The 72089-nt window shown below is 38.5% G+C and overlaps 1 protein-coding gene across 1 annotated transcript; it reads right to left on the minus strand.

Annotated features, from left to right (window-relative positions):
* Positions 1-11816: 11816 nt before the first annotated feature.
* Positions 11817-33944, minus strand: LOC119788110 (endothelin receptor type B-like). The gene is made up of 8 exons (XM_038292264.1): positions 33748-33944; positions 26404-26868; positions 23559-23671; positions 23270-23474; positions 18632-18781; positions 14377-14510; positions 14150-14258; positions 11817-13643 (listed from the first exon to the last, which is right to left on the minus strand). The coding sequence occupies exons 2-8, from the start codon at positions 26788-26790 to the stop codon at positions 13503-13505; spliced, it is 1239 nt and encodes a 412-aa protein (XP_038148192.1). The 5' UTR covers positions 26791-26868; positions 33748-33944; the 3' UTR covers positions 11817-13502.
* Between the last annotated feature and the right edge of the window lie 38145 nt (positions 33945-72089).

The following is a 72089-nucleotide window of genomic DNA, read 5'->3' on the forward strand; positions in this document are numbered from 1 at the left end:
GACTCTTATTGTTAAAAGCATGGCTGAAATGTTAGAAAAATAAGACAGTTTTCTTTGAGTTATTTGAATACACAGTATTGTTTGTCTGTAATGAAACAAAGCCATGTAAAGATTTATTAAGACATTTGTAATGGTTGGAAACAACTCTTTGTTTTTAAGGGTAATGGTGTCTGATCATTTTTTAGTTTAGCTAATAATTTATGTGAAATGTTTAATAAAATCTTCTGGGAAGATAATGACAAAATACTGTTGTCTTTATTCGATGCTCTTAATGGAAATGATTCATTTTTAAGTTAAACTTTTGAAGCAAATTAGTTTCAGGGCGATTCAATGAATTAAATGTTTTTAATTTCCACTTAAAGAAATCCACCCTGAACAAGCATGTAGCAACAGGGGAGAAGTAAAACTGTCTTCTAGCAGAAACAAGTGGAGCACATATCCAGGCTCAGGAGGGGCGGCTTCTGCAACACACAGCTGGTACTAATCAGGGCAGCAAATATACGAAATGTCTAGTTTTTGAGTCGAACATCTTCCAGGGCAAAAAAATAAATACATTTAGTCTTGATTTACACTGACATCTGAAGTCCTATGAAATGGGTCCACAATACATCTAAAAACTCCAGCAGTCTTTTTGTTAAGGCTGCAAAAGAAGAGATTAAAGCCATGTGTAATAAAACAAATGTCTTCTGTCCAGTATAAGAGCAACTAAGAAGATGTACTGGTTTAATCCTGTTGGACCTCTCCAACCTGTGCTGCATGATAATGAACCAGGTCCTGAAATGCTTTTAACTTTAAAAACCAGAAGTTGAGTGTTCCAGCTACCCAACTTTTTGCATTACACAGACCCCCCCTTTCTGCACCACTAACTTTAATGAATTTTAGTAATCTTTTCCCCAAATCTGTACTCAGTGTGTAAAATAAGGATGAACTAATGAGCAATAAAAAGTGAGCTAATTCTGTTCATGACGGCAATGCTTTTCACTCTGTTTTGTATGTATCTGTAGCGGGACTTCAACTACTTTAATTTCCTTTATAGTTTACTTGATCAAATTTTATATATGCATTATTTGTATCATTTACCAAATATCATCTAAATTTTCTCTACATTCAGTAATGATTTATTACTATTCATCCATTTTTTACATGTACTTAATTACTGATTTAAAGTAGCAGTTGTAATCATTGCCAGAATATAACATTGTAGTTTGTACTTCTGCAGTTTGCTAATGAGTAATGAGGGCTTTATTGTATGAAATGATTTTCAGTGATCAATGGCCTTTGATATCTCCTCTGTTGCTTTCAAATGTAAAATATTGGCTAACAATTTTTCACAGTCAAGCTCAAACAAAACTGAGTCATTGCTCCAGAGAGTTCTCTTCCTGCTGCTAAAGAGCACATAGTTAATCTTAGCAAGGCAATAAAATCAAGTTAATTAAATCATTCCTCTAAATCAGAGATCTGAAACCTTTAAAATCCAAAGAGCCATTTTGCCCCAAGTCTGACTGATAAAGAGTTATATAGAGTCCCACCTATTGAAGCTTTGTTGACTGATTATGACTATTTTTTTTTTTTAAACACAACTTATCTTTGTTAAATATCTGTTGCAGGAAAAAGTTTCCATTTTAAATAACCAACATTTTATCTGTATTTCTAGCTTAAAAATGAGGAAAACCATAAAACATTTTATAAAGACGAAGCACAGATTTTCCTCCGTAGGATTTTATTAAATGTAAAAAAAAGAAATAATGACAAGAAAAGTAGATCTGAAAACATATTTTCTGGGATTTTAATGTCATTCCGTTGAGAAATTTCCATCAAATATCTTATAAAACCCAGTAATTTTTCTAAGACTGGTATTCATCATTCGCCTACATTTGTTGCTTCTTTGTATCATTTTATGGCACTATTAAGGGCCCTATTTGGAACCTCTGGCAGCAGGTTGCAGAACTTGGTATAGTCGTATAATAAAAACCTATTTACCTGAGACCTAAGCTTCAAAAAGATTCATGCTTTTGTTTCATCAGGTTTGAAGTACTCTAATAGCTTGTTCACCTGTTTAAAAATCGAGGGGATGCTTCAAGTGGAGGAGTCCTGGTATCTTGGTGTCCTGCTGTTGGTCCTGCTGTTGTCGAGTGAGGGGAGAATGGAGCGCCAGGTTGACTCAGATTCAAATCCTCAACTCTGAATTGATCTAGACAAGGGTAGGAAACTCACTGATGTGTCACTTGGGAGACATGACACATCCCACGTAGGGCGAGCAAAGAATGGGTGCAGAGCTACTCTCGCCACAGATTTGTGTCCTAATCTCACTTTTGGGGAGCTCCAGCAGTAACCTCATCAGAGATATTATGTATGATATTGAGAAATAATCATTTCCAAGTAAAGTAAATACATTGTTTTGCAGCGTAAAGGCAAAAGAAATAATCACATGGCAAGTTAAATATTATGTTATTTAACCCTCCCAGGTTATAACAGCATGAACCATCCATCCTTCACAATATCTCCCTGGGTGCTGGTGATGTGATGGCACCAGAGGGTGAGGCAGAAGAGGCTGTAGATGGGGATTAGGGGGAGGCAGAGCTGGGAGCAGTCAGCGGTGCTTTTTGGCGGGACCAAATTGCAGCCGAGGTGTCTTCCCTGGATGAGGTATCACCAGATCACACCTACTGTTTGCAGGTAAAAATATATAAATAATAGTGTCATGTCTAGTAACTGATGTGTCAAAATATTTTTAGCATAGCATAACATTCAATGCACAGCATCATATGCTTTTGCATCACTTTATGATTTTTTCATTTATCCTAATTTCTTGAATATTAGTGATGATTGTGCCAGGCTCTTAAACTCAATTGAATTATGGTGTAGACACTGCTTGATACCATCTGAAACCTTCACAGGCCACTCTGAGTGATGTTTCATTTGCTATCCAGAAAATAATTAATGCAGTCTGTTGTATCAACCCCTCCATGTCTCTGTTTGCAGAGACATGCAGAAAACACACTACCAAAGACCTCCTGTTCAGTTAACCGTTACACCGAAATCGCTTATGCTCCCGCTCCATTCCAGACCACCAGGGCAAAGCGCCTACAGTCTCTGCCACTCCGCGTTCCTTGGAGCTGGAGAGGAGCATGAGTCAGAGGGTTGAGTTCACGAGACAGAAAAGGCCCCTCAAACCAAATTAACTGGCCCTTCATCCTTTGATTAGCGTTCGGAAAGTACCCTGTTGCTGAGGGACGGTGACTGAGGATCTGGAATCTGGGGGTTAGACTCTTTCTCTTTAGAAAAAAAGATGAAGATGAAGAGATGCAGGTCACTAAAATCATTCCTGCATGTTTCAACATGGGAATATTTTGAGTCATTTTTTTGCATTAAAATATTTGTGTAATGATATAATATTTTTTATTTATTGTGGAAATCAAAGATGGGTGGTAACTGGTTACATTTTCTCAAGTGACCTTTAGAAAAAATGTACTGTTAGGAGCAGTTATGCTTGCACTGTTTATGCTTGAGTAAAATTTCTGGCTACTCCATCCACTGTCACTTCACTGAATGAAAACAAGCTTGTTCTAAATAAATATGCACCACTGAGAGATGCACTTTCTTAGTTGTTGTTCTCAAAGCGTATTGTTTGAATGTATTTCTTTTTTCCATCTGCTGAGGCTAGCTTTTTGTTTGGAGGTTGAGTGATAATACAGTATACTCAGTACTCGAGTTTGGGGGGGAATCCTTACTCTTAAAAAAAAAACCTTAAAAATGATCTCCCTTCTTAAATGACCACCCCCCCATACCATCCACTGTAACATTTTATTACTGAATGTGTAAACTTTCTACTATATATTGATAGTAATGGCAATAATATTGCCATTTCAACATTTGGTGGGCTGCAGACTTACGAGTAGCTAAGCAAAATGAATAAAATCAAAGTAACGCCTATCATGATTATGAAGCTGATCCCAGAGGGAAATTTGTCCCTAACAATGTAGGTGCAGTGATACCCATGCCAGTCCAGGAACTGACTGCAGTTCTACTGTAAGGTGCCTTGGTCAAGGTCAATGACCGATGTACCTGACATTTAACAACCATACCATGCATAATGCTTTAGGTTAATAGACTATATTATTTAGGCCATGTATGCTTCCAAAAAAAAAAATATTCCACCTTTCCCCCTTTTTTTTTGCAACTACTGAGACTACTGTAACTTTAGTGATTCTACATACTGTAACTATCCATTTCATACCTCTGTACTTGAGTAGGCTTTTAACCAAATACTATCTTTACTTTGACTTGAGTAACCTGGGTAAGAATGTGATTAAGTAGTGCTACACCTAACTACCATTTTTGAGTACTCTATCCACCTTTGGTGGAAATGTGCCTGAAAGATTTGAGCATTTGTTTAATGAATGTTAAAGACTCAACAACAAATGACCTTCTCAAAAACTCAAAATATTTCCATCAGAATTTGGAAATTAAAGTTATTTATTGACAATTTTGTCCATAAATGAAAGAGTCCGTCCATCATTTCTCTGCTTTTTGTGCCGGTCTCTCCTCTGCCTCCCTTTGAAGTTTCAGGTCCTCTTTGTTCAGGTGCAGCAGCTCACCCTCTGGATCTCTGCCCCTTTTAGGGCCCTTTTTGGCAGCTGGTTCTGTCACCTCCTCATCCTGCTCTTTGTCACTGCTGCGCTTGGCCCTGGAGGTTCATCCAAGATGGAAGAAATTAGGACAGGGGGTGTGATGGAAGCCCTCTGTGCCAAAACTTTGTCCATTTGAGAAAAGTGGTTTTCCTCAAAATTCTATTTTTTCCCCCCATATTAAAATCAAACAAAATAAAAAAAATAGTGATCTTTTTCATTTTTTTCCAGTGGCCCTAATCATACTTTTATTATTACTATGCCTAAACAAGTATCTGTACTTTAACTCATGTGAAGAATTTGAGTACTTTTGACAAATAATTGTGCTCCATGTCAGGGAATACATCTCTGGATTTAAAGTTGTGCTTTTTTATTTTATACTCTTGGAAACCTGGAATCAGTTATGGAGGACCGTGATGACAGGACTCAGAAAGCAAAGTGATGTTTTAAGAACAATGATAAAGTCTTAGTATTCCTGAAGGGACTTTACAGTTAAATGTTCCAGACGTGAAGGGAAAGGAAATTCCTCAACCTGTCCAATGTCAAAAAACCCTCACACGTACTGGGACTGCAACAAGATTTATATCAGGTGCTGGGCACTGAAGCTGTGTTGCGAAAATACAACCCTCTATGTGAAGTACTTTTTATATGACGCATTAAGTGCTTTTCAGTCTCATGCAGTTCTGGGTGCAAATGCTTTTATTTGGAACACTGTGTATTTAACGATCCTGATGTTTTCTCTGGTCTTGACTATTTTTGATCAATGCAACAGTACTTCAGGATCTACATCTGCTTGTTTAACTTTTAATGCTCCCAACAGCCGTAAAAAAATCTGTTTTCCTTCATCGCTAGATGTCAATCTTCAAAAGGCAACATGTAGAAATTAGTTGGAGGGAAAAGAAAGGAGTAAAATTACACCTGATTAATAAGATTTCCTGTTTCTTGGAAGCTGTTTTCATTTTCCAGGAAACTTCAGAGAAAACGCAGAGCCTCTTCAAATCTGGCCTCCATCACATGTGGAAGATCTTTGAGATTTAATCGTCGTTTTAACTTAAGACGGCTTCTTCTTGGAATTCACTTCATGGAATAAGATGTTTGCATGTCTACTTAAACCATTTCATCCCAGGAGATGAAAGCTCACGTCGATATTTTCCTTGGATGATTCATGGAAATATTTGGAAAACCAAATGTGACCTCACCTTCAAATGTCAACAATTACACAATATTAGGCCTTCAACAGGCCGTGAATGACTGACGTGAATTTAGCAAAAGGTCACTGCTCCTGTCATTACAATAGTTTTACTATTGTGGAAATAGAAATTCCTGTTGAACATCTAAAACAGGCTGCTGCTCATATACTAGTTTTTTTCTGCACAAATTGTTTTTTGATGGTTGATTTTTTTAAAATGTATTTCATAGTTTTTACAGAACTAATCTCTGTTAAATGTAAATAAGACTTAATCCTTTTGTGTGACAATCCAACTCAAAACGGTACATAATTATAAAGTGAAAGACAGAAGAAGCCTGATTTATCTTCTTTTCTTGTACTAACCAAATAAAGGAAGTGGTGAGCACTTTTACTAACTCCCACAGAGTCAGTGCTTTGCAGAAACCATTGCAGAAACTGGTGCAAGCCCTCTTTAGAAGACATCTACTAGTTTGTTACTTCTTTGAACGAAACAATAAAGCATAAGCTCTGTTAGGTTGGTTTTGCTTCTATATAATTATGCAACTTGGTCTGGATTTTGACTAGGCCTTATGAGAAATTAGTATGCTTTTATTTAAAACAGTGCTTCCCACACATTTCAGCACGTTATCCTGAAAATAGTAATGCAACAGACTGTTGAACATTTAAAAATCATATAAGTTTATATGATTTCTGCATAGTTTTGCATTAGATAAGTAAATGCCAGATGTTCTTTTTGGTACATTTGTTTATTTTAAGGTATATTAATATTAATCTGTTTCGTATATATTTTTGCCATCTGTTTACTTTGAGGCTTACATCACAATGATTGTAAAATCATTTTGCATTCCCCTGGAGGGGTCCTGTTCTAAACCGTTCCTCTACTGGTCTGGCTGCGATGTTAAGAGTTGTCAGCCTGCTGAAAGGTAAGAAATTTCTATGTCGCTGCAGAATAATATAAATTATTAAGAATAAATCCAAAGCATGATGCAAAGTTGGAGATGGTGAACTCAGGGTGATGTGCGGAGGTACTTTTTCTACAACAGTAACATTTTGGAAGACTAAAGAGTTTAGTGCAGGCGTGCAGGCAGTGTTGTCGTTAGCATGCACGACCCATGCACGGAGGTCTTAGTCCTCGACGCGGCTGACCCAGGCTCGAATCTGACCTGTCCTTCTTGTCTCTCCCCCTCTCTCATACCCCTTTCCTGTCAGCCTACTGTTAGAAAAGAGCCACTAGTGCTGTAAAAACTCAAAAAAAGTAAAAAGTTTAGTGCTAGGGTCGATCTTAATTAATCAAATCAGGACTCTTAAGCCAAAGCAGAAGTGCGTCAGCAGTCATCATGATAAGTGATGTTCAGATATTGCTGGCTGTAAGGAAGGAGGTGGGAAGAGGAAACAGGATGCCTTTTATTGATAATTTATTTAGCATCAGGACCTCCTGATGCTCCTATCTGGCTCTTTGGAGCTACATGGATTTCCACAATCCTTTACTTGACAGGACATACAGTAGGGCTTCACACAATTATTTCTTCATTGTACGCTGTTACACATGCAGACCAGGATGTTGAACTTAAGTATTTTTTTTTTTTTTTTACTTTCTGCTAACCTAAAAGTTCTGAATTATTGTAACACATTTTTAAGTACATCTACCTCAAACACTTGGATTAATCTGAATTATTGTGTATTAATTGAGCATAACTTAAATTATGTGATAAAAAAAACTGTAATAAGGAAGTACTTGTGCAGATCTTTACACTAAGACACCATTGGCTGAGTAGATGGTGTGGATGTGGTTATATAATAATATAATTGAACTTCACTGATCTAACATTGGAGAGCTTTATCTCTGCATTTAACCCATCCCCTTGCGGAGCAGTGGGCTGCCATCATGGGGCAGTAGATAAATGAGATAGATTGCCAATGGAATGAGTATTTTTACTCTTAAAATAATATCATTAGATAATATTCACTTGAAATAAAACAATGCAATTGTATTTTCTTATTTTAAGTGTAAATTGTCTTGTTCCATTGGCAAAATATCTCTTTTACCTCCTCAATCCAAGAGCAAATGCATTTATTTTAAGAAAAAAATGACTTAATTAGATTTCAATTTACTCCACTCAAGTTAGTGACTCAATCTGGGCTGGGTAGCATGACATTAAATGTTGAAATGTTAATGAGGTTGCGCTGTGTGATGAAATATTATGCTAATAGGTGTTAGTTGGCATCACAATAACTAAAGGTTAAGATTGGAAAATCAGGCTCCCACGTTGGAACAGAACATGAAATGTTTCAGTTTAAATGTCTAAAATCCTAAAGTAAAATGTTTTGAGCTGGTTTTAATGAACAATTTAATTCAACTGAAATTAAAATGGAGAATTAAACTTAATAAAGAGAAAAATTTATGACAATTTTTTTTTTTAATGTGAAATGTTTGAGGCATCTGGTTGCCTTCGTATATTTTGAGTTTTACAACAAAGAGCTTCAGCTGTTCCTTAGTTTTGTGTAACTTTTCCTTCTTCATTTTTTCATTTCTGTTTCAGAGGACTGCGGTTCTAGTCTGACCACCATCATCCATCCATCATCATGTGCATTTTTTTCACGTAGCTGAAGTCTTCCTGGATGAAGGAGAAGGAGCTTGGAAAAAATATTATTCAGATAGAAAGTTTGTCTCATCAGTACCTCCATGTTCACTCGATACCCACCCAAGATACACTAAAAAACAACCTACAAACCGTTTTTTGCTCTTTTTTGCCTGTCTTCTATAAAAGCCTGATTAGCAAATCGCCCAAGCTATTAATATCCAAGATCCTTTTATTCAGAACTGTTCATATTTGCACCTGCTTCAAGGCTTTTGGCTGTGTTTCTGAGAAATGATCTCCTTGGACCTGTCGTTGTAGGTCCTTGTAGGTTTTATTAATCTCACATTGGAGAAATGTACCTCTGCATTTAACCCACCACCATGGGGAGCAGTGGGCTGCTATCATGCGTCGCCCGGGGAGCAATCATGGGTTAAGGGTCTTTGCTCAGAGACCAAGAGTGGCAGTCTGTGGGAATATAAGCATCTTTAAATAAGTCAAACAACACACAGTATAAAATACTCTTTATTATTGCATACCCTTAAGAAAATAATACTGTATAAATGTATTTAAAAGACCAGAGCTTTTACAGTGTTCACATATCTTTTCATGCCTCTTCAGCAACTCTAACAAGGCGTCTATGAGCCTCATTCACAGGGATTTAATTCACATGTGGCTAAAAGCAGATCTCCGAGGTTTTAAGAGTCACATTCCACATCATCTACCAGCTAACAAATACTATTTGACAGTCAAAGAGGAAAGAAAACAGCAACCTGTGAATAGAGCAGCTCTATTTATAAAACAAACAGAGAAAAGTGTCATTAAATGCATCATTAAGTTTAGAAGAAACACATAAAAGATTTTTTTGTTCAGCAAGTTGACAAAAAAAAAAAAATCTTGATTAATATAATTGCTTGAATATATCTTGCTGATGCTGCAAGTGCTTACAATTTCAAACAATAAACCGTAAAATCTAAACATCACATAATGGAACCAGATATTTAAATTCCATAAGAGACAAACATGTCCTGTTTTATGTCAGTTAGGATCACCAAATATATTTATTTTTTGGTTAACATCAAATGAATGAAATTTAAATTAGATATTTCAAATTCAGGAAATACACTCTATGATTAAAGCAACTGGCAGCAATGCACTGCTACCACATTAAAAAGTCCACTTCACTGGAATCTGACCAGTTTGGACCAGCAGATTGAGAAGATATGGAGTAACTGGTAAAGACTGGGAAACATTTACCCTTCCAGATTAAATCCTACATCAAAGAACCAAATATGTCTGATTAGGTAAGAGTCAGACCTGTTTTGTTTGCAAACAGCAACTTCTAGTTTAGTTAGGTCTGGTGTTAAAGGGCTGCCTAGACTGCCGGCTCATTGGGTCACATGATTCATTCTGAGACGGACTTGACCCTCTAAAGTTAAAAATCCACAGAGCAGCCTGCATGAAGCATTATACACACAAAGTGTTGCATATTGACCTAAAAATGTATTTAATATTTCTCAAATTAAGCTCATATAGAGTTTTTTGCTAAAAGAGGATTGCAAGTAAAAAATAAAAGGCTTTTATCAACAATGATGTGGCTGACTAACTCGAAAAGTAACACACCTATCATATGTTCAGATCTTCATCTGAGTCTCATGTTCTTTTATTCTATTCTAATAGCCACTGACTGCAGCTCAAACACTATGCAATAAAGCACACAGTTAGCCAAAATGCAACTTATAAGCAGGTTTCTGTTTCCATGTTTCCCTTAGAGTCCACAACAGAGCGGCGCTAAAGGTGCATAACTGATGAAACAAGCTCAATCCAATGATGTCAGAATCATTTGCATTGTTTTAAAACAGGGGAGACCACCTGATTATTATTATTTTATTAACTTTTCAACTGTTTGTTGCACGGACACCAGGCTGGCTACTGATTTCCTTCTCTGCAGCATGAGTAAGAGGTTATTGATTGTAAACACCTTTTCTTAGATATATTTAATTTTTGTGCCATTTAAACTTAATTTCTAAGGCAAATAATTGACTTGTAAATGTTTACATCCAAATCATCCTCCTGGACATTCCGGTTGATACCAATATTACAATTTTAGGCACAAGTTGAGAAATGCCTTGTAAAGTATGAGCATGCATTTTTTGGTAAATAGACCCAAGAGCTTGATAGTGTACTCACACCTTCCACATTTCACTGGACCAGAGTTTGCAAACCGCCATAATTGTTGATGTATTATTGAAATCACACCTTTTAAGTTATCTGTTGCTTAGCAACAGTGTTAGCCACTGACACTGTCACCCATTTAAAAATTAAAACTCTTAACATCTACTTTAAATTTGCTGCTCTTAACACACTCAATGATTTTGCAGCTGTGGTTGCATTGATGTGTAAAACAGGGGCTGCATGTAGGTTCCCCAAGGCAAATTTCCTCCATTTCTAGGTATGATTTCTGTTCTACCAAGGTCAGTTCAGAAGGTCACATGTGGGGCTATGCAGTGAGCTATATCCACTTGCAAAGCACAATTTGAATGCAAACCAGACCTAATAAGAATAAATACATTCTAGTTTTAGTCAGGGCCCAACATGCAAACCAAAGGGTTTTTTGGGTGCATTTTGAAAGAGCTCAGATGATGCACAATGAAGGCACAACCTATAACACGCTGTTTCCTTTCTTGTTTTTCTATCCACAGGAAACAGGCCCTGAATAAACATGAGCTGAAAAGCCACTCAGAGGGGAAGAAGCCATCACTGCAAAAGCAACACACAAAACTCAAAAAGCTAAATACATTGTTAAATGTATGTCTTCTGAACTGGTAAAACTATCCCAGAACATTTGGGCTATAATGGCCATCGTTATATTTCGAGAAAAAATGTACAGACTGAAGTAAAGGGGTGGCAGCATCATGGTTTGGGGTTGCTTGTTATATGAAGGGCTGGTGCACATCTGCTCCAATTTGAGGAGAGATAATGTTCTGAAATTTTCAGACATCAGCCAAGAGATTATATTTTGGTCCAAGTCAGCAGTGTGGAGTGGCAATTACTAAACCTGGGTCAGTCCTGTAGAACGTAGGTCTTTAACAGGGGGTCCGCGACCCCTAGGGGGTCCACGGAGGTACTGCATAGGGGTCGCAAAAGTTTTGGTTGATTAGACTTCTTTTTATATACCACCCTGCAATTTTTTCCACTAACTGAAATGTCTTTAAATCCACATTAACGTGAATTCAACACTCTAGTACTGTAGTAAACAGATAAATAGAGGCAGAAGATGTCTTTCAGTCATCAATGCACACATTCAGCGACACACAGGAGCTCTTTCAAGCTGGACACCGTTTCATTCACAACACCGGTCCCATCAACCAGGAATCAGAATCAGAAATACTTTAATAATCCCAGGGAGAAATTACTTTTGTTACATTACTCCATCTGTAATAGAGTGGCTATAGGACCAGTTTGATATAACACAATTTCATCAATATATATGAAATTAGGGGGTCCCCGCTCCATTTGCCATCAGTTTTGGGGTCCTTGGCCTGGAAAATATCGAAGACCCCTGCTGTAGAACATTAATTGGCAGAACTTTGATGTGTGTGAACAAAATGGAGCAACATTTCCGACTAAGTTACAGCAAGGTTGTTCGGAGGAATGGGACAAAAATCAAGCAAAGTATTGACAGAAGCTTTTGAAAGGATACCAAGATTTTTCCCCCAAAGTACTGCAGTTTAGGACTACTAAGCATTAGAAAAATTCGGATTTTAGAAGGTAAAAACAACATCAAAAAGAAAGAATTATCATTTGGTAAAAATATAAGGTTACTATTGTAATTCTTAGAAAGGCAGTGATTAATCTGTTGTAATTTCAGGCAAATAAAATAGATGTGCTTTCATATTTCTGTATAGAAACATCAATAATATACAATTCATGTAAATATCTGGTTTCAACTGAACTGTTGGACTCCCAGGTTCAGATAATTACAAAATAAACAATTGTGTTTTTTAAAAAGAAGACAAAGTCAATCACCCTGCTGCAAGGCACCACCGGGGACAAATCTGTAGCTCTTATTGCGATAATATAGTTAAAGGAACACAACCTCTTTAAAACACCCAGTCAGCTGTATACACTTTCAGTCTTTAACTTTCTTAAATAGCAAAACTACAAAAAAAAAACATCAGAAGCAACTTCTGACCGATGAAGTCTCTTTGCAACAAGAGCTCTTTCTGACTGAGGTGGAACATTTGAAAAGGTCAACTGAACACCTCCCTACCACGTTCCTTATCCTACATTCATTGAAAAATAGAATCCAGGAATAGCTTCATACACGATGCATGATGAGGATCATATGGTGTTTTTCTTCTCTTGTTTTCTTGGACATAAGCAGCCCCCTTATGACTTAAATAAAGATAAAGACTTTCACTGAACATTTCTCCACATGACTGTGAGTTTCACAGTCGGGAACGTTTTGCCAGGAGATCTATTGGACATTGCATTGGAGCTTTGTGCACCGACTACGTGTTTGCCAGATAAGCAGCAGCTGGTCTTTGTTATCTCAACAGCGACTGGTGCCTCAGAGATGCAGACTCCCAAAGGCTCCAGTCCGTTGAGTCTCAAATGACTCAGCGTCACAGTTTATCTTGAGCGTTTCCCCAAGCTGTAATAAAATGTCACCAATAAGGCTGATCGGTGCTAACTAATACATGAAGCACTGTGGCTATATATAGGCAAAAGTCTGTATTCTACATGTAAATAACCCTGTACATTGATTTACAAATGGCCTGAGCTAACGTGCTCTACAGATGCATTACCTTTTGGGTCCACCGAAAGGCTTTGTGTCCTCTGGACCAGCCTCAAACACGTGTCACCGGCTTTGGCAGCTTTTGCATGATTTATAACGGCCTGAACAGGAACAGCCCTGTAGTTTTGACCGATGAGTCTTTCAGTCTGAGAGGGAATGACTTCCACCCAGCTCCGTTTCCCACTCCTGACTCGGACGTGATCGTCTGTATGTTGGCAGTGACGCCGCTGTTTCTCCTGGTGGGAAGGCTGATGGGAATGTGGGTTATGTTGTTGGAAAGTGGAGTGAGTGTGTATGTGTGCGTGTGTTTATGAGGAGCTGGTGTATTTCTGACTGGAGCGGGAGCTAGAGCGATCCAGTCCGTTCCCATTGCACGATCGCTTGAGGTGACTCCCGGAGCACCGATCGTCCAGAGGAGATGTTCTGTAGCACCAGCAACATAGGCAAGACTACAACACAAGAAGGTGTACTGTGGATAAGTCCAGTGCTTTATAAACGTCTTTACAGCTTTATTACTATTATATTTTGTCTCATTACAACCATAAAACTGCATTGTAAAATATAAGGATGCAGCTTAGGAGGCTTGGGGATGCTGCAAAGGTAGGAGAATGTTCTCTAGTTGTGGGAAACAGGCAAAATGCTAATGCAATCCTGCAAGATTATCTGCAGAAGGCCTGAAACTGAATCAGAAGTTCACCCTCAGTCTTCATCCATCAGAATGTCTCAGTCTAAATCCAGACCTTAATGCATCAGTACATCTATGGCAATACTTAAATGATGTTCAGAGAGACTCTCCATTCAATCTACCTAAACTTGAAACCCAAGGTATTATCTCTTGGGGGTAAATTCAAATGCTTACTGCACTTTTCAGGATTTCATATGTTAAATATATGGATGTTCTTGGTTGTAACGTGACAAAATGGGAAAATGTTCAAGCCAAAGCGATCCTTCTTACCTGGAAACAATTTTTAAACTTCTGGCTGACAAAGTAGAGGGCAATTGGGTTAATGCAGGAGTTTAAAGAGGCCATGTTGATGCCGATGTAATCCATCACTAAAAGGAAACTGACAGAGGGGGGAAGGACAGAGTTTACTGTAAAGAGCACAGGAAGCCAGAGAAACCAAGAACAATGGGTTCTCGTCAGAATTGAATGAGCGTTGTGGCGGAAATCTGTGTCCCTACCTGAGCAGCTCACAGCGGTTGGGGTCATTTTCATCATAGACTGTTTTCTTCAGAATACGGCTGAGATGAAGGGGCAGCCAGCAGAATGCAAAGATCAGCACCAGGCAGAAGACCGTCTTCGCCACTTCCCTCCTCTACACCAGAGACACAGAGAAGCTTAAGCACTTTCCTGAAGGAGGAGGTTTGGATGTTTCACAACAGGGTCAGCGGAGAAGTTCAGAATAGTCCATATTTTTAACTCTTTAACAAACCTCTGAATTTGTTAATTTTGCAAACTCACAGAAGTACTTCCCCCAAATTTGAATATGTATGTACATTTATTACATACAAAGCATTTGCTTATATTAGAGATATTCTAACACAAACCAATAAAATAACCTTATGTGATACATATTAATTTGTATAGTAAAGCCTGTTTATTTCAAATACCTAATAATCAAGGTTACGTATTTAGTATTAATAAGGTATACTTACTCAAAATAAATACTAATGCATCATTTATAAATTATCTTCAATTAATTAAGTTACCAGAGGTGCACTTTTCTGACAAATGAACCTAATTATTCCACCTATAGGGATGTAAAAGAAATGTAAACTAATTTACCAATAAAATTCAACAGTGAACTTTACCACGCTCTTAAAGGAATAGTACACCCAAAACATGATTAGCCTTCATTTTCTACTCACCCCCATGCTGAACAACACTTTGGAGTACTTTTTTGATATCTCAAATGCATCTGGAGATCTAGGAGACTTCTTGCTGTCTGCTGACATTCAAATAATGGAGGTCTATGGCGCCCGAGACAGAAAGGTCCATAAAAGTCCACAAAAACCAGATGAAAGTGAGCATTCAGCGTCTGCTCTTCCAATAATGCAAGCATAGAAAAAGAAATGTGCTGTTTACCTGTGCAAAGAAAGAAACAACGAAAGAAAAATGTCTGAGGACTTCAGTGTTGAGGAAGAGCATGAGTTCTTTGCCGAGCTGAATGCGCTGGTTTGGTCTGCCGGCTTCCGTAGCGTCGTGAACGCGCATGTGCGCGCTTTCAGGAAATCTTATACACTACTGTTTATGCTCTAAAAACATTCTAAATGACTTCGTTTCGAGTAAATTCTGGATGCTACCCACTCAGGACACTTGGAATACATTGGACGAGCAGTATGGAGGAATATTGACACGTTTTTGTGGACTTTTATGGACCTTTCTGTCTCGGGCACCATAGACCTCCATTATTTGAATGTCAGCAGACAGCAAGAAGCCTCCCAGATCTCCAGATGCATTTGAGATATCAAAAAAGTACTCCAGAGTGTTGTTCAGCATGGGGGTGAGTAGAAAATGAAGGCTAATCATGTTTTGGGTGTACTATTCCTTTAAATTTGAATCGAACCTGGACTCTCAAACATACAAAAAAATTAAATGTTGTTATTATTTGTTAAAAACAGAGAAGCCAACAATGCTGCTGTTTTACTAGAGTTTGAGAGGAAAAGTCTATAAATGAATAAATCATTATTAACAAGAGTCCTGTCCTCAACAAAGGCAGGAGGCATAAAGGTGTCTGGAAACAAAGTAATTAGTATTTAAAGAGGCAGTGACATTTTCTACAGAAATATTTTTCACCAGTTAGGTTTATAGTGGTTACTAGTCCTCTAGAAGTCTCAGAGACTTTACCGCCATGCACAGAGAAGATGCAAAAACCTCAAAAGTTCTACATCAGACTCGACAGGCTGCTGTTATTTTGTAAAATCCCAAATGCAAAGACTTAGGCTGGCAAAACTCGATCTGAATAAACCACAATAACCTCTGGAATAATGCTTTTCTTGATTTTTAAAACCATGTGGAGGCACAAAACCAAGCAACTTTCCTTTATAGATCACAGCTGTGCCACAGAGTTTGCTTCCAAGGCCCCCCTGCCCAATGTTTGCTCCGCTTCACACCCAAATTTAAACATAAATGGTCCATGCACACAACAGCATGAATGTCATTGTGTATTTAAATGAGCAAGCTGAGCAATGATTTTCAGTGTTTCCAATGGCAACAACAGCCAAGAGATAGAAAAACCACGCAGTTTAACCAAGGTGTTGGTGTAGGAAGCGGTAATTATACCTTCATAGTCTGATGTAGACTGATCAGATTGACCAATCTGTACCGGCAGCTTTGCGTTTATTGTAGGTTGTAACATCCCAGATTTAGTGATAAATTCACTCAAGTATTTTGTCCCTAAAAGTGGCTTCAGGCATTATTATACACGAAGCAACAGAGTTTCTAACAGCTCTAGTTAATTAAAAAGTCAAAACAAAAAGATAATCTGGCGAAGCAGCCCCACCTTTAATACAGGCAAGAACAGTCCTGTTTAGATTACCTAACCCTAATCTTTGATAAATTTGATAAAGTACTGAATGAATGAATGAATGAATCCTCGTCCATTTATCACCCAAATATTTAGATCTATAGTTTATGGATATGTTTTAACTTCTAAACTTCTGTTTTAACTGATTATTTATTTTTACAGTATTTATATTTCTTCAGTATCCTGCACTTTGGATTAATTCTCCCTGACCTCGTCCTGTTTAACACCTGTAATGAACAGGGATGGCCTGGGTCCAGCTGGTCCGATCAGCTGTTAACCAGTCACCATCCTGGGCCAGGAAACATTGATTATCCCTGAAAATGAGTTTGCTCCCAATTCTCCCATTTTCAAAGTTTCCGGAATAGTTCTATCATCCTTGTGCACCATTATGCATGACGGGTTTAAATGTTTAACCTCTAGAGGTCTAGCTAGAGGTCTGAAATGTTCTGCATTTGTGGTTGACATGATGTAGAACACATATAATACAATAAAACCTGCTTTTTTCCCCTCAAGAATGTCTTTATTACTGCTGTTTAAAAAAGACCTAGCATTTTGAGAATAAAAAAAACAACAACTTTGAGTCATGTTTGAACTGATGCAGGTTGGTCTGTGTTCTACTCACCCAATTTTATTTACATATTCAGAAACTAGAGGGTGTTAGTTTTCAAATAATGTATTGCACGTGTATTTGGGGCTTACAGTTGTTGGTTATTTGTTTTTTTCATGTGGGTATGCAAAATAGTCGAGGATTACCCAAAATGAGGTGGATGTTAAGAGGTTAAAGCAATTCATGTGGATTTCTCACACTTTAGCCCCATTTACACTACCCTCTGAAAACCAATCCATGCAGAGTTCGGACCGATCATGCTAGCACGGTTCCTCGCCTCCTAGTGACCATTTACGGTATTACTGCTCTCTACTGGAAACAAGCAAATCAACATGGCGGCAACAGTAACATTCAGAAAGTTTGGTAATAATTGTGATATTTTGTTGTTTGCGGAAAGTGGGGCGAAGAAGGCAGCTTTGGGTAAATTTACTTGACAGAGTCGGCTTTTAAGAAGTGGATTCGACAAATGATGGTCTAATCAGGGCTTACAGACGAAGGAAACAACGACAGACGTTGAGGTTCATCACACTGCAAAGCAGAATCATCACTGGAAATCATGTGGCAATCGTGTGGTAGGGAAGCTAATAATTTTATTAATGTCTGATTGCATGATTACGGGGTTACCGTGCCGAGTCCTACAGGTGAACTAGTACTAGTTAATCGCGGTTCGGTTGTGTCTTGCACGGTCCGGTTCAGTTGTGCGTTCCATTTACACTCAACAGTTATCTCTTTTACCATGCTCAGACAGATCTTACTAGCACGTTTTCAAAAGGCTAGTATAAACGGGGCTTATGTTGCATTTATTTATTGATATGTGGTACAATTTAAGTAAATATTTTTAATTTTGAATTTAAGCTGTGTTTTTTATTCTTAGTGTCAGGACCAAAATAAATCACAATATTTATGGATCTGATAAAGTATGGTTTCAGTTTCATAAAAAGGGAAATTAAATAACTGAGAGAAATAGTGAGTTAATCTGGGTTCAGTTCCCCTCAGTCACCATCTGTGTTGCCTTTCTCCAAAATATGGGACCTGTGCTGATGGCTCAGTTTGCTGTTTCAATTTACTGCAATTTTTATTTATTTATTTTTTTTAAATCACAACTTTGAGCCAAAGTTGGTGTACGCAATTTTCAGGCCCTGTATTGTGTGAACTCAAGCTTTATAAATGAGACCCCGGGTAACTCTATTTAAAGACCAATAAATGCTGTCTTATATTTTGGCCATAACCATCAACTGAAGGTAGGATATTGACTGCTCCAAACTTTTAACCACAACCCAACATAAAACCACCTGTATCCTACCTGTTTCATGTGGTCGTTCAGTGCGATCCGCATGCCTTTCTTGCGACTGAGCATCTCGCAGGACATGAGGGTGTAGAAGATCCCTGTGCAGGCCAGAGGAAGGCAGAAATAGAAGCCGAACAGCCACCAATCTTTAACTTCCTGGTAGAACTGAAAAAGAAAATCCAGACACAACCAGTTGCAGTTTAATCTACAGAGCAGAAAATCATTTATTCTGGCTAAACATGCTTTGACTGAACACTGAAATGCCCACATAAAAATAAATTTAGCTTAGAAAATTATAAAGTTATTCATCTTTGTCTTCCTCTTTGCTCTGATTATAGTTTAATAAGAGAATTTAAAGTGTATACCTCACTCAAATAACTAATGGTAATGGACTTAGTTTTATAAGATTCTCCTTAGATCCACTTTAGTGATCCCTGCTCAGTAAATTACAAAAGAAAAACTTTTCTATTTACTGTAAACTTTTGACTCTGGGTCTTTCCCTCTGACATAAAGAGGTCACATGTTTGACATTTCGTTGCAATTACCGTCTTCCTGTGCGGCGTTAGAAATGCACCGTGAAGATCACGAGAAGCAGTCACATTAGGATGATTTACGTGCGCTGTGCTGCGTTGTGTTGTAGGATTTTGTGATTGCTTTCTGGCAGAGACAAAGTGAGGCCCTGATTAAACGAACCGAATGTCCGGGCTGTGTGCTTTGAAGTGAACCATTCTGTTAACATTTGAACTCAAAGTAGCACCAGGTGCAGGCCGAAAACAATCCAAAGGTTTCCCTCCTTACCTCTACCCCACAGAGGTGGAAGAGTGGGAACATACACTATATTGCCAAAAGTATTTGCTCACCTGCCTTGACTCACATATGAGCTTAAGTGACATCCCGTTCCTAATCCATAGGGTTCAATATGACGTCGGTCCACCCTTTGCAGCTAGAACAGCTTCAACTCTTCTGGGAAGGCTGTCCACAAGGTTTAGGAGTGTGTTTATGGGAATTTTTGACCATTCTTCCAGAAGCGCATTTGTGAGGTCGCACACTGATGTTGGACGAGAAGGCCTGGCTCTCAGTCTCCGCTCTAATTCATCCCAAAGGTGTTCTATCGGGTTGAGGTCAGGACTCTGTGCAGGCCAGTCAAGTTCATCCACACCAGACTCTGTCATCCATGTCTTTATGGACCTTGCTTTGTGCACTGGTGCACAGTCATGTTGGAAGAGGAAGGGGCCAGCTCCAAACTGTTCCCACAAAGTTGGGAGCATGGAATTGTCCAAAATGTCTTGGTATGCTGAAGCATTCAGAGTTCCTTTCACTGGAACTAAGGGGCCAAGCCCAGCTCCTGAAAAACAACCCCACACCATAATCCCCCCTCCACCAAACTTTACACTTGGCACAATGCAGTCAGACAAGTACCGTTCTCCTGGCAACCGCCAAACCCAGACCCGTCCATCAGATTGCCAGATGGAGAAGCGCGATTCGTCACTCCAGAGAACGCGTCTCCACTGCTCTAGAGTCCAGTGGCGGCGTGCTTTACACCACCGCATCCGACGCTTTGCATTGCACTTGGTGATGTATGGCTTGGATGCAGCTGCTCGCCCATGGAAACCCATTCCATGAAGCTCTCTGCGCACTGTTCTTGAGCTACATGAAGTTTGGAGGTCTGTAGTGATTGACTCTGCAGAAAGTTGGCGACCTCTTCGCACTATGCGCGTCAGCATCCGCTGACCCCGCTCCGTCAGTTTACGTGGCCTACCACTTCGTGGCTGAGTTGCTGTCGTTCCCAAACACTTCCATTTTCTTATAATACAGCTGACAGTTGACTGTGGAATATTTAGGAGCGAGGAAATTTCACGACTGGATTTGTTGCACAGGTGGCATCCTATCACAGTTCCACGCTGGAATTCACTGAGCTCCTGAGAGCGACCCATTCTTTCACAAATGTTTGTAAAAACAGTCTGCATGCCTAGGTGCTTGAATTTATACACCTGTGGCCATGGAAGTGATTGGAACACCTGATTCCAATAATTTGGATGGGTGAGCAAATACTTTTGGCAATATAGTGTATCAGGAACAAGGATGCATGAGAACACAGGTCTGCTGCTGGGTTCTTATTTCTCAGAAAAAGAGGAGGGAGCAGCTCCAATAAATATCAAAGTGTTTTTAGAGGTTTTCTGCCTTCTTATCTCAAATGATAGATAAACCCTTTCTTCCAGCGCCTGGTACTGTCGGCGTACGAAGTAATTTGTCTTCATGTTTAATCTCTGCATTACCAATGAATACCAGAGTCAGTCTTCTTCTCATGTTGTTCCTGGACCGAAATATTCAATTATCTACAATTCAGATTGTTTAGAGACTGTGCAAGCATGCGTGACGCCAATGAAGTGACGGACCAGGCTGTGATGATAACCTTTTATCACATTCCCAAGTCTTTGCAAAGTTTTTGCTCTATTTATCAAAAGCATTGTTGTCAAAGGCCGCAGGTTGACCTGTTCATACGCTAAACTGAGACGATAAACATGACAAATTTGATGTGAAGGGGAGGGGGTTGCTTCAACAGATGGGACACAAGGTCGGCCAGTCCTCCTCTTTATTTTGTACAGAAAGAATATGTTGAAGAAACTGGTTGGCTCAAAGATCGACTCTTTGTTTGGTTGGGCCTCACTTAATGAAAACACCTCAGTATAAACCAGCATTGACTTTATTTTACACTTCTGTGGATAAACTCAGGCCCAATCTCTTTTGCAGAATTTTATATCTTAACCATAACGACCTCACTCAACCATACAGGACACACTAACCAGAATGGGCTTTGAGGAACAAGCCTTAAAGGAGCAAGAATGGAAAATTTCAAGCAAAATCTGCAGTTAAGCCCAGAAATTGGCAGATTTGGGTAAATGGTGGTGTTTTAATTATACCAACATGTTTCTTCTGGAAGTGGCAGTGGAGTGGTAAAACCAATAAATGATCTCTGGACTGAGCTAAATAATCACTTCAAGCTCATTATTGAGCTTGCCATAAAAAAATCTCTGCAGCAATAAATTGAAAGCTTTATTTCTGGAGCTAATGCAAATAAATACTTTTAATGCTGTTTATTGAAAATAATACAAATCATTTAAAAAAATTATAAATTTTTGAATAAAATCTAAATTGATACTTCTTTTGCATTGCTTTCTTTCCCTCTGTCAGTCAAAAAGTTCTGTGCTGAGTGAAAATCCTTTTTACTCTAGATCTTCCAGGGGTATGCATAACTTTGGGAAGTTGCTGCAAACATGCAAAGCATGAAGAAAGGATCTGAAACATTTAGGAAGCTAAAGAGTACAAAACCTTTAAGCCTAGTACAGCCTTTTTAACAATATGTGATTACAGATGTCCCATATTGATATTGGTCCAATATTAATCAAAAAAATTAATATTGGAATATATCTAGCCTAAAATCTCTTGGAAAGGGAAACTTTGTATCGATACACCCCTAAATATAATATTTTATTTACTAGAAAAACCCTAGAACAGCTCAGGCCTCTGCCAAGCAGCAAATTTCGCCCCAAATTTGAAAATTGTTCCTGGCACGAGGCCCAACTCTGGTAAAAAAGATTTCCATCAAATTGGTCATGAGTTTTCAATTGATCCTGCTAACAAACCAACACCGTTCCCTTTTCTTGTGTTGTTCTCTTCAGTAAAATACCTCAGGACTTTTCTGATGCTGAGGCTGTCAATTCTTACTGCTGCCCCCCCTCTGGTTTTGGGGGGAACTGCTTGTTCCGCCAAATATCTCGCAATGTTGGAGAACCTTTAAAAAAAATCCTGTATCCAGATTATGATCTGAATCATTGCCAAAATGATATAGATTGGTTTTTGGCATGAGGGAAACCCCTGGTAAAATCTAATTAAAATCCATCCCTAACTTTACACATTATCCTGTGAATACACAGACAAACTCTCCTATTTAATAACATCCTTGGAAACTAGTTTTTAATGTATTTTAGCAGTGGCCATGCATCAATTTGCATAGTATTGCAATAACTTTGAAAACTGATGCATAAAAACTAACATGGACTTATGGACATGTAGAAAATATAGTCATATGAATTATTCTTTACTAGCAGCAGGTTAAAGAGCTCTATATTTAAATGTAATTAGGGATTACAGATTGTCATTGAAGTTAAGTGGCCAAAACATGGAGAAAAAAACATTATATTGAAGATGTGAAGTCTTCAAGAAGTAATACACAATTTCATTAATTCAATAGAAACATTTTTGTGATTATTTTTCTCCATAATGCAGGAAAATATAAGGAAAATGTGATTAGGGATTACAGATTGTCACTAAAGTTAAGTGGCCAAAACTGGGAGAAAAAACATCATATTGAAGATGTGAGGTCTTCAAGGAGTAATACACAATTTCATTAATTCAAGAGAAGCATTTTATTGATTTTTCTCCATAATGCAGGAAAATATAAGGAAAATGAACAGATTCCCATTAAGAGAAAAAATATGAACTGACTCCATAAAAACACTGTTGGTTATTTACTATACTAAATGTTTTTTATTACCTTAGAAAGCTAAAATAAATGAAATGTGATGATGATGTATATGGAAAAACATCCATATACCATGAAGACCAGGTGGTAGGCGATTAAGAGCTTCCTACCTTCATAAAACTGGTGGCCTGCTCTGGGTGCAGTAGGCAGATGCGCAACTTGTTCCCCCTGTATGACATCTCCATCATGTCAAACGCCAGCGCCTCTGGGACGGCCAGAACCACGGCAACCATCCATATCAGGGTCACCTCCACCGCCTTCCACAGTGGGATTCCCATTCTCTTCACTCTGCTCCATGAAGTCACAGCATGGTAGCTATAAAGGAATGTAAAGACAGACACTCAAGCTCAAATATGTCCATATTTTTAGTTAACAGGAAGTGTGTGTGTATCCGCTCACCGGTCAATGCTGAGGGCACACAGGCTGAGGACGGTGATTCCCACTGAGGCTTTCTGGATGAATGGCATCAGCTTACAGACATACACACCAAACGGCCAATCCTCAGCTATTAGCTGTGTTAAAAAAAATAATAAAACAATAGATGGAAGAGAGAAAAAATGTAAAAGGAGAGATGTGAGTACCACCTGTGCAAACAGGCAGAGACAGAGAGAGAGATCACTCAAAGGTTCAATGATGGATCCTATTGTCTTTAATTCTTCCAAAGCTAATTTAGTCAACGCCAAAAGTTGGAACAGATGGCGGCTCCTCGCTGCGATTTGGGGGGAAATAAGGCCAGTTCAGGTCTGGACTGAGAAAGTAATAACAAACACACCAGTACATATAATTATTCTTTGGGCTCTAAAGGGAAATAAATTAACCATCATCTCAAAATAAATCCACATATTTCCTCTTTTTTTTGGTAACATTACATATTAGGTTGCAACATTGGAAAATTAAACTAAATGGACCATCTTTTTTATGTTTTTCTGGAAAAAGAAAACACATCTGAAGTGCCCCAGCATATCGTCGTGACAACCTGAAGGGGTATTTACAGACCTAAGTTGAGCTAAGTGGAAATCTTAGGACTGGACCTTTGCTATGTTAATTTATACAAAGTTTTCCTTTTAGCTCTGAACTTTATGTTCAGAGTTTCTGCACAGGTGGAAGAATTTCTAAGCTTTAGCATCATTGAAGAGTTTTCTATGTTGACTTCATTGCATTTTGTTCCTTCTGATGAAGGAACGCATGAAAAAGGAACAATGTGGTCAGTGTATGTTCTCATTCCTTTAACAATATCTTTGTTCTGTACATTCTATCATTCAGGTTTGTTTAGGATAGATTAGTAGACTCTCTGATTTAGCTCTTTTAAAACTTTTTTGTCATAAGAAAATGGGGCAAACAAAAAAAAAAAGAGAAATAAAAGAGGCAGAGATCCTTTAGCAATAATAATACCTTATGGACCTCATGGACTTCACTATCTCAGCATTTTTAGACCATATTTTCTAGAATTTGTCCAGAAAGACTTTACTGTTAAATGAGTCTTTCTCTCATGTAGATTTCTTGAATAATGTTGAAAAACTCTTCCTTGGTTGGAGGATCCAATTTTAGCCACTTCCTGGTAATGAATTTCTCCTTCACCACTAAAAGTATCCTGAGCAAATGCTTTTCTGCTTTTCTCCAGTTTGTTTGATCAATATTCTGTAGGCAAATACCATCACAATAAGCAAGGAGTTATACACCAAAATGCGTTATAGATAAGCTAGTTGTCACCACTAAGGCGGGTAAACAGGTAAATACTAGAAAATATGGAAATGGTTAGCTCCTTTAGTGCCACAGTTCCCAACATGAGTCTCCGTTGCTTTGATGTCTTTTTAAATGGCTGTAATAAATGTTCTGACCACATCTGTCCAACAAAATTCAAGTAAAGGAATTTGACATACAGTATAGCTTCCCAACTTCCATTTGAGATCAAGATTTTTCCCATCTTCTATTGTATGTTTTTTTGGCATGTTTACCTCGAATAGAATTATATAATACATGTATATAACTTTAATTGAAATAGTGTCCAACCTGCATATATCTATAGAAATTGTCCTAACTTAATCCACATTTATCTCACAGTAGTTAAAAACTCATAAATGTCACCATGTGGATAAAAGAGTAGTTTGAAGTCAGTCCGGCCTGTAATTTCTTATCCAGGTTAGTTGGTTTAAACTCTGAATTATATGCTCACCACCTTATTGAAACCAATGTTCAACCCTTTATTTTATTCACCGTGTGTCAGGATAAGGCGGTTATATTACGGAGTTAGATTTGGGCCAAAAGTTTTGTAAAAAAAAAAAAACAACAAAAAATGTAACCTGAAAAATTAAAGTTTGTTTAAAAGAAAAAAACGAATCCAAAACAATTATGTTGAACCCAACTCAACGAATTAAATTGTTTTGCAACTGAAGACTCAAAAAAAACAACAATAAAAAAAATTCTGAAACAGGAAAAAAAAAACATTTTGCAACTAAAACAGTCAGAAGCTACTTTTCAGATGATTTTTTTTCCGGCTTCAAACTTATAGCTCTGTTTTGGCGTGGAGGGCGGGGCTTCGAATCGCGGAGGTGTGAAATGGAGACTCAACTCAGCAGCTGAACATATTCCCAGCTTTTGCATTCAGGGACCATGGAAACTGGATTTATCTGTAATACATTACCAATATTCTGGATCTATGCGACTGATGTTGACATATAACATGAGTCACCAATAAAAGCGTGAATACACAACGAAAACTTTATGGCCCAAAATTATCTCCATACTGTGTAGAAATTATTGTCTTCCTGTTGCTTTGTGATTATTCCTCACCTAAAATACCAACAGAGTACTTGGAGCCAAATATTGTGACTTATCCAATGTGTAAGATTTAAGAAAGAATGACTCTGTTTGCAGATTTAAACCCAAGTTATGAGAAATAAACTTTTTAATAAAAAACTTAATAAGAATGGTCTGATGACTGGATGAATCAAAAGGAAACATCTAACATTAAAGTGATTGGATTAAATCACATTAAACTGGAACCAGAGTCAAGCTTGTATAATAAATATAAACAGTTAGAATAAGAAGGCCTGAATTCTTAATTATTTTTGACTGACCTGTCCAAAATATAAATCTAATTAGCGTAAATGAAATAAACTGGAATCTTTAATGTAATATGATTGATTCTGAGGAAGGCTTTTCTTTCCTGGCTTCAGTTCTGAAAGATGTCACACAAAACAGAAGGAGACCGAAGTCAAACACACAGTTAGGAAAATCAGATTACCTTATACACATTGATGGGGATGGCAATGATTATATAAAGCAGGTCTCCCAGGGCCAGGCTGCCAATCAGAACATTGGGCCCGTTCCTCATGCACTTGTTCCTGTATATGATCCTGAGCAGCGTGGAGTTGCCAATGATCCCCACCACAAAGATCAGGCAGGAAATGATGGTGTTCACATACTTGAAGGCATGTTTGATCTCTGTTTGCTTCACACACATGGGGGGGAAAGGGCTCCGTGGGCGGCCCGGTTGAGGGGGTGGAAGCTGGACAGACACGTTGCCCTTGGAGGTCTCTAAGGGGTCGGGGACGCTCTGGGAATCACGGACCAACCTGGAGGCTCCGGCCTCCGCCGCCATCAGGAGACACAACAGCACAACGCCTCTCATTTTCACAAACCCTCCGGCTGTTACAATAATTCTGGGGTACACCAGGTGCTGCACGGGATCTGTCCAAACCCGTGTGTCCTGCAGGAGAAACACATCAAGCATTGTGTTTAACGAATGCAGAAACATTGTTACAGACTTTCAGAATAAAAGTATATTTCTATAAACAGGTTCATTCCTGTTTTCAGATTTCTTTATATATATATAAAAGTTATAGCAATTTCAAAAGAATACAGAACAAATTCTATACCTGCAACCTTGGGATTGGAGACAATTTTATCATCATTTTACTCATGAAAACAACTTTTAAAAACATTTTTTTAGTTGGAGTTAAGCAAAGCTTTAAGAAAAAAAAAAACAAAACTCTATTATTTATTTCCCTCACTTTGAGTAAAAGCCCTAAATAATAATTTGCCTTTACCATGCAGCCCAACTTTATTCTTAATAATAAGACTTAGATATTGTATTTAGTTGTATTGAACATTTGGTTTGTCTATTTCTACCTTCAGTTCCATAATCCCTTTTAATCTAAAATTTGTTTTTTTTCTGGTTGTGTCCAAATGTCTGCCCTAAAGAGAAGTTATAGGAGTATTCCATTTTATATGTGTTTGAATATCTAGTAGATGAAAAAAGTGGACTCATATTGAAATTTCACACATTGTACCTTGAGAAGTAGTGCACATCAATGGTCACTAGACGAGCAAAGACATATCATCATGTGATTTGATTTTGGGGTTAGAGAAAACAAAGATGGTGCAGGCACCGTGCTGGGAGCCAGAGTCATGTGACCAAAAGGGAGTGAAAAGTAGTGGCCATGTGTCCCAATGCTCATTTAAATTAGTGCAATGTAAAGTCCACTATATAGTCCCAACTCTATGTAGTGATTGAGGGGTTAGGGGTTAGGGCGGACGTTCAGACATGCATTTTGTGTCAGACATCCAGGTCTGCAGGCACAGAGTAATCAAACAAAGATTAATGGATGGACATTTCATACCATTTAAAATGTTGTTTTTTCACCACTTTTTTAGCTGAAGCACTGAAAGATTAATAAGCTTGGCTGGTGTCACAACTACTGCATTTACTATCTCAAAGGTAGCTGTTGCAGTTAGCTCAAGCCAATCAGGACACTTGTACAGATGATAATTAGACGCTGTTAATGAGAAGTGTATCACGATAAGATATTAATATCAAATATCAATCTGACATTAACACAAAACATTAATACAGGTTGCTGGTAGAAGTTCTCAGCTTCTGTTTAAAGTTTCTATAAACAATTGGTTTTCTGTTTTAGTAATATTACTTCGTCAAGCCCTTTTCAACATAATACTTTACAAAAAAAATAATAACAGCATTTATGATTTGTGCTAATATTGTATCAGATCAATATTTTATAGGTAAATTCTTAAAGCGGAACTATCGATATAGTATCAGAAAAAAATATCGTATCGGGACAACCCTGGATAATGATATCTTCCAAGATCATGTAAAGTCATGTAAAGTCCTCTGCTGCAGCAGCAGTACTTCTAAACTGTGTTATATAAAAAAAAGGAATAAGTTTAATTATTTAAAAAGTACAATACGTAAATAATTGTTTTAAAAATATTGATGTATCCAAAATAAATATTTACTTCTGGTTAAGATGCCAACATCGACAGAAACGTTTTCTGGTCCAATTGGAATAGTTGCCAGATCCTGGTAGATCGAGATGCAAAAAGAGGGTGAACATCATCCGACTTTTGACTGTTGGTGCCGATTTAAGGAGCACCCTTTGAGTGAGTAGCGGCCTCGTGGTTAGGGCATAGAGCTTTGAATCCAGAGGTTCTGAGTTCAAGACCCACTCCCACAGACTGCCACTCTGGGTCCCTGAGGAAAGACCCTTAAACTCACTCTGCTACCCGGGCACTGCATGATGGCAGCCCACTGCTCCCCAAGGGGATGGGTTAAATGCAGAGTTCATTTCATTGTTCTGTAGTTTTGACAGTGGAATGACAATAAAAAAGCTGAACAGTATGGAACGAGAGAAAAATATATTTTCAAGGCAAATTAAATCATTTTCAAACAATAAATCCAGTTAGGTGAAGGTTATTTTTAAACTAATACATTTTAATTTAAACAACATTTACAGTAGTAACATTCAGAATTTCCCCACTTTCCTTAATGGGTCCTTCGCTGGTCTCCTACAATTCCTTTTTAAACATCAATATTTGTACTAAAATATTCTCTCTGTCATGATTTGTGGACATTAAGTTCTAAAAAGAAACATCATCTCCTGGTCAGACCCTGTAAATCAGTGGAAGGGTGGAGTCGGTCAATTCAAATTGAGTGTCTGGCAGGGCAACTTTCTACCCATACTCATGGACCTTAACCACTGAGGTGGAAGGAAAAAATAAACTTTTGTCTTACAAATAAAGACAAGTTCAGCTAGATTTCAAGGTAAGAGTTCTGCACTTTCAGGGGTCGTCAGAGTAAACGAAAGCTGGTTCATGATTTTATTTGGCTCCAGAGAACAATGTTAATTTATGTTGAGTCCCTTTTCAGTAGTTCTGGAGTCTCCTGAAAATGTCCAGAAGGCTTGGACTAAGTTATGTTAAAAGGTTAGGCAAGTCATCCACCACCTAAATGTCTTCTGTAATAACATTTTATGATAAATTTAAAAGCAAAAGGTCAATCTTGAAGAGTTAATGCATGTAAAGTACCAGCAGACATGTGAGATATTTTACGATTTTTAAAAAGCATTCACTGCATGTCTGCTCCTGGTTCAAGCCGCCATTTAAACCAGACCCTACTCTTTAAAAGCTGTTCTCAGTCAAGGTCATAGATCAGAATGCCTCTGCTCATGTCTCTTAAAGAGTTGCTGAGTTCAGATCTTGACCCCTCTCAGTGCAAATAAACAACCACAGCATTTGAATTATTTTTTCAACTACAACAGGAAAACAACAATTTTTTTTTTAACTATAAAAGCCAGGTTTTACAAAACATATTAAAGCTTCATTTCCAGGTTAAAAAGCGAGGTATAGCCATTTCTATATCAAACATGCAATAGTCTTGATATAATAACAGTGATCTGAATTTATCTGTTGCTTTAGGCTCAAAAACCAGTTCCCTGGTAGGAGCAGGAGGGTTATCGTAGCTCAAACACAACATAGAAATAACCTCAGATGTTGCTTACAGGGATTCTTGAAGACTTTCAGTTGGACAAGATTTACAGGAAACAGAAATAAAATAATTTGATCCCAATTTAGACTTCTACAGCCTCCCTATGCAAACACTGTAACGCGTGGAATGAGCGATGCGTCTGTTTGAAATATTAAAGCCAAGAACTAACATTCTGCTGGAAATAAATCCAAATCTGATATAGTCTGCTTTGAGTAATTATTTTCCAGGAAAACCTAATTATCCAAGACTTTTGCCACAATAATGTACCTGACACATTTCTGATCGTATTATGCAAACTGTGTGTGCTCAGATTGGCAGGTATGGGAAAATTACAGTAGCATAGGTTTTGGTAAAAAGATATGAACATTTACAAAACAAAGTGTGAGGTACCACAGGTCAAGTTATTTTTAACACATTTAACTTTGATTTCCTTAAAATTAGCGACTAATGATGGGGGAATCTTTCAGCTAGCTGAAGAGCAGTGCACAGCAACAGGTTGTTTTTTCCTCCTTACATAATACTAATACACATTGTGGATTAACCGATCTATCTTCAAGCATCACATGACAACCATCACCAAGACTTCTATAATGTGGTTTTACTGGCTTTGGTTATTAACACGCGACAGTGACTGCTGCATAATGTTCACACTCACCACATCAGCAGGGTTGCCAGATGTCACTGACTCATGTTTTCCAGCCCAAAAAAATTTCATAAACCGCCTGGTTATACGAAATCTTGCCCAATTTGAACCAAAGTCTATTGATCTCTTAGGCCATAAATCTAAAGGAAAACATTTTTCACCCATATATGGCCATCCTAACCTGCCAGATTGGGAAACATGCCAACCTGGCAACAATGCACGTAGGACGGGAAACGTTAGCCTTTAGATGCAAAACCCCATCATGCACTGCAACATATTTTTGCAAAATATTCAAATGTAAATTCACCAAATATAAGAGGAACATCTTAGTTTGGATTAAAGAAAGCATTTTAGTTTTATTATAATTTAGTTGTTGCACGATTTTACAGTTTGAAGAAATAGAAAATGACACCATATGCCAACCGTCACTAGGATGTGCATGACAAAGAAGGGCTATACATACTGCATGCATCATTTAGGTAGCTACCATTTCATTACTTCTTCAGCTCCTTTGATTATTTACAGTCACAGGTAGATGCGTTGGCTGGAGAGAAAGTGTTGGGGCCGCTATGGTTTAAGGAGGGCCGGCCCTCGCACGCTAAAATTCGGACCGGCAAATGCCCGGTATCACAGATTACCAGTCTGAGCCCGCTCTCATTTATGTTCACATTTAAAAGTTGGCAGTAAAAATTTAAAGTATCCTTGAAGAACTAATTTATTTTATTGTTGTTTTTTTTTCAAATAGAGAAACTGTTATATATTTCAAGCAATTATTCTCTGAATTTTGATGATAGATTAATGATAGATTAACATTAGGAAAATGTTACATAGCACCCTTAAAACACTTGTTTTACACAGGAGTGTGATAACTTGAGCAAACAGGGGGATAACACGGATTGATAAACTGTATTGACCTTTTCCACAAAGTGCGAAGCCACAAAAGGTACTTCCTAAGGAAGCTGGCTATTCAAAGATTGCTGTTTCCTTAAATATTAAAGGAAGTCCAGTAGAAGGAAAATGTTTGGTAAAAAATCAAAAGGACTAACTAAGACTCGGCAGAAACATGATGCAAAGCCAACTTGCGACTTTTGGGGATATTTAAAAGCGCTGCTATATGCTTGAATGTTAATGGAAAGTTGAGTGGAAGGAAAAAACGTGAAGCTGCCTCATTGACAATGAAATCACCTAACCTTTTAGAAAATCCATGCATTGTTAAAAGGGAAAATGAGAAACAGGCAGATGAGGGTTTCTAATAAACCAAGCTTAAAGTAAGATTATACTTCTACCCACTCCTTTGAACATTTAAAATATTCCTTTACTGTATTATTGCTCTTCTTTTGATTTTTCTTTTTTGTCTAAATATGTAAAGTTTTCTTGATCTCCTCCATTTAACACCACAGTTATTCATTCAAACTGAGCTTTAAGCAAATATTCAGCATATGCTGCAAATGGACATGCTTCACAGCAGACTGGCTTCTCTGCATTACAGATAAAACATTTCTATTGGCCTGAAAACAGAATTTGGGCTTTTTGTTAGCTGTAAGCCAAATGCATCAAATTTAACAAAAATTAACAATTTAATAATTTAGCAATTATTCATAAATAGTGTATGAAATTGCATATACTGACATAAATTAACTAGTTATTACAATTCCAGCTCAGACTGTTTATTCAAAATTTGCCCTCTTAAAGGCAGAGACTTTATATGTTTCAAGTTTATTTTAAAAAAACAAACGCACCCACACTTTATTAACATTAAAATCACAAGCATGAGGACATAAAGGATGTTCTTTTCATTCTGCAAAATAAAGAAGGTGGGGGTTGGTGAAAGAAAACTCAGCAAAACAAATGGTTCAGTGATAACTGAAGTTCAGAGATGAACAGGGTTCCTGTGTGTCCAGAGATTCTTTAGTTGGACAGATTTTGGCTCCGAGCCTCTAAAGAATCATGCGTATCCCTAAAAAATGCCCCCGAGGCATCTTAGGATAAATGAGCCGTCTGATTGAGAAGGGCACATATCTAGAGAGCAGGAACACACCATCAGAGGGCATGTTCACACAATAAGAGCCTCTCAGACTGGGAGATCTCTTAATATGATGGCTGAGTTTTGTACAGAAATGCATGCAACTCTATGTTTTAATATTAATTAACAAGGGCAATTCTTTAAAATGATACAGATGCAGTTAACAAACCAAACGACAAATATAAGAGCGTGCAAAACCTGAAAAGGTTTTGATGCTGGAAACGATGATGCCCAAATCACAAGAAACCAGTTTTCTTTCTCTTTTTTTCGGCCTACGTTTGTATAAACATTCAACCCTGTGAATGATGCCTTTGTGTTGGATAACATGGCAGCTTATTAGGATATTAGAGCAAGATTTTCTGATTTAATTAGGAAGCTGATCCTTTTATTCCATTAGAATTGGCTTTACAAACCATCTCTGACCTTCAGCTCTTATAGCTCCATTTTCTAAAAAATAGGGAGGGGAAAAATTTGGCAGGCTGCTGCCTAAAGGGGTGGAAGAGCTTTCTGCTGGTGGTCAGAACATGCAAAGCAAGAGGAAGAGGTGAGTGTTGAGTGTTAAAACACACCCCCAAAAAAAAAACTCCTGCTGCAAAGTTTATCAAAACAATAAAAGGAGAAGGCATCCACTTAAAATGCAAAGTGAAAGAAAATGTTTCCCAGCTGAGGTGCAATGATAGGGAAGCAGCAAAGAGGGTTTCCTGAATGCCTATAGTTTGAGTCAAATTTACACAAACTATTCAAATGAATCAAAGCAAAACGATCAGAATTTGGTTTCCAAAAATATTGAGTCCTTATTGTCTGAGCTGCATTTGGAAATTGAAAGATAACCTTGGAAACAAAACTAATTATCTAAATAATTGACAAATTATAAAACAGAGCAAACTAAACCGAAATAAACAAACTAGAGAGGAATAACCGTAATGCATATTACAAAGTGAAACGAAATTTCTTTAAATAAAAATTTTGTTGTCCCTGTGCAATCATGATCGATTGATTACTAAAAGAAAAAAAGCAAAGTAAAGCAAAAAAAAAAAAAAAAAGTTAATTAAAGTTAGTTTATCTGATGTTGGGTAGAAAAAAGTGGAATCAAGTGTCTGTGGAGATTTCCAGCAGATAATCAGACAGCTTGACTTACTGATTCCCGGATCTCCTGCGGGTTTTGCGTCTCTAATCTTTCGGATCAATATTCCCACAGACTCGATCCGATCCCAGCAGTAATTCAGGATTTATTGCCGAGGTTTCAGTCGTATCTCCCCGGTGTTAAAGATCCCAGGTCCTCCTCCAGCAGCAGAGGGTCCTCCTCTCTCTGTTCCCTCTGAGCTCCTTCTCTGCTCCAGGTCCGATTTTATAGCTGCAGCCCAGGAGGCTGCAGGAGCAGCCAATCACATCCCAGAACCGATCCGCTCCACGCGACAGAGATGCGCTTCAGACGCACAGATCTGCGCGCTTTTTCCCCCTTTCAAATATTTACCCATTAGCGGTTCTAGACAGGGGCCTACGGGGGCCAGTGCCCCTTTAGATCATGTCCTGGCCCCTGTACTAAAGACATAATACTAAGAGAAATTCTGATGATGATATGTGATGGAGCATAATTGGTTTCTGATAGGACCTTTTTGGATCGATTAAATTTTTTTTTTCTTTAAAAAATTCTGTTTTACTAGTTATTTAAATTAGGTTATAGCTTCAGAGATTGAATCCGTGTATCATTCGTTCTTTCTATTTTCAATTGCCAATCAAAAAACAAAAAATAAAAAATTGACTGGTTATTTTGTTTTTTGTTTTTTATGGTTAAACCAAAAACGAAAAAAGGATTTGTTTTTCATATATCAATTCTAAGCTCAGATCAAGAATACGAAATGGAAAAACGGACAGCGACGCATAATTTGATTTTAATATTTAATCGGTACAGTTTACGTGACCCGGAAATAGCTCTTTGCGCAGCAGTTGGGGTAATGAAGTGGCTACCATGGCGACGCTAGAACCATACACTATGTTGATCGAGAAGCTGTTTGTTGTTGCTAGTTAAAAGTACAGTGCACAGAAAAGTTTCAAGACAAAAGTTATACCTGGAAAATCCTGCTGATTTTCTCCGTTGTCATATCCTCCTCCTTAAGAGTCACACGCTTGGATCCTCGAAATAACACGTAACTGTCCATGGCTGATAGGTCCGACTGCCTTATCTGGTGCAGCTTGATCGAACGTGGTGGGGGTAAGCCAATTGTTTTTTTAGCTAACGCTCCACCAAACTTCCGGGTCACGTAAACTGTACCGATTAAATATTAAAATCAAATTATGCGTTGCTGTCCGTTTTTCTATTTCGTATTCTTGATCTGAGCTTAAAATTGATATATGAAAAAAAAATCCTTTTTTCGTTTTTGGTTTAACCATAAAGAACAAAAAACAAAATAACCAGTGAATTTTTTATTTTTTGTTTTTTGATTGACAATTGAAAATAGAAAGAACGAATGATACACGGATTAGATAGGATCCCAGTTTTCATCTGTTTTTTTTGTTTTGTTTTTTTAAAGAAAATAAAATCTAACTTTTACGGCTGACTTTATCAGTTTTTATTGAGTTCTAATTCTGATTTTATAGAAAACTATAATTGTAACTTAAATGAAGTTAAAAATAATTAAAATTCCTAAATGATGAATGTATCTTGACCTAATATTCCAAATAATAACTTTATTTGATCTTTTTTTATATATTTATATAGCTGCAATTTCTTGAGTTGCCTTTTAACTATGCTAAGGGACTTTTATTTTGATTTTAACAATAATCCAAATGAACATTTTTGAGCCAAAAATAAATAGTTTTAGTTAGAAGACATATTTGAATTAAACCTAATTGAAGAAATTTCACTTCATGCAGCTTTTAATATATTTGAATACCTAGCCCAGTGTTTTTGCTTCATGCATTTCTGTGCCCCTTTGACCCCCCGGCCCCCTGGAACATTTGGTCTAGAACCACCACTGTAGTTACAAAACAACAACATGACCATCACACTTATTTCCAGACCAATAAAAAGGCTTACATCATCTCTCTGTAACTGGGACACTTTCACTGAGGAAGCATGGATGCATTATTTCAAATTTTATAGCATATTCTGTTACTGAAACTAATCTGTTTAAATAGCTCAATTACTCTAATAAAAAAAACGGGTAAAATTACCACATAATTTGCTTAATATTCCATGTGAGCAGATAATGTTGGTTAGTTTATTATTAAGGAAACAAAAAAATCTAACAAATCATGAATTTTTTAGATACATTTACTCCTCTGGTTAATATTGAAAAATTACTCCTACCAATTCAAATAATCCAGAATAAAAATAGCCTTGGATTAAAAGTAGCATTTAGACTTAAAATGAACAATTAAATGTTAGCTAAACTTGCCTTGCTTTGCTTTCTTACTGATTGTTTTGTAAATAATTTTCTTAAAAATCGTTTTTATCACTTAAGTTGTTAATTGTATAGCCTTTATGACTTGCTATTCTTTATCTTGCTACTGAATTGCATGTTAATCGGTGTGTTTTCCTATATATATATTTTTTATGACGTTTGCTATAGAAATCCTCTAATCTGGCATGGTTGTTTTCCCTGCCAACCTCAGCTAGGATTAGCAATTAATGCTCTTCACTATCATATCTCTATTTATTCACTGGATTGTGTCATGTTTGGCTTCAGGTGCCTAACCCACATGCAGAACACTCCGAGACAGGATAAAAGTTCAAAGGTTTATTTAGAAGATGGAATACAATAAATAAACAGATCCCAAGGGGAACTGGTCACGAGTGGATTCAGAAATGCACACAGAGTTACAGGTCCAGGACTGGTCACAAGTGGGTTCACGGCAGAGGGGGACAGAGGAGTTAGTGGAGGTCCAGGTAATTTGCAGGATGAGAGTGTGCAGGGCTGTACCTGTACAGGAGTTGAGCTAAGCGGCTGAGGGGGGAACCTAGAGGGTCCAGAGGCTGTCGGCAGGCTGAGGGCTAGGCGGAGGCAGAGCTTAGGTTTGAGTGTTGGCAGATACCGATTAGAGTTTCCCTTCCGGTTTCTTCAGAGAGCGGGCAGGCAGGTCTTTGACAGGAATAGTTTTCCAGGGTTCTTCAGAGAACAGACAGGCAGATTACCGGCAGAGATACTCTTCTGGGTTTCAGGAATCAGACAGGTTCAATCGTAACTGGCAAACACTCTGGCACTGGAGAGAAGCCCTCTGCCTCCTTAAATACAGATCTCCTGATGAGCAGATGAGCGACAGGTGGTGCAATCAGCTCCGGCTCCAGGAGATCTAGTACGCCCTCTGGTGGAGAAAGTGGACAGACCTCCAGATCCCAACAGATTGTTGATTGACCGTTGGTAGTGAGGGGTTAAAGTGAAGCCACCGGCTGCCATATTGGTACTCCCTCTTTAGACCAGTCACAATGTAAAAAAAAATAAGTTTGCTTCAGCATCGAACAACGTTGACATTCTCCTTTTCAAGGGGACTTAATACCTTTAAATTAAAGATAAATTCATCACTTTGACACACACTTGCTGTTTCATAGCATCAGTAGATTACTGTAACTTATAATAAAAAAGGCACATCACATTGCATAGTCTGTATAAAGTCACTGAAGTCTATAAATCATGTTATATGAAAAATTATACAAAATTAATGCGTTAAATAGAGCATAATAATACAGATTTGCCAAAAGTGCTAAATTAATAATTTTCATGTAATATACATGTATTTATTACGTTGTTAAGGTAATTACATCTTACATAAAATTTTAAGATTTTAAATAAAGACTGAATTACAAGAACATGTCTGTTAATGCTATATTAGTTTTCTATTTGCAAATTGTGCATGCATGATACCATATACTTTTCTGCTGTGTCTGTGCACCCCCCTTGAATAGATTTACAGATTTACAATAGAGCTAAATTAATGAACCAATTTATTAACTCAACAGAACTTGTTTCTACACTAGCAAAATCACATAAATTGGGAAAATAACGGGCTACATCAAGTTTATATTTTGCTTTTTGCACTTATTTACAACAAGAATCTGATAATTTAAAAAAAACATACATACAAGTATGTATAGTTGATCAGTTGTTTGTTGTCTATAATTCTCTTCTTTTTAAACACCAATAAAAGAGAATATCACTAATATTTCTCTAAAATATTCTGTGTCTCAGTAATAAATCAGCCCAAATCTGCTTTAAGTTAAAGCTGGTTCCACTTTTACTATGAATTTAAAATGACAGATAACATGTCTGCATCTTTTTTCCAATATGTTACAAAAATGACAACAGTAATTGTATTTAGGAAACACATTAACAAAAATATAAAATTATCATTTCAGTCCTAACCAAAAAAATCTGGTGTCAAATGAGGCCCCAAGGCCACAGCTTGTACATCCCTGATGTAAATGATCCACTACCTCCAAAGCTAATAAAACAACAAACCAGACCAGAATTCAAATATGAAATAAAACAATCAGTCGATCTATTTGCAGGTGTTTTTCGTAAGAATTTCTGCTGCTTTGTAACATTTTGTTATGTTGCCCACAATTGTCTTTTTTAAACTAACTGATATCTCATCAAAAGGCGTCCACATATTTCCTTTCCAACTAGCTGCACACTTTTCAGGCCAGAATGAGCAGAAACAGGGACTGTGTCCAAGTCTCGCTCCTTTTAGCAACATGGTGAAAACATAGACACACACTCACATGCAAACACAAGAGGAAACAAAGGGCCTTTTTGTGGAGTCTCTTTAATGACACCCATCCCCTGCTCTATTTTAGGAGGTGACTATTCCTGGAACACCATTACAGTCATTAACACAGTCTCATATTATTACTCCATTATCTGAGATTAGCACCATTACATAAAGGCACTCAACGTGGCATTACCATGCACCTGTGTGAGTGTGTGGTTTTTGTGTGTGTGCGAGATAAGAGTGCGGATATGCTGCTGTCCCTGATGCCGTGCAGGATGTGGCCTTGTTGAACGGTCATTTATTGTTTTATGGACGTTTACACTTGGAGAGTTGATGTGAAACTGGTTCTGCTTCCTCCTTGCCTTCCTCAGGAAGAAACAAAAGTTTGAACTTGAAGCAGTGCAGCTTTTGAATAACTTTTGAAGCCACCAGAGTCTCATTCAAAAGTATAAAAACGCTGATAGGAAAGGGACAGATTCACTTATTAAGCTGAGATAATGAGTCTAAGCATGGCATGGATCCATTAGGCTGAGCTCCACATGGATGGACCTGAAAAACATTCCTTAGATGGGATGTTTCCATCTGCACCACGTTTCGTCCGGAGGAACATGAACAAACTGATATGAAACACAATCTCATTGCTGGCATTTCTGTGTCATGTTAAATCACTCAGAGGGAATTATTCCTTTGAGTTTTTTTTTGGATATAACTCTCCACCTGGCCTCTTCTGTTACATTAATGTTTAAAATCTAATTTCTGCCAAACAGGATTTTCCATATAAATCAAATAGGAGGCCAATTCGACCTTCTACATTTTTTTTTTTAGATCTTTCTTTCAAAGAAGAAAAAAAAACAAAAATGCTTTTGTTCACAGTTTTGCAACAGTTTCAACATCGCAAAAGTTAATAAACAAGCTTTACCACAAAGGGAGGGACATTTGTCATTTTTGCAGACTTCAGAATTTTAACCAGAATTTTAAACAAACATTCTGGGAGTTGAACAACAAGCTTCTCTCACATAACATTAGCTTTTATTCGCTGTTATGCTTTTGATTGGTCAAACTGAATTTTTGTGGGTTCACAATGGCAGAAAACATTAAAATGCTTCATCTCACACAATGAAGGAATGTTGTATAAAACAGCACCACAGAGCACAGAGAAATTCAAACTGGTCTGCACTGTAACCCATCCAGACTCTACACCTGCTAACCCTGGTCAGCTCACGTGGATTTCTATTCAAACCATTTATTCTGATACCCCTAAATAAAACCCAGAGCAATTGCTGGTCCTCAGAGGTCTCCTATTCATTAAATTAAGCCCATCTGTGTGTGATTTAATCCAGCTGTTCTGTAAAAGGATCCACAATTAGCTGTAACAATTGTCTTAATTTGAGAAATATTTTTGCATTAAATAGAAAAAAAAAAAAATATGGCTGTGACTGAATGTCACTACTTTACGCCATTTAAAATGAGTCTCCGAACGTCTAGTGCAGGGGTAACCAATTAAAAATCAGCGGGGTCCGAATAAAGAATACCAACCAGAAAAGGTCAGAAGACATTTTTAATTATAATCTTTTACTTTTAACAGAAGTCAACACTGAAATAAAATAAGGCGTTTATGCATCCAATGAATTTTTAAATAAAAAAAAAAATAGAAAATTTGTCCATTTTAAAATGTGTTAAAATGTGCAAAAAGTGTGTTTTAAACACCTCAGCTGAAGCTGAAGGCTTTAAACCTGGGTTTGAATGGAGACAAAGCCATTATAAAGCGTACGTCATGTAATTTACTGGATTCGGACCCAAGATTCAACTACAAAAGGTCAGTGACATTTAAAGTATTTATTGAAATACAAGCAGGGTTTAAACAGAGCTGGCTCCCGGGTGTGAATCTCTCGATAACCGGCCGGGAGGTCCAAGAGGCAGAGAGACAGGTTAGAGGCTGCAGTGGCAGGTTAGAACTGAGGAGTTGACGAAGGACTAACCTGGTAACCAGAGGAGCCAGAGCGCTGAGTGTCAGCCAGAGACAGGCAGGAGGTTTCGGGACAGAGACATCCACTTGTTTGCTGGGGCAGACCGTTGAGCGGTCGACAAACTGTGCGGGCTTTACTGGGGCTTTAGTCCAGAGAAAGTCTAGGTTCAGGACCGGGGTCCAATAAAGCAGCAGAGGTACAAGAGGCTGTAATCCAGCAGATATTTCTGATTCCAGTTCCAGGTCCAATTTCCTGATAAACACAGAGAGTAAAGGGGGCAGGCAGGCTCAGGTACTCACAGGCAGAAAAGGGTTCAGAAGCACAAATGGTCAATCTAGGATCCAGTATCAGGACTCAGATAGGCAGACAAATCCAGAGAGGGATCAGCCAGGCTCAGAATCAGGGGACAAAGACATGTTGGTAGCCAGGCGGGCAGGCAGCCAGACAATAAAATAAAAGACAAAGACAAATAAAAAGAGTAATTTGGAAAGGCATTTCATGGAACGCATAGTAAATATATAGTTGGGAGTGAGAGGAAAGTGCGATTGCAGAACTTCTGAATAAATTAGATTAAAGAAGTGGATTGTATCTCCAAACTCCACTACTGCTGCTAGTTTGTTTTTTTTTGCAAGCATAGAAAACTATTCACAGATCGAACAGGTAGCGCTCTGATGCAGGTATGTGAAATTTCTTCAATTTCTTCCCCTAAAATCCTCAAAATATAAATCACATCAAGGAATGATTGTGACAGAGGATGTGGGATTTCAGGGTTAGAGACGCTCTGATGGATGTCAGTTCCTGCTTGGTTCGTCATGACTCAATCAACTCCTCCCAACAGAAACACGTCCACCATAGAAAGATTCCTTTATCGTGTTTCTATAATTTCATCAATGCAACAAAACCTAAACTGTTCGCTGAAGGGCGGTGAAGCGGCGCGCGGTGAATTCCATGTGGTGAGAGCGTTCACTGCTCCTCCCTCACCTCATGCTGCTATAACATTTGCTCCAGGATAAACATTTAACCATGAATGCTTATTATGTATTCAAGCCCACATCTTTCTTTTTTATAGTGGGCTAGGGTGACAGATTTGGGTTTCTGAAAAGGAGGAAACTTCTTTTTTTTGGGGGGGGGGCGACCGAACCCGACCCAGTGATGGTATGCTTCCCTCCGCCTGCCTTACATGGCTACTATGGTCTGACAATTGTACAGAAAGAGAACCATTTTACTCACACCCCAGCCATGCTTCTGTGTTTTCATTTGAGAGGAAGAAGAAGAAGGATACTCGTTTGTGCATGCCCACTGAGCGATTTGCCCATGACGGCCGACTGAATTTCAAACATGTTTTATTTTCTCCTGACCTCACGATTCCTGATCGGGAGAAGGTCGTGGGTGGCCGATCACCCCTCGTTACCCCTGCACACTACATGACGCACAATTGAAAAATTCTCGCACGACTGGAGATTTGGCTCAAAAAGGGCAACAAATCGTACAGTGTATGCCCGCATTAAATGCCAAAAGCGGTCGCATTATTTTTTCCATGTAGGACTGGAGAATATGTGGCTAAAAACCTCATTCAGACGCTTTCCATCCACGAAACGCAAGCAGAGCAATTAACAGAGAAAGTAAAAACTAGATGTTAAATGTTGAGCGCTACGGAGCACTTAGTCTATCCAACAAAAACCCAATAAAATGTATCACCTGTAGTACTTCCTCTGTGCTTTGGATTAGTTTTTAGGGAGAATGGCTTCTCTACCCCAGTAATGCATGGAAGAGGAATATGTGGGGTTATAGAGAAAACCAAAAGGGACAAAGCATTGAGAGTTAAACCGTATGAAGCAAAGCTGCAGCCAGGATTCAACCTGGTGAAGTTATAGCCGTAAGGTATAAGTACAAATAAAGCAGGGGCACATTCCAGATATTTACTACAATTATACAAATTGTTTAAAACCATTTCCAAGTGAAAAACATGTTTTTTATTATGGCTTTCATCTTTAAATCTAATGGTTCATAAATCCTGGTTTGGCTATCAAATGGAATCTCCCCACAGGTATTGTCAACATGCCAAACAGAGTTTCCCAGCTGACGATAAGGATTAAAAGAGGAAAATAAATTATAGACCAATATTTATCCTAAACTGACCATGTGAGTATACCCCTTTCAGCCTAATGCCATTCATCCCCTGGAGTTGCAAAAATGTGTTTACTTCTTAAGTCTGAAGACAAGCAATAACTCTTCCTACAAATCTATATTGTGTGTTTCTGCCAGGAAAGCAGGATTGTGCAAAATAAAGACTTTTAAATGGTCTCCAGTGGTGGTTTGCACATACCGAAGAAATCAGACAGAATGGAAGGAAAGGCACGATTCGGATGGATGAAAAGCATTTTTGAAAAATCCCACTCGTGATACAACTCTCCAAAGCAATAACCAGATATCCGTAAAGAGTTGTGGCACACCTTTTCTACATGTTTTCAATCTGCTCATGATCATCCAGTGGATCAAAGGTCGAATTGGTAATGTTTTAAGTTGTTACCTCTGGCTTTTACCATCAAAACATGACTTTATCTTTTGTATTTAACAAGAAGTTTTTGATTTTATTCTTACATTTAAAGGAAGCCTTTAATTCAGAGGGAAAATTTTGGAATTGTGTTTCTTAATTCGCCTCTTAACAGTTTTACGGATATCCTCATCAGGAGTCTGCTCTCGAGTTGGTTCTTCCTGTTTCTTTGTCCTCAGCAGTGAGGACTTAAAGTACCGGCAGCTTCCTGAACTTGTGTCTGCATGCCGTTTCCCCATCACTCGCACTTCCTTCTAGGATTTCCTCAATTGGTGCTCAGCTGGGAGATAGAGAGAAGCATCAGTCCGACTCATCCCTGAGGACGTCGACCTCACATCACTTGGCAGAGAGGGGAATGCAGCGTTCTCTCTGAGAGAGGCAGATGTCTATGGTTGCTGCCAAGCGATGAGGTTTCAAAAGTTGGAAAGGCTTAATAAATAATCTCTAATTCGGATTACTTGAAACATTACTTGCTTTGCAAATACAATGAAAATTTCCAAAGCAGTTTTCTCCTGTTTTGGAGGACAACCCATAAAATACAAATGGGAATTTTTTCAATCTATTTCCGTTCATTCATTAAAGGAAAACATTGATTGAAACCATGATGGATGAAAAAAGAAAACTCCTCTATCACTGAACTATGAAGAAACTTTGATTAACCCCATTTTCTATATATATATATATATGTATTTTTTTTTTGGACAGCTGAGGTCAATTTAAGCAATTCTCTGAAAATCACTTTGTTTGCAAAATGTGACAGGAAACATCAAAAGATGCAGCTAGCTCTAGCTTGTGATGCCATAATGTTTTAGGATGAAGCCCATAACATGACCTTACACCCACTTATATTTTTAAAGAAATGTACTGGGACAATCTTGTAAGTGCTGGACTGAATATTTCACCTTGAATCAGTAACAAAGGCCTTAGATAGATGCACATAATTTATCTTTAGACGGGCTAATTTTTTTCCTCTTGTGCTGTTCTCATTAATGCAAGGTCAGAGGATAGTGTGGAGTACTGCAAAGGAAGTCTTCTCTAATCTGGTATCTGTCAGTTCTGATGAGCGTTTAGCAGTGTCGCTAGTGTACCGTAGTTTCTGTGCTTTGGTTTTCCTCATTCTTTGCAAGAATCTCACTTTATGATTTCCTTTAAGACTTTTATGATGAGCCAAATATTTTCATTGAGTGTCAGGTCTGAACTTGTTCAACAATGAGGCTCTTTTGCTCTGCTTGAGTCGTGATGTTGATCAAACAGATTTTGGCATTGCTGGTTCTTACAAACAAAATATCTGGATTACATTACATATGAGTCCAATATGTATTCTTCGTAATAATAGTGCTGTCATAAACGTGAAAGTTTCCTTATGTTGGTTCACCCAGTCTATTGAGTAGATCAGACTTTTTCAATTTGGGGTTCTGTAGAGTTGTTATTTGTGGAGGGTTTCTAATGTAATCTCAGTTTAGAAACATAATGTACCTGTTGGCCCAAAATGGGCCAATAGAGCGGATATCTACCACCTCTTATGGAGATGCACAAGCTTTTTTACTGGGTGAGATTCATTGATAAGTCCTGACCTTTTGGTTCTGATGTAACAAATCATAGTTTGATTTTTATCATAACAGCATTTAAATGGAGCAAACAATGCATGAAAAGGAAAGGAAATGTGCTTCATACTCGGGGTGGTTTTCAGATTCTAAAACTGAGGCTGTGAAATGTAAAGAGATCAGGTTTTCAAAAAATGTTAATGAAAGTTAATAAACGGGTCACTATGAGTCTGTACCTGAAAAAAAAAACATATTTTTAGCTGTCTCTTATATTTAATTAAGTATAAAGTTTTTCCTTAATAATCTAAAACATATACATTTTGTATAAAAGCAAAAAAATAAATATATCTGTAAGAGGCAAATACTTTTCCCATCACTAGAGACACTGTGTCACACATTGTGACATTTTGACTAAAAGAAATATAAATTGTAAACATATGTTCCTCTTTAAAGATAAATATGGTAGCCTTACATTCCTACCTTACATTTTGTGCTTTTATAAAGGTCATTTTCATCAGGTTGTTTATTGCCTCTAAAGGTACATTTTTGTTGGCAATCATAATATTTACATATTAAGGCCTGTACTGTTTTAAACATAACAGGTATAGTAGTGAAAAAGATGAACAAAAAGACAAACATATGTAGCATTTACATTTCTTCATTGCAAATTTAATCTGCAAGAGCAACTCTGTCACACATCATCCATGGCTGCACAACATTTTAGGGTTAAGATCCTGTGGGACTTCAAGCTACAAACGTACAAAGATGTAGTGTGCAACCAACCAGACATTGTGATAATTGATAAGCAGCAGAGGATAGCAGGATTGATGTGGCCATCCGAAATGATGGAAACATCAGGAAAAACAAACATGATAAATTGGAGAAATACCAAGGGCTCGGTAAGAACTAGAAACAGCTTTGAAGGTAAAGGGAACTATGGGGCCCTGGTCATTGGAGCACTGGGGGCAGTAACCCCCACACTGGAGAAATGGGCAGAAAGTCTTCCAGGAATGCTCAGTTCTGGAAAGCTAAGATACTGGGAATAAACCATGAAGAAGACCCGGCTTGAGATGAAGGAACCACTCCAGAGAGTATGTTATTTTATTTATTTTTTTATTGGGGGGGGGTTCAGAGGGTTGGATCTGTTGCAAAATGGCCTGTACTGTATTTATGTAGCACTTTTCTAAGTCAGGAGACTTGACCAAAATGCTTTACACTTCATTAAGTCATTCACCCACACTCACTCACTGATGGTGCTAAACAAGTAGCCAAAGCTGTGACATTGAAAGCCGAAGCCAGGGTTTGAACTGCCAACCCTTGGGTGGCAGTTCAAACCTCAGCATCCCACTCCACTGTCCCCCAGAGACTGCTGTATTATGGCAGTCTTAGCATCCCTTAAATGTGATAACTTACTAAGTCAAAAAACGTTGTTAGGCAAGAAAGTGTATATATATATATATATATATATATATATATATATATATATATATATATATATATATATATCTTGAAGGGTCTTGAAGTCCTATAGGACTTCAAGACCCAGACTGACAAACAGGTAATGGCTAACCAACCAGACATCGTGTTGATCGAAAAACAGCAGAAGAAGGCAGTAGTGATAGATGTGGCAATCCCAAGCGACAGCAACATCAAGAAGAAAGAACACGAGAAGCTTGAGAAATACCAAGGACTGAAGGAGGAGCTAGAAAAGATGTGGAAAGTAAGAGCAGCAGTGGTGCCAGTGGTAATTGGAGCACTGGGAGCTGTGACCCCCAAACTGGGAGAGTGGCTACAGCAGATTCCAGGTAAAACATCAGAGGTCTCTGTCCAGAAGAGCGCAGTCCTAGGAACAGCTAAGATACTGCGTAGAACCCTCAAACTCCCAGGCCTCTGGTAGAGGACCCGAGCTTGAGGATGACACATACCACCCCACGAGGGGTGAGAAAACAATTTTTTTATATATATATATATATATATATATACCTCATTAACAGAGTGCTCTTAAGCTGCTGATTGCCACTACCTCGACGCCAGAGTGTTTGCCAGTTTTTGGTACTCTAGCCAAGTTGAGTTTTCACTGAGTAAGACTGAGTTCTCGTCTCCCTGAGTTTTAACTTTGTTTTTTGTCTTTGCCTCTCAGCAGGAAGTCATCCTGCAAACAGGACCTTTTCGGACCTCCTCTCCCAGGAGTGATCAACTGAGTCTTAAACTGAGCCAGGGATTCAAACAGGAGGTTTAAATTCAGTCTCCTTTGAGGACGTTGAAATTACTCTCTGAGCAAGGGAATCATCTTCACCACGACCCGTTCAAGTACAGCAGGAAATCTGAGTGGCAATCAGCTTCTCCATTCCCTTACACCGTCCGAGTTCTGGGTAAACCCTGTTCCGCCCTCCATCGAGTCAGACTAACTCTGGAAAACCAACAGACAGATTGGAGTCAAGGATCCTTCACTTCTCTGGAAACGTGAGTCAACAACCAGATCCTCTGCTTAAAATCAACAAATCAAGTTTCCCACTGAGCCTTAACTAATAGTCTGTCTTCCCCTTATCTTCCAGTTCCGGCTGAGCAGAGCTTAACTTTTTCAATAAAATCCGTCAAACTTTTCATCTGTGTCTCTCTGTATATATGTATATATATATATATATATATATATATATATATATATATATATATATATATATATATATATATATATATATATATATATATATATATATGCATTACGGTAGTGAGAATTCTATCACATTGCATGCTCACTGTTGAAAAAGAGAGAGCATGATAAAGAAGTAAAAGCTTTGTAGACAAGACTGGACACAGGGTGCATTCACGCAGCTATCTGGTCCTGGGATCAGTCAATGAAGTGGTTACATTTCAGAGTATTTACATTGTCATTTGTTGGGGTTTGATTTCACACAGAGAATTTCACACCTGACCCAAAAACATCACAAAGATCTGGGGATGATAGTACTCGAGCATTCCTTTGATCATGAAATAAATCCAATAAAAACCATGAAGAAGAAAGTTTATCTTGTGGGGTTCCTGTTGCTTCATTGGTGTCCAAATGTAGGTGTGTGTCTTTGCCTCTTCATGCCTCTACATAGCCCCACAAGACATTTTCACACTATGTTAGATATTAGCTCTTAATCGGCTTTTCCGTTTAGGGGTTGGGATGAACCTTACTGAAGCAAGCAGTTGTACTCATGCCACACCAACATTGAGGCTCCATTTCAGGGTCCTGGATTGGGTTTAAACCACTATGTCGGAAACCCTGGTGGGGTGTAACACCTTCCAAAACCTTAGCAAGAAAGCCTTATCTATGTCTACATGTTTCCATCAATGTAAAAAAAAAACATTTTCCTTAAATGGCAACAGGCAATGCAAGATCAGAAGAAATAGGTTTAAGATACTGCATCTTGCAAATATCACACTGGTAACTTTTTGGACCCCCCTCTTCTTAGTTTGTATTTCTGGTGTCTATTAAATGTATTGTAAGGGAGCTGTCTCACTCATAATATTTGTAACGGTTTTCCCCAAAGCTTTAATTAATCACATGTGTACTTGATTCAATGCCAGTTTATGGCACAAACACAACAGGCACTCATTGTTAGCTTTGACCTTGCTTCTGATGTACATGGAGAAAAAAATTTTAGTAGCTCAATGCCAATTATTTTACAAGCCAGTTGGATGATGGCCAGTTTGTAATGCAGATAGTATTTTTTTTTCTTTTGCAGCATTTCATCAAAGATAACTTAACAGAATGAGACAGAAACATTGTTGGCTTGCACAGTGTTTATGGATAAAAGAAAAACAATGCCCTAAAAAAAAAAAGAACAAATCTTGGCAAAATTTTTCTAACCTTGCCTGCAAGCTGGATTCTCGCCGTATCTATGCACTCACAAGTGCATGAGAATCCATCTTGTAAAGCTTCTGCTTGAAACATTTCAAAACAGGTCTTCCAATCATGTTGCAGTATAGTGGTTTAAGGCAGGAATTATAGATGCGAAAGCTGCTGAGCCCACAGCTGGCAGCACAGGAGGATGTATGTGTAGCTGCTCTCATGCTTTCACATTTGTTGTGGTAAAATTCAGGAAGATCAGAAAGAAGTTTAAAATTTACATTGTTGAGGTTACTTATTGTGCCTTTGGATTTATTACCATGTGATGAGGATCAAATGTCAGTGACAAAACAAGAGTGAGTCCCACCAATGTCAAATCCCTGCGACAGAGAACACTTTAGGAGACAACTCCTTTCCTTCTTCCTCTTTGCCTGTTGCCCTCCAGGTCTGAGAGCAGAGGAACAATGGTTTTTCTGGTGAAACTACGTTACGTGAACATCCCATCCATAGAGGAGTCTGCGGTCACTGGACGAACCAGATATTATGTTCAAACACCACCACACTACATGACTACAGTCTGAGCAAAATGACCATGACGCACGTCCCTTTAACAAAAATCTTGCCGGTCAAATAACCAGCGCATGTCCCCTTAAGACGATCACAGCTAAATCTGATGGCCCTGGTGCACGTCCCTTCTAGAAAGATACAGCTGGCTTGAGGATGATGATGCGAGAAGATCAAACCCGTAGACGTCATGCCACTTTAAAACCAAGAGCAGCTACCATATTGGTTTCCTTTCACCTGTAGCTGCCATCCTGTAAGGGAGAGGAACCAACTTTCATGTGAAGTCCTTTTAGCATCTGTGTTTCCTAGCGAATCCAGACCATCATTTTCATGCAATTCAGAAAGCTCTGAATGCAGTGTAATCATGCTTGTTGCCTACCAACGGTAGATGAGAAGAATCTATTGAGTTTTTGACCTGTTAGGACTCAATCCTTCTTGCTGCAGCCTGTGAAATCGGACCGACCCACTTGCTTTGAGGATCCATTGCTGCAGAACTGATTCAGCCACAGCTTGCATTTTTAGCAGAGATGTACCTGAATGGAACCGGCTGTGAGTTAATAAACTGATTAAAGTCAAATGAAAATCCCTTTGTTGTTGCAGCAAACTGATTGAGATCTCTCCAAGAGGTACTTGGGATGCTGGCTTCCCATTTCTCGCTTTGTCCTGAAGTGAATGTGCTAAAGGTGAGTGGCTAGCATTGTTAGTCCCTGGCTACCTGTTTTTGGTCTCGTGCTGTAGGTGCAGCCCTTTTGTGAGCTTTAAGCCGGGCATAAACTGGGTAGTATTTTCAACCGTTGCACGCAGCTACAGCTCAAACTGTACGACACAACCGCAGAGATTAAAAGTTCATGGTTCACAATGCATATTCTTACACTGTGCGGTCCGGTGCTCTGATGCAACCTCCGTCTGAATTTCAAACATGTTTGATTTTCTCCTGACCTTACGATTCCTGATCGGGAGGTGGCCTTTAGAGGCTGATCACCCCGATTACCCCCTGTACACAAAGGACGCACGATCAGGCTGAAAATCAGCCCGATTGAAAAATTCTTGCTCGACTGGAGAATCAGCCCGAAAAGGGCTTTATAATCCCTTTTGTTTCCCCAGCAGTCTTAGTCTGTTCATTCTGGGCCATATGGTGTTCAGGCAGCCATGTTGTGTTTTTTATGACTTATTCACTGTGTCCAAATTTCTGCCCTAACCCCTATATTCGTCAATCACTATTTAGAGCGGAGACTGTACATTGAAATTTGTAGTGAATTCAGTTAACTGACCATTAGGAAAGAAGATCACCATCTTTCGATCCCCGTTGGCCCCTTAACTTCGCCTCCTTGCACTGTACATGCGCCATCTTTGTTATTTGTCGCTGCTTCCTGACAGTCACAGCAAATCCAATGAGCTCTCGCAAAGCAATCTGGGATATATCTGCTCGTCTAGTGACCATGAATAATCACTACTTTTCAAGGTGCATCAAGGGAAATTTTGATTGCACTACTTTTTCATCCACTAGACGTTCCAAGACTCATTTAAAATGGCGGAAGCACTGTGGCCACCATTAATAAGGCAAAACATGTTAATGGTGCTTATAAATATCCTTTTTCATGGTCTGTTAGCCCCTCTGTTACTGCTTTTCCTTCTTTCCTTCATCTTTTTCATGACTGAAGTCAGCATAGGTTGGTGTTTTTTGTTTTTGTTTTTATTCACAGGGAACCCTCTTTTCCTGTTTGACATATAAAATTCAGCAGCTTGATGCACTGATGAGACCACTGCTGAAAGACTTTGACGATCTTCGTTGAAGACTTCCTAACAGCACGGCACGGGCTGATGTGGGTGAACACATTGATCTTAATAATCTGGGTTCCTTACAGCATCCTCCCTTCAGCTGCACAGCGGAGTCGCACCGCATTCAGGGAAAAACCCAGAGTAAACCTGAGCGCTAGACATGATCAATCCAGCTTGCCCGGTTACAATTTTTCCAGTTCCTTCCCTAATGTCTCAAGCTTGACACAGAGAAAGAAGGAAAAAAGTAACAGTAAAATGTATTTATTTTTTGTTCTCATAAGTAGTTTAAATCATTTTGGAAACTTGTGGGAACAAAAACCACATCTGGCACATAGGTCATCTAACGTCTATATGAATTAACTGTACAAAATGGACTCATTTATGTGATTGCTGATGGAATTTATGTAGTTGTATCAAATATGTAACGATACGCTTAAAATAAGCAGTTATAAATACGATGGGGTGGGGAGGTGGGGTTAACCACCCATATTCATCATGCATGACTAGAGCAACCCTCAAACAAAACAAAAAGCTAAAGAGGTCCTGAATGATGCCGTGGGAGGATTTGAAGGAGCAGGAAAGTGACCTCACATTGTGTTGAGGGTTCCGTTTTTGTTAATTTTTTTTCTTTCTTTAAGGGCGTTTATTTCATAGTGTTGCAATGATAACTCTGGTTAAACACGGGTGACGCTAACATCTCCAGCGGTCTCTCCCAGTTCCACCGTGGAAACAGGAACATCAACTTGACCTCCAGCATCAACAAATGGGGAAACCTGCTGAACACGTCCGGTTTATTTTAGCAACAGTTGCAGTGTTTGTTAGTGTTGGGGAAAGGATTTAGTCTCTCTATTTAGCAACAGTATAACAGTGGAGGAAAAGCATTGTCAGGATAGGTGGGCACTTCCTTTCCTCTCAAGCAGAGTGCAGGAAACCACATGCTGATACGTGAAAACAGCTGCAGAAACACAAGAAATCATTCTCAAGGGTTGTTACATATCTGACAGCTCCTAGATTTGTCAATCCACTTGCCTAAAGAGTGACTTTTCAATATTCTGTCAAATATGCAAGTTTTTTGTATTATTATTATATTGGTTACTGATTGAGTTTTGAAGGAAAGCATACATGAAGGCAGAAATCAGCAGTCTTTTCCTGATTTAACCTTGGTTGAGCCCCTCCTTTCTTAACTCTTCCACCTGATCTCACATCTCTGAACAGAAATGTTTTTATAAATGAACAGGACTATCCCACTTAAGCTTTTCCATATTTTGCCATTTTAAAACTCACATCTAAAGTGAATGATACCAGGACTTAAGGAGTTAGAGCAAGGGTCAACTATTTCAATTCAAATAGCTCATTTTGTCACTGCTGCTACTAAATAAAATTGATCAAGAGCCATAAAAACTGTTTTATAAATATTAAAAGCTGAGGATTTAGAGATAAGGTAGCTGCTTTGACAGTACCCTGCTTCACGTAGGGAAATCTAAAAAACATTGCTTTCAAAAGCAATGTACCAATGATATTATGCTATTAAGGATATTTGATACAGACATTGCATGAGAATATACAGAATCATCCTTTTTTATTTCCTTAATACCTAAAATTATTTCTTATTTAGTGTTGTTAGAGCCCCATATGGCTCTGGAGCCACAGGCTGCTAAGTTAGGATAACCCAAAGTAAAGCGTATCAAGAAGTGAAACGCAAAGAGATTTGGTTTTTAATTAAAATAAACAACAAAAAACTGTAACCAATGTTATTGTAGTTGATTTGTAAGATGCTTAAAAGCCAATAAAAAACCCATTCTTTATAAAGGAAATTCAATAATGGAAATTCAAAAGGACGGCCACCCCCTTAATTCAACCCACTTCTATTTTTTGCTAGATAATGGAACAACTCCAGGGTAAAACTTGTATAAAATATTTCAATGAACACACACTGTGTGTTTGTGTTTGACTTCAAAAAGTGTCTTTTTTTTTGTTTTGTTTTTTGTCAGTTAAGGGCCTATATAAGAAACTCTGATTAAAGGAGAAGTTCGGTTTTTTACACTTTAAGCCCATTTTCTGTAGTGTCCAGGATGAAATCGAATGATCGACACCAAAAGTTTGACAATTGGTCCTGTCTCTGCTTTTTGGCTCATTTAGAATCACCCCCTGGCTGCTTTAGAATGGCTTGCATAGAGCATGTCCGATAATGTCCTTAAAACAACCTTAAACGTTCTTTTTTTTAAATATGCTACTCACCGGGTCGTCAGCGCTGTTCAATGACGTTCCAAAAAAAGTTTCGTAAAGAAAAAACGTTCCTGTAGTGTTTTATTTAGCATTTTGTAAATCCCATTGAGTTCTGTTGGAATAGTCAATATTCCGCTGCCACCGGAAACGGAAATGGGGCCTGTTTACACAGTTGTAGTCTTTTCGCTTCACTCTGTGTACTCCGACGTCGAGAATCAAGAATCCACCTTTCGTATTCCATTTTCAGAGTTTTTTAAAGTGTTTAACAGAGACGTTAGCACCTCGACGTCGGAGTACACAGAGTGAAGCGAAAAGACTACAACTGTGTAAACAGGCCCCATTTCCGTTTCCGGTGGCAGCGGAATATTGACTATTCCTACAGAACTCAATGGGATTTACAAAATGCTAAATAAAACACTACAGGAACGTTTTTTCTTTACGAAACTTTTTTTGGAACGTCATTGAACAGCGCTGACGACCCGGTGAGTAGCATATTTTAAAAAAAGAACGTTTAAGGTTGTTTTAAGGACATTATCGGACATGCACAATGGAAGCCATTCTAAAGCAGCCAGGGGTGGATTCTAAATGAGCCAAAAAGCAGAGACAGGAGCAATTGTCAAACTTTTGGTGTCGATCATTCGATTTCATCCTGGACACTACAGAAAATGGGCTTAAAGTGTTAAAAACCGAACTTCTCCTTTAATGGAACACAGAAAACGTGACCCATCATGACAACGAGAGAAAATAAGAACTATTGACTCTAAACTTCCTATCCGGTGGAACTTAAAACATTAATGAAGATTGTCAAAACCTATTTAAGACAAAAAGCAATTGTGTTTCTGCTGCAAAATAAGGTGACAGCGTGGCAGAGAAAAGGTCAGTGTGTGAGTGGGAATTATAATTGTATCCTCAACCTTCATTTGTTTAACTAAAAGAAATGTGTTCTGGTGGGGGGGGGGCAGGTAATATATCTCTAGGTGTAACTTAGCAGAGTGTAAAAAGAGTGTAGCAGTAAATCAAGATATAGTATACAGTTAAATACAGTTAAATCAGATAAGGTGCTATATGTCAAGGCTCAGAACAGAGGACATAGAATTTGAGGCTAGTAGACAGGCATACAGGTGCTGGTCATAAAATTAGAATATCATGAAAAAGTAGATTGATTTCAGTAATTCCATTTAAAAAGTGAAACTTGTATATTATATTCATACATTACATACAAACTCATATATTTCAGATGTTTATTTTGTTTAATTTTGATGATTACAAATGACAACAAATGAAAATCTCAAATTCATCATATCAGAAAATTAGAATATTACTGAAGACCAATAAAAACAAAGGATTTATAGAAATGTTGGCCAACTGAAAAGTATGAACATGAAAAGTATGAGCATGTACAGCACTCAGTATTTAGTTGGGCCTCCTTTGGCCTGTATTACTGCAGCAATGCGGCGTGGCATGGAGTCGATCAGTCTGTGGCACTGCTCAGGTGTTATGATAGCCCAGGTTGCTCTAATAGTGGCTTTTAGCTCTTCTGAATTGTTGGGTCTGGTGTATTGCATCTTCTTCTTCACAATACCCCATAGATTTTCTATGGGGTTAAGGTCAGGAGAGTTTGCTGGCCAATTAAGAACAGGGATACCATGGTCCTTCAACCAGGTACTGGTAGCTTTGGCACTGTGTGCAGGTGCCAAGTCCTGTTGGAAAATGAAATCTGCATCTCCAAAAAGTTGGTCAGCTGCAGGAAGCATGAAGTGCTCTAAAACTTCCTGGTATGTGGCTGCGTTGACCCTGGACCTCAGAAAACACAATGGACCAACACCAGCAGATGACATGGCACCCCAAACCATCACTGACTGTGGAAACTTTACACTGGACTTCAAGCAACGTGGATGAAGTGCCTCTCTTCTTTTCCTCCAGACTCTGGGACCTTGATTTCCAAAGGAAATGCAAAATTTACTTTCATCAGAGAACATGACTTTGGACCACTCACCAGCAGTCCAGTCCTGTTTCTCTTTAGCCCAGGCAAGACGCTTCTGACGCTGTCTGTGGTTCAAGAGTGGCTTGACACAAGGAATGCGACAGCAGAAACCCATGTCTTTCATACGTCCGTGTGTGGTGGTTCTTGAAGCACTCACTCCAGCTGCAGTCCACTCTTTGTGAATCTCCCCCACATTTTTGAATGGGTTTTGTTTCACAATCCTCTCCAGGGTGCGGTTATCTCTCTTGCTTGTACACTTTTTTCGACCACATCTTTTCCTTTCCTTCGCCTCTCTATTAATGTGCTTGGACACTGAGCTCTGTGAACAGCCAGCCTCTTTAGCGATGACCTTTTGTGTCTTGCCCTCCTTGTGCAAGGTGTCGATGGTCGTCTTTTGGACAACTGTCAAGTCAGCAGTCTTCCCCATGATTGTGTAGCCTATAGAACTAGACTGAAAGACCATTTAAAGGCTTTTGCAGGTGGTTTGAGTTAATTAGCTGATTAGAGTGTGGCACCAGGGGCCATCAATTTTGAACCTTTTCACAATATTCTAATTTTCTGATATGATGAATTTGAGATTTTCATTTGTTGTCATTTGTAATCATCAAAATTAAACAAAATAAACATCTGAAATATATGAGTTTGTATGTAATGTGTGAATATAATATACAAGTTTCACTTTTTAAATGGAATTACTGAAATCAATCTACTTTTTCATGATATTCTAATTTTATGACCAGCACCTGTACTTCTCAAAAGCGTTTAAGAAACGTCTGACCTGTAATCCAGCAGCTAGGGTTAAAACAGCAGTTTAGTGACCATGTAAATCTGACGGAGGAGGATTACAAGCATGTGATTTATTAACCTTGTTTACGAGTTCAGTCTGTGCCCAGAAGAAGGAGTACAATCCGGCTGGATGGCTACCAACCCAGAGTGTTCCAGGGAGCAGTAGCCTTGAAGACTGCTGGCTCAGGGACAGATCCAAGCAGATTAAGGAAGGAAGGACTCTCCTGAAGATGAAGCCAAAGCCTGTGTGAAGAGGTTCACAGGAGTCCAGGTACCGAAGGGAAATAACCGTAGAGGTCAGGAGGCAGATCCAGGTTTAGTCCACATGCAGAATCCAGCAGGAGTCCGAAGACAGATCAGACAAACAGATCCGAAACAGGAACAGGCAGGCTCAAAATTCCGAAGACAGAACGGGTCAGGATCAGGCAATCAGAACACAAACAGGTGCACTAGAGAACTTTCTCCGAAGCTTCGAATAATCTGGCACTGATGACTGGGAGCAGGCAGGTTAAATAGAAATTAGAGCCTGTGACACAAATGAACAGAAGCATTAATCCAGTTATCAGCGCCACGATCATGACACTATGTTTGCGGGGTGAGACATGAAATAACGTAACCAAAGATGTTTAAGTAAATATACCAATTTGTTCCAGTATTGTTTATCAATATATTCTATTCTAGGGATCAAAGAATGATGGCATACTCCTGCTAAGTCTTGCTAGATGAAAAATATTCAGCAGCAAAGATCTTTGGAAACAAAAAAATTCTTATACTGTGTTATTTTTGCATCACTGCAGCTCCACAGTGCAGGTATTTCTGCTGATTTGCTTTCGAGTGGCACCAGATTCAATTTGAACGTCGGGGGCTGTGTTTTTCTTTTTTTTTCTTTTATTTTTTTTTTTTTTATTACAATCTTTAAGTGGAAAAGCAGCTTTACAACAAGTCTGTTGTTTGAAAACGGAAATGATAATATACATATTTTTTTCAAAATTCTTTGCCCCTGAATCAATCAGTTCCCCATGCTCACACAACACAGCTGTTACAGGAAGTGCTGTTATGGATTATCCTCACCAGTCTGCTATCCAGTAATGCTAAGTTCTCAGGACTCATACCTCCATATAAAGATTTAGAGTGATTTAGAGGAACAGAAGTTGTACCGAAATCTGGGAGAGAAAATAAAATGAATGTTTTATCTACTGTTCTGTCTTCATGCAGTTTTTGAGCTGTTGTTTTTGGGGGAAGTTATGCAGGTAAACCAGCTGTTTTACCTATTTCTTTTTGTAAAATAATTACTAATATTTTCTTGTAAAAGTAAAATTAAAAGAAAAGGAAAAAAGAAACTCTTCATTAAAAAATCCACCCTGCTCTTGCAAAGTCTCGAGTAGCACATGCAAACCCCTAATCCAGATAAAGTGGTCCATGCCAGTTTTGCACCTGTTATCCATTGCACAAATAATCTCAGTAGATCACGCATAACATGCCTATTAATTGAACATACAATTTTTGTTTGTATAAGAAATTAAACTCCTGTTATTTGTTATTGTAGTTGATCTAAGTATGTTAAAGATCAGACACCTTTTTTTTTTATCTAATAGCTTTTACGAAAGCACACTCAGGAAAAGTTTCAGTTTAGAACTCATTTTACTTTTAGATATGATTTAGGACTGTTTGTATCTCAAAAGAGACATAATACTTTCTACTTTTGCTCCTAAAATCTCAAACAGAATCCTTTTTATACCTTTAATTATTATAATTCCCCCTGAAAAGGACTTTTATAATTATTTAAAGACTTTTAACTTTTTTATTTCCAGTTGAACAGAAATAGCTGGTTGTTTAATTATAAGTAAATTATTTTCTTTAAGTGCTTTTTAAAGCTTTTTTGTGTCTAGCTTTTTTGTTTTTCGTTGTTGCCATGTGTTTTGGACTTGAACAGACTTGAACAGCACTTTGGTTTCATCGGTTATGCAAAGTACCTGGTTCAATCCCCACAGCCGGCACTCTGACTCTCTGAGCAAAGACCCTCAAATGCAGAGGGTTAATTTCTCCAATGTGAGATCAACAAAGTTCAATTTCAATAAATTTTGCGGGACGAGGGCCCTGTTCCTCAATTATGTGCAGCTTTCATAGGAAAGTTAGTTTCTTTCAAGTTAGTTAAATGACAACATTTTCGATCACACTGCAAAATTGAATTATTGTCACTATTAGCTCAGCTACTAATATAATTAGATCAACTCACCATGAAGTGCCACCCTGTGAAGGGCGCAGCATGCTGAATATATTTCCCTTATCCTAGAGCTCACCAGTCTGCAGCAGGAGGATCTACTGTCAGACCACTGGAAGTCTGTATCATTATAAGAGCTCATCTTTACACACCGCTGGGGGACGGTTAGGTGATTTTGACTCTCTTTGGATTTACCTTCATCTGTGAACAAATATTCTTTGTGATGCCGTTTAACAAGGCCAGGTAAAGCTGATCATGTATGTGATGTCAATCACACATCAACTTAACGCATACAGTTCTAATGAAAATTAAAAAGAGATATGTTTTTCCTATATATTTTTCCTCTATGAGCATCCTGTTAAATCTAGAATAGAATTTGAAAAACCATCCTTCTCACTCATAAAGCCTTAAATAACCAAATAATCTTATATCAGAGATCTCACTCTCAGTCTGCAGGTTTGCTACTGCTTCCTAGAATTTCTAAAAATGGAATGGGAGGCAGATCTTTTAGTTATTAGGATCCTCTCCTGTGGAACCAACTACCAATTTTTGTCAGTGTGACAGACAGCCTGACAACTTTTAAGGGTAACTAACATTTTCCTTTTGATAAAGCTTACAGTTAGAGTGCCTCGGGTTATCCTAAGCTATCTCTATAGTTATGCTGTTATAGGCTGAGATTGCTGGAGGAAATTGGGACCACTTTTCACCATTCTGCGTCCTTCTATCTCTATTCTCCCATTCTCCAGTATTTTCTAGTTCAACACCTAAGTTTATGTTTTCTCTGCATTGTCTCATCATATTAGCTTCAACTGGTTAGTTGCTATTGTTAGAGTAATAATTATAAAATTATTGTGTGGACATATGAAACATTGAAAGAAAGAGGATGTTACATTTCTATGCTGTGAATAAACCAGAAGGGTCATAAACTTTTATGACCTCCAGTCAGAATCACACGGTTGTGTGACTTCCATCCAGCCAGTTGGTCAATTCACACTATCTTGTTACCTGCATCCTCCCAGACAATCATTACTGGCTCTTCTGTTTTAGGCCCGCCTGTTTGATGTTGTAAACTGTTAATAAAAGGCTTTGCTATGAAGGGATCTGTGTGAGAAGGTGCTGGTTTTCCCAGCCAGCATCTTCTCTCCACCCGGCACACGCTGACGTCACAAAACCCTGTCTCTGTGTTGATCATTTCCTTTTAATCTTTTAAACTCACATTTTTCTGGATTAAAACCCAACAGCTATGTTTAGCTGTTACATCATCCTGAGGGGAGGCATCAGCTGTACTGCGGCTGCTACAACATATGATAGATTTGGTCTGAGAAGGCCGCTCACACTGAGCCTGGCTTTTTTGGAGGTCTCTTTTTGTTAAAAGGACTTTTTTCTTTCCACTGTCACTGCATGTATGCCTGACGGTATGAGGGATTGCTGTAGACTCAATGAATAATGCAGTCCACTGTTGCAATATACACTCATCCAGGATGATGCAGTCAGTGACTTGATGCAATCAGCTGGGATTCCTTACATAGAAAACTTTAACCAATTTGTTTGTATGATATGATGGAACTTTTTCTATAAAGTGCCTTGAAATAACATCTGCTGTGAATTAGCATCATCTAAATGAAAATAATTTATTGAATTTTATGAAAGTTGCAAAATATGCACTTTTTGTAAAATAATTGCCTACCCCGCTGTATGTAATGGCTTGCCATTGGATGCAGATGTTTATCACCATTTATATACATATTCTTTACATTAGGGTTCTTACTCAATTTAACATCCCCCCTAATGTCTTCAGTCTTTTGCCCAAATAACTTCCAGATCTGAGCTTGAAAGCTTAGCAGTATCCTCTGGCTTTCTCATGAGCTATGAGCTGGCTGCATTGCAGGTGCTGCAAGCTCTTGCGTTTGCTGTTGTCCCCTGTTGGACAATTACATGCTGATCCACAGCTGTATTTTCAGAAAAAAAAGCCAGGCATCTTTGCACATTCTCATGAGCTTCACTTATTGCTATTTTGCTTTCAGTCAGTTCAGAGTATGAAGATATTTCTAAGGCTACCCAGGCCTGTCTCACACCTGTCTGTCCTCCTGCTCTCTGAAAAATACTTTGTGAAAGCTTAACAGCATGTTGCAGGGCCTTGACTTTTCATCTATCCACTTCAATTAATGTCTACAGCGGGGGCTATCAGTGTTTTCCAGAAGTTCTGGAAAATCCGTTTTATTGAAAATGGAAAAAAAATAAAAAGTTTCTTCTTATATTCCAACTCCACTGAAATTCTTTAAGAGCTAATGATCTCTCCAAATTGACCTATAATTTACAAACGCAGGCATGAAAATTAGGGCCTATTACATAACTCGGTGTAGTTTATTCTTAAGTAGATTATTAAAGAAATGCTGTAATATGCTGGGTTCCCTGAAAACCAGTAGTTCACTGAAGAGAAAATTACAGCTTTTTCCCTTTCCTGGAGGCAAGTCCAATAAACAATGTACAGTATGCACCCAAACATCAAACAGCATGTGCTGTTGGATTGTAAAAAAAATGCAACCTCTTCTGATCAAGCACATAAATGTTTGAACAGAAAAAAACACCTTTAAAGCTCAGTTTGGGAATTAATTGTAAAGATATTTTTTGCTTCTAAATTTTAATATGGTCTTTTCCCTTATTATCTGTGAGAGTTGATTTAATTTTATCCTCCTTTGGGGCAGAGCAGTTGCTGCTGGTTGTCCCAAAACCAAGGAGGAAGTTGAAAGGACAAGAGTTTTTAGTCCCTGTCCCCAAATTGTGAGTTAAGCTGCCGTCAAAGATCAGACAGACTAACTCATTTGCTGCTTTTAATTATTTTCTTAGAACACATTTTGTTCTCATTGGATTTTAAAACCAAGTTTTAATTAGTGTGCAATACTTTGCTCAACTGTGTTGTTTTTATTGTGCTTTATCAATAAAAATTGTATTGGATTTATTTGTGTTTTTACCCTTATCTTTAACAGCTGTTCTAAAGGGAAGCTGGGATTTTTAAGATCATTTGACATAAGATCAATATTTAAAAACAAAGAGCTCTCAAAGTCAGTAAATATGCAGCGCTATTATGAAACGTTAGAGGATAACTGGATAGGTGGACTTTGAGTGGCAATGGAAAAGGGCCTTTTGTGTATGATCATTATTACTATTATTATATGTAATAATATAATACCTAATCATTTTTTAGGGTTATCATTATTATAACTTCTAAATCCATGGCTTTATATATTTTTTTCCTGTAGAGCCAGTCAGAGCTCAGTCTAATTTAAATAGAGAAGTCCAAACCACTTTTGCACCTTTTATTTGTTGCACAATCTTATAGACACAGCCATCAAATCATATGCAAATACAAACAAATAAGCACTTCTTGGGCCTGAACTTCAAAGATTATTCTCCTATTGTTATTAACAACCCAAATCTGTTTACAAGAATCCTTCTTAATCCTTTGGATTTCTGTCAATGCTTCCTTTGAGGCGACAATGACCAGAGATATATCTGCAGAGTAATCATGTTTGCACATGTTTCCTAATAAAGACGCAAAAACCATAACTGCAGTTGAATTTCAGATTAGGAAAAACCGTTTTATGTGGTAAATCTTTAAATTTGTATATGCTGCATATTAAAGAAGGCAAACACACAAAAAGAGTTTTGCAGAAGCTGTTGAATTGCAAACACGAATTACTTTTGCACAGACACACTGCATTCGTCAAAAAAAACATTCTTACACCGTTCCTTCTGCAGACCTTTGGAATGCATTGAAAAGTGAGGTCAAATGTTTACAGGATATGGCTTTGTACAGAGGTCATCCATGTGATGGCCTCCCTACAAAGGTCACGGACTACCCTGCTGCATGTTGCAAAAAAAATAAAAAAATCCTTAGTGTTATTGGTGACCTTAAAAACTCAGGAAAAAACAATGGTTGTTTGTGTAGCAGAAAGCTGTCCAAATAACAATACTTACAGATTCAGCCAAAATGAGCTGAAAACATGAAAAGGAAGAAACCAGATGAATTTATGTGGCGCTGTGAAGGACAGAAAATATTTTTCTCTTAAACACGCACCACTGAGAGCATTAACACACTACAATAGCTCCACTTCCACACTCACAAAAGCTAATTCACTCAAACACACCCTTGGAATTTCGTTCCCTTTCACTATTAAAACTTCTTATTGTGAAAACTACAATTGTTTGCAGAAGAGGACTTGGAGACATTTATGAGAAATAGAGAATCTCTGTGTGAAAAACAAAATGAGAAGTCATACTGAGTCAGACGTCATACTGTAGATCAGGGGTGTCAAACTGGTTCCAGAAAGGGCCGTGTGGCTGCAGGTTTTCTTTCCAACCAAACAATAGCACACCAGACTCCAGTCATTTCATCAAGTGAGTCCAATCTGAACATGATGACTTGATGATATGAATGGAGTCTGGTGTGCTATTGCTTGGTTGGAAAGAAAGCCTGCACCCACACGGCCCTTTCTGGAACCAGTTTGACACCTGTGCTGTAGATGGTGGTCAGGTGTTTGCATTTGTATTTTGGTGTTTCTTCTCTCAGATAGTGGGGTATTACTGGATGTCAAAGTGCATAGTTTCTCTCATGTTGGGTTAGCAGACCTAATGTACACAACATGCTCTGGATGACTGAGTTTGTGTTACACCAAAAGGAGAAAAAAGTTTGGATGCCCCAGAAGCAGACTAAATATTTTGAGAGGGCCAGAAGCTAAACATGCTACCCAGAATTATTTAAGATTGAACTGTTTATGTGTGCCTCTTTCTAACACAATAAAAAAGGTTAGATGGTAAATGGTCTGTGCTTATATAGCGCTTTGGTCAAGTGTACAGTAGGTGTAGGCCATCACAGACTAAAACACACCAGCCCCCCATCCTGGTAGATGCAGCATATACTGACTATTTAAATGAACTGAACAACTTCTTTGGAAGGTTTGAGGCTCTAAACACCAGGGGGGAGGAGACACTAAACCTGGAAGTAGCTGAAGTGAGGAAAACTCTGAGGAGAGTCAACCTGAGGAAGGCCCCAGGGCCTGATAACATTACTGGGCGGGTGTATAAGGAGTGTGCAGGTCAGCTGGCTGGTGTCCTCTCAGACCTTTTCAACACCTCTCTAGTCCAACCCATAGTGCCAGCATGCTTCAAGTCTGTCACCATCACTCCGGCACCAAAGAAGCCTCAGGTCAACTCATTCAATGATTACTGGTCTGTCGCACTGACTCCCATCATGATGAAGTGCTTCGAAAGGCTTGTTAAAGAACATATCGTCTGCAGTCTGCCGCCTACATTCCACCTGTTCCAGTTCGCCTACCGACAGAACCGCTCCACGTAGGACGCCATCTCTGCTGATCTCCACCTGAGCCTGGCACACCTGGAGGAGAAGAACACCCACATGCGGATGCTGTGACTGGACTTCAGTTCAGCACTATCATCTGACAGCATCTGATGGGCAAACTGGAACAGCTGGGCTTCAATACACGCCTCTGCAACTGGCTGCCAGACTTCCTCACCAACAGACCTCACTCAGTCTGGGTCAGACAGAACACCTCTGATGTCATCATCCTAAGCACAGGCTCCCCTCAGGGTGCGTCCTGAGCCCCCCGCTATTCAACCTGATGACACACGACTGGGTCCCCAGGTTCACCACCAATCACATCATGAAGTTTGCAGACGACACCACGGTGGTGGGCCTCATCAGAGACGACATCGACCAAAACTACAGAGAGGAGGTTGAGCAGCTGGTGGACTGGTGCAAAGATAACAGCCTGATCCTGAATGTGGAGAAGAGGAAGAAGGTCATCTTCGACTTCAGGAAGAACCGGCCTAACCACGCACCACTGCTCAGCAACAGCTTAGCTGCAGAGGTGGTCAATAGCACCAAATTCTTTGGGGTGCACATCACAGACACCCTCACCTGGAATGTAAACATCACCACACTGGTCAAAAGGGCACAGAAGAGCATGTACTTCTTGCAGAGGATGAGGAGAGCCCACCTGCCCCCACCCATCCTCACCACCTTCTACAGAAGCACCATAGAGAGCGTTCTGACTAGCTGTCTCACTGTGTGGTGTGGAGGCTGCAGCGCCACAGACTGAAAGAAGGTTAGGAGAGTGGGTAGAACAGCAGAGAGGATGAATGGGCTCCTCTTCCCTCCATTAAAGACATTTCATCCCAGCGCTGTGCCCATAACATCATAACATCATAACATCATCAATGACCCCTCCTCACCATGGACTGTTCTCCCTGCTGCCCTCTGGGAAGAGACTTCGAAGCATTGGACACAGGCCCAGCAGATTCTGCAACAGTTTCTTCCCCACTGCCATTAGACTCCTGAATGTTGTGTAAAATGGGGTACAAAAAAAAAAGTGTTGAATGTTGGAAACTGTAAATCATATACCAGTCTTATGTTTACATTTGATCAACGTGTTTACGGAGTGTCACTGCTGTACTTTAAAAATGGAAATGTCTTGAGAGCTGTACTGAACAAAATTTCTTTTTGTATACACTGTGTGTACAAAAGGACAATAAGTCAGGAGACTTGACCCAAGCCTTTTACATTACAGTCTTTCACCCACACACTGATGGTGGCAAGCCACATAGCAGCTACAGCTGCCCTGGGGCCCACTAACAGAAGCAAGGCTGCCGTACACTGGCGCCACTGGGCCCTCTGGCCACCATCAGATGTTGTTTTTCTCAGTGGTGCAGAGCCAGAGAACATATAAGAGGAGCCAAAAACCAGTGTTGGGCACGTTACTTTGAAAAAGTAATTAGTTATAGTTACTAGTTACTTCTCCCAAAAAGTAATTGAGTTACTAACTGAGTTACTCCACAATAAAAGTAACTAGTTACTGGTAAAAGTAACTATTGCGTTACTTTTGCGTTTCTCGCCCCCGTAACCCTCACCACCCAGCCCCCACTTTCTCGCTGTGTGTTTTCAAAGCCAGCTGAATAGAGCGGACGACAAAGACAAGAACCTGCAGAGAGTTTAGCATTTATTGCAACTCAACGTAAATGACATCAGGGGGGAACGCCATGTGAAGTTTTTTAACAGGGCGTTCAGATCTGGTGAGTATATGAAATTAATAACTGGGGATGTCTAATTCTGAAATCCTGTGTGTTTGGGTTGTTATAGATACTGCAACATCTATCTATCTATCTATCTATCTATCTATCTATCTATCTAGATGTATACTCTGTGTGTGACATAAAATATGGATCTCCATCCCTGCCACAAAGGCCATCAAATAATGTTTAAAATAAAAAACACAGTAGGTTGAAAAGGCAGAGTATCCATCCATCCATCCATCCATCCGTCCGTCCGTCCGTCCATCCGTCCGTCGGTCCGTCCGTCCGTCCGTCCATCCAGATTTCTCCCTTTCTCCATATAGGCTATCATTTGATCGTTCACGCTCTCCATAGTTCCCCTGTGGCGCAAGCACAGGGCGACTGTTGCGCGCCTTTAGCGAGCATGCGCGCTTGCGCGGTGAATCATGCCGCCTGCGCTGTGCAGAGATGCAGGGGAAACCGTATGTGATGGGGAAACGCAGCTTGACGTAACACCGGTTTTTCCATCAGGAAAACGCTGTTTTGCTGCTGGAGTCCTCCTCACTCTCCATCTCTCTGTGTGTGCTGTACGTTAACACCCACCAGCAGAAACACCCACCTACCCAACTGACAGACGGAATCTCACTATACATCAGCCATTCTCATCCTCCCCTCTCTCATGACAAGGCGCGCACGAGTCCTATCATGAAAGAAGGTTCATTGTGCAACCTCAGTAACGCGCAGTAACAGGGTGTATGCAATGGTAACTGCGTTATAGTTACAGTCAAAGTAATTAGTTAGATTACTCGTTACTAAAACAAGGTAACGGCGTTAGTAACTTTCAATGCCGTTAGTCCCATCACTGCCAAAAACTGATAGGCAAGACCAGCCCTACCACACACTATGGAGGGGGAGAGAAAGGAGACAGGCATAAAAATATTTTTATTTGATAAAAAAGCCTCTTTGTGAGACATCTGCTTTTATTTTTCTTAAGGATTGAAAACATCATGATCAAAAATTTTCTTAGAACATTATATATATATATATATATATATATATATATACATATTATTATATTATATTATTATATATATATTATATTATTATACTCATTATTTATCATTACCATTTAAGTCTTTTAATTCTTTAAATAAGACCTAATAATAATTAAGGTCTTACATAACCAGTTTTTATTGTATTTTGATATAGTAGTTTAAATAGGTGGCATTCAAAAGACAACATAGTAAAACACGTTTGCAGATAGGTTGATCTTTGGGGAGCATCAGCCACATGTCTGACATGAAGATTAAACTTTTAAATTAAATATTTCTGCCACATGTATAAAAAAAAATCACATTTACCAATTTTTTAATCAGCCCTTTTTTCCATTTTATTTCATTCAAGACAAAATCTTTAAAAATCATACTGCAGTACATACTTACAAATCAATGCATGCCGAATAAAATTGTCATGAAACGAGGACAGATGGACCCAGTATTCGAAGAGAGACAGTTAGTAGGAAAGTTCAAAAAGGTTTATTAAATAAAAACTAAAGTGGAGCTGTGGCTTGCGGACACTGCAGGATGGGGAGCGGGGCATTGCCCATTCACAGAACTCTGCAGGAGAAACACAGGTAAGTGACCACGATCATCTGACAGAAGATGTTTATCTGCGTTGGCCACTCACCTGGTTTAACAGTCCAGTCCAAGAATGTCCCCAAGTGCTGCAGTTCCAGAGGTCATGCTGGAAGCCGATCCTGGTCAGGGATCCAGAACAGACAGGGACAGGAACAGGATCCAGATCAGGCAGGAACAGAACAGGTAGCAGGATCCAGACTTCCAGGCATCCACAGGCTCCCAGGAGGGTTCAGAGTCTGACTGGGACCAGAAGCATGACCAGGTGGTCACGCACAGGAGCAGACAGGATCAGGTGCAGATAAGCTGGCTCAGTGGAAGAGGGTAGCCGAGATAGGACGTGGAACCAGAAGTTGATGAAGGAACTTTAAACTGGTCTCCTCCCTGGAGCCAGGCTTACTGGAATAAAAACTGAACCTCCCCACATATGAGCCAAAAACCCAGAGGACTCTGCGGGGGAGGAACGGTGGACGATCAGGAGACGAGACAAACACAAAAACCCTCTTTCCACTGGCTGCTAGGATCCAGGACATGAACCAAGGAATAAAACTAACAGACAGGCTAACAGAAAGACAGATAATAATCTGGCACTGAGAATGCTCAGGCTGAACTGAATATAAACCAGAGGAAACAGGTGAGAGGAATAAATTATAATTGAGGCAGGGAGGGAAAACGACAGGTGAAAGGAATTACTAATTAAGGAGGAGCAAACAGGCCAGATCATGACAAAAATAGACCAGAAAGAAGAACAATCTCATGAATATGCCCCTTAATTCGTTTAGTTCAGTTAGTTAATCAGTTCTGTTCCATTATTTCCATGCATCTTTACCCAGTTCTCCACATTTAATGGGATTAGATTATGTAGTTCTTAAATTATTATACGAGAATGTAAATACTGAAAACATAACTTTCATACATAACATTGTAGTTTATGGTAAACGCCATCATCATTCTTGACTCTTTAATTCCCTGATTAAATCCATTCCAAAAATTAATTCCTTTTACTTTGATGCTTTTTTATTATTATCTGTTCCTTTGAGATTATAGTGACTTTCTCTTTATTCAAACCTTTCTTTGATGTTGTATGGTTATATTTATGGTTTTATTATGGTAACCCCTGAATTTCCACCATTTAACGAGAACGGTCCATCTTGATTTTAGATATGAATTTTGAGACAGACGTATGAACACTGGACCTGCACTGCAAAAAAAGTTTAATTTATTTAAGTCATTTTTTCTTAAAATATGTGCATTGTTTTTTATTAAGGAGAAAAGTGAGACATTTTGCCAATGGAACGAGATAATTTACATTTAAAATATGAAAAAACAATTGCATTGTCTTATTTCAGGTGCATATTATCTAGTTATCTTATTCTAAGAGTGAAAATATTCATCCCATTGGCAAACTATCTCATTTACCTACTCAAAATAAGGGTAAATATACTTAATTTAAGAAATATTTACTTATTACTAGATCATTTTCCAGTGTGTTATGCTCACAAACTGACAAATAATGTTACAAATCGTGTTGAATTGTTTTATTTATGGGCATGAATTTCAAAGACACAGTCCTTTAAAAAAATGATTTTAATGGTTTAAAGTGGTTTTATTTTTTCTCTATTATAAGCAGGACTATTTTCCCTTTTTCACAAATTTAGAACAAAAATATTGAGCAAAAGAAGGGTGGTCTGAAAATGTTGATTTTTATGACTATAGACTAAAACGTAAAGTATCTGTTAAAAATGCCCTCAAATAATTAAATGCATTAGCTAATGCAACGCATTACATACTTAAATCTTCTTTTTCTCCATTAGGTTGTTTTAAATTATTTTTTCCAAATCTTTTTTATCTCGGTATTCCAAATATCAATCTTTTACACTATATTAATTTTAATTAATTTAATAATTTAATTAATTTCTTTCTATTATTTATTAAGTCATCATTATTGTTTTCCTAATTATAAGTCATTATTAGATTCCTTTTTGCATAATAGAAATAAATGCATTTGAATGACATTTTCAGCTTTTAGATTCTCATTTTTGAATATAAAGCACATATTTGAATACTAAATATCATTAAACATATTACACATGTTATTTATTTTACTAATCCATATTGCTCAGTCGCCTTCTGAAGCTAAAAAGCTTCAAAAATAAAAATGCAAAACAGTTTTCGGAAGCTTTGATCAAATGTTTCCATTCTCATATATCAATTGTAAAAGTTATTAGTAAAACTGTATTTATACCGTATTTCCATTGTACAACTTAATCCAGATGTGGATATTTTACTGAGTTTATCAGCTAAATCCAAACATTTTTTAGTACCAGGATAAGTGTTAGTATCAGAGGTGTATGTATAAATTGTATTATATATTAACCATTTTGGCTGCATTTAGACTGATTTGGAGCTGGTATGAAGTTAATTAGCTTCACCCGTTAATAAGGGGCCTCCTTCACATTTTTTCTGAAAATAAACTCAAGATGTTGCAGGAAGTTCCAATGAGTCAGAAGGAATGTCAAACCTTGATAAGATGTAAAGAAAAATGAGAGAAACAGAAGAAAAAGAATGAAACTTTACCCCCAGATCAATAGACATCAACTGTTTTCAATCATCATTAGATATTGTGCATAAATCAGTTACTTTACTTTTCCTCTGCTGCACCTCTGAGACAGTTTTCCTTTTAACGGCAGAATAATTTCTTTGAAACTCCCAGTCGACTATGTCGTCTTATCATCAACTAGGGAACCTCCCAAAGACTTAATCCATCTAACCATCCATGTCCTTCGTACCGACACCTGTTTCATCCTCTCATTCCTTCAGCTACCCAGGCTGGTCATGCAGACAATGAGAAAACACTCCCTCCGTGGAAAGAGAGGTAAAGAGATTTACTCCTATTCTTCAAACTGGCGAAGAGCCTGAGATTCATAAAGCCAGAGGTGACGTTCCCATGGATATAGGGTGGGAAAATATCCTCTAGCTCTGCTTATTTGGAGCTACATTTGAATGCATGTGGAGCGAACTGCGAGCTTCTCCTTCTTTCATTGATGAGATAAGTCTAAGGGTACATTAGATAACAAGGTTTTTCAAAAACACAATAACATGTAATCAATGTATTACGATTGAGTCATTTTTTATTCCTTTTTGCTTCTATTCTGCTTTTATTTTTCTTCTATTTCATTATCTAATTCATGCAAAGTACCTTGAATTTTTCATGTACTGAATTGTGCTATAAAAATAAACTTGCCTTGCCTTGTCTTGCCTTTAGATCCTTCATTTATAGTAGCAGAAGAAGATTGCCTGTTGGTAATTATACTCTGACTTAATTCAAAATGTCTCCAAGTTTTTTGGGCAGTGTTCTTTTTTTAATAGTTTGCAGTAATAAAACACTGAAATGCAATATTTATGTAGCACCAATACGCTAAAGTTACTGTTTTGCTAACTGCATTAGGGATCAATAAGAAAATGTGTTTTCTCTAAATGTTTTTGGGTTGTTGTCAAGGGTATAGCTGCTGAGCATTTTCCAACTAGTATACAGATTGGAACAACGAAGGAAAAAGAAGAATCTGTATTCCTCATAAAACCATAAAGCTGTCGAGCCAGTGAGGTCTGATCTCCCTCTCTGGAGGTAAGTTTATGAACTGTTAAACTACTTCTGGGAATACCTACATCCCTGACTGTTACCCTCTGCTTTGCTCTTTCCGCTCATGTTCACTTTAACAGATTTTCAACCCCACTGGGAGAAGTGAAGTAAGTGCTGCAAACATGCAGTTTCTCAATCAAGACAATAAGTGATATTTTCAGACATTATGGTTATTTTTTATGTCTATCCTCTTTACCTGAGCTGTAAACCCCAGGTTGAAAAAAGGCAAAATGTAATGACAGTTGCTGAAGAAACGGTGCTAGGTTTTTATTTTCCAGATTTTACTCACAATTCCGAGCTTTGAACACACAGCATGGCTTCTTGGTACAAATTCTTTACTGTGTGTGATCATAAAAAAAATCTTCAGCTCTCAGTTTAACATGTTCAAAGATTTTTTTTATTTTTAGCCGAATCTGGAGACGAGCTGCTGGGTCGCACAGTTGGAATCGCTGTTAGCTCAACAAGGAGGTCCTTGGTTTAAATCCATAGCATTTGTGGGTTCTCCTTTAACATATGGGGCCTCTCCCGGGGTACCCTGGCCCTCACTAGAAGGCTAACTGGTCTTTCTAAACTGCCTTTACGCTTGTAGCCATTCAAAATGTCCCCACTTTCCTTGATGGGCCCTTGGCTGGTCCCCTACAATTCCTTTTTAAACATCAATATTTGTACTTAAATATTCTTTCAGAGATAGTGGCGTTGGATGTAGGAGTTTGCCCTGAAATCGAAGGGTTGACGGTTCAAGCCCCGACTCCGACTTTCAGTGTCGTTGTGTCCTTGGGCAAGAAACTTCACCTGCATTTTCTACTGATGGTGGTCAGAGGGCCTGGTGGCAACTGTGTACGGCAGCCCCGCTTCTGTCAGTGAGCCCCAGGGCAGCTGTGGCTACGATGTAGCTTGCCACCATCAGTGTGTGAATGGGTGAATGAATGTAGGGTAAAGCGCTTTGGTCAAGTCTCCTGACTTGAATAAAGGTGCTATATGACTACATGTCATTTACCATTTACCAGAGAGAAAATATGCACGCCTAGGAGAAAGAGGGGGGTCGCTCCAGTGGCTGGAAGTTGGAGTGGATTTTGCTGGGAGTTGCAGGGAAGTGGGCTGCCATTCGGCTGCTGTTTGACTGGAAGGGCCATTTTGAATGGCTGCTACTGTAGGAGTTTGTTTGGTTGGTTGTCCCACAGTTGTATCTTTGTGTTTCCCAACCAACCTGTCCAATAACCGGAGAAGGATGGTAAGGAATGCAGACACAAAACATGCTTAGAGGCTACTGGAAAGACAATAAGGTAACCGCATGCTTCACTTTACCAATAAGGTTGTCGTCATGCAGCTCTTTACATTCCCTTCAATCTGTAGCAGGCAAGCCAAAAAGTCCTCTTTTCAAAATAAGGCTCAAAAAAACACAATCAGCAGAATCATGACAAGTTTTCCAAAACAAATTAGTCATCACAATTATTTGCAGATTCACATGCATACCCATTCAGCATGCCAAATATGGATCTGGTTTGACCTTTGAACTTATAACGACGGAAATGAAATAATCTGGATCAATGTTACATGATATCGTTGTTAAAAATTCCGAATCAGTGCTGCATGTTTCCCTGATCCAGTGACGCCTAGCCTGAACACCAGATGCATCGTCGCTACTGGGACGTCACTTGACAATAGACGATGTTCAGATTTGTAAACATCTGATGCAATGTGAGCTTTAAATAGGCAGCTTCCATTGTGTGTGTCACATTTAATGCAGATATGCCCCCACCCCAAATTACCCTTAATTTGAGTAGTAAATAAGATGATCTGCCAATGGAATTTGTATTTTTACTCTTAAAATAAGATATTTAGATAAAATGCCCTTGAAAAAAGACAATGCAATTGTGTTTTCTTATTTTAAATGCAAATTGTCCTGTTCCATTTGCAAAATGTCTGTTTTACCTTCTCAATTCAAGAACAAATTCATTTATTTTAACAA

Source organism: Cyprinodon tularosa, unplaced genomic scaffold (genome assembly GCF_016077235.1).
Source record: "Cyprinodon tularosa strain WSP-4 unplaced genomic scaffold, ASM1607723v1 ctg31, whole genome shotgun sequence".
In the NCBI taxonomy this organism is placed as follows: Eukaryota; Metazoa; Chordata; class Actinopteri; order Cyprinodontiformes; family Cyprinodontidae; genus Cyprinodon; species Cyprinodon tularosa.

Excerpts from the sequence above, each read along its gene's own strand:
- LOC119788110 (XM_038292264.1), bottom strand. The coding sequence starts at position 26,790 with ATGAGAGGCGTTGTGCTGTTGTGTCTCCTGATGGCGGCGGAGGCCGGA. Across the intron at positions 18,782-23,269 it reads AGGCCACCAGTTTTATGAAG|TTCTACCAGGAAGTTAAAGA; the intron begins GTAGGAAGCTCT and ends TTTCTTTTTCAG. Across the intron at positions 14,511-18,631 it reads TGAACGACCACATGAAACAG|AGGAGGGAAGTGGCGAAGAC; the intron begins GTAGGATACAGG and ends TCTCTGGTGTAG.